This window comes from Giraffa tippelskirchi, chromosome 2, assembly GCF_054371585.1.
Source record: "Giraffa tippelskirchi isolate mGirTip1 chromosome 2, T2T-mGirTip1v1.2.pri, whole genome shotgun sequence".
NCBI lineage: Eukaryota > Metazoa > Chordata > Mammalia > Artiodactyla > Giraffidae > Giraffa > Giraffa tippelskirchi.
Genome location: NC_137276.1, coordinates 58,374,769 through 58,446,857, shown reverse-complemented (window position 1 = coordinate 58,446,857; position 72,089 = coordinate 58,374,769). Strand labels below are relative to the sequence as shown.

Sequence of the window (72,089 nt, the reverse complement as noted above, 5' to 3'; positions counted from 1 at the left end):
ATTTAAGAGGTGCCTTAAGAGTCCAAGGTCCTGGGATACAGGACAACTCTGCAGCCCAGAGTGGGGAGCAGATGTGTAGGTAGAGCCTGGGCCAATTCAGCATGGAATTTATCTTGCTGACGTCAGTGCAGCTCAGAGACAGGAATTCAACCCAGGTGTGGAATGGAAGTCAGAGTCAAAGGGCCTCCAGGAGGAAGCAGAGGGCAGAGCAGGTTGAGTAGGAGGTACCCTTGTTGCCATCAGGAGTCAGGGAACAGGAAGTCTTGCATGAGATGTCCAGCTTGCTCAGGGCAGACCCAGGCTTCCATTTGGGTGAACACTCCCTCTCTCTCCGCTGTTTCTCAAGTAGGTTGAGGGGACATCTGCACATGGGTCTCTATATCTCCCGAAACTTTAACACCTCAGGACATCTCAGGGACCTGCCCTGAGCATCCAATGGAAACAGAAACAAACACATATACCCACATAAACACATCAGATAAATGCACTCATACACACACACTTGTGCCCTAAACATGATATATCCACACACACACATACCCATCCATTCACACACACACAAACAGGTACGTAAGTCCCCTATACACACACACACACACACACATATTCATACACATAAATACACACACTCACACTTTCATACATACATACCTGCACACAGTCACATACATATGTTCCACCTACATACTCACATACATATACATTCATACACAAAGGCATACGTGTGTACACACATGTGCGCACACACACACCTTTATAGGAAATGAAGCAACACAGAACCAATGAGATGCTCCAAAAATCAGTTTTTATTATGCAGAACAGAAAGGCAGGTGATGCGCTGTCAAATGCAGTCTTGTCCCCGGTAGCCTATTGAGAACCAAGCAGACAACACTGTGGTTTCCAGGCAAATTCCAGCTGCTTCCCTGGTGCCCTGGGTACATAAACCCAAGAAGCGAAATGATGATTTTCCCCTTCAGAAGAATAACATTGCCATGCCCTCCCTCCCTGGGCTGGAAACGTTGCTGCAGCGTGCAGTCCCCGTACAGGCCAGGCAATCCCGTCAGGATGAAGTGCTGGCCAAGGAGCCGGGCAGCTCCATCAATTTCTCCTGGAAAGCCCAGAAGAAATTTGGTCGTAGAAAATCCCTTCCCTCTTTGCTAATAAAACTTATCAGTGCAGGGCAGGAGTCTGGGAGGAGAGGGACCGCAGACACTCGCCTTGCTAAATTACTTGGAGAAATGGTCCTGATCAGCCATCCAGAGGGAGAAAGGCAGGAAGTAATATAACATTTATTGAGCCCAATTTTTTTTTTTTTCACCTAGGTTCTCCCCCTCAGCTCTCTCTCCGCAGCTCTGTGATATGGCATTAGCTCCATCCCATAGATGAGAAAACTGAGACCCGGCAATGTATCAGAAAGAGCATAGGTTTTGGAGAAAATCCAGTGTGGGTCTGAGCCCCCACCCTATTCCCTAGCTTGCTCCTTGGCTCAGGCTGGTGACTTCACCTCTTGCCTTGCTGTCTGCTTCAAGATCAAATAGATAACGTGGGCAAAGCAATGACAGAGATCCTGAGTTTACAAAGCTGGTTCCAAGTCTTTCTTCTTCCCAGCTTCTCTCTCTCCCCCCAGAGCCTCCCCTCCATTCTCCCCCCAGGGTGATGAGTGAGCCCCACCATGGCCCTGGGGGCCAGTTCTCCTGTGAGCTTACCAAGCAGGCACTTGGCACCCAACACCCTGCCCTTTTTGCAAGGAAAGTGGAGCCCTGGCTTCATACCACAAATGAAGGAGCCCAGAAAAGTGAGCCATCCTTCTCCAGACTGTAACAAGGGCTCCCCCAGTTCTTGACGAGGAGGACCTTGGTTGCTTGGTGTCCTTGAATGGGCCACATTTGCTCTAGGCTTTACAAGCCAAGGGGGCCTGGTGTCAACCTTCAACTCAGGAGGGACCTCCTTCCTGAGCCCTTGTCTGTAAAAGTTCACCCATTAACAGGGAAGGAGTATGGGTTCTGAGGCTATGAAACATGGGAATCCCATGTAGGCAAATCCATCTGCAATGGCATGGTCCTGAGGAAGCAGCAGACGAAAATGAGAAAGGAAATGTGGGCTAAGTAACAGGAGAAATTCCCCGCAGGAAGATCTATTAGACTGTGAAATAGTATTCCACAGGAAATAGGGGAGGGGTGCCCGGAGGTATTTAAAGCCTTTCTGGCCTAAGTAATAGAAGCCGCATGGTGTATGGAGTGGCCGAGGACTGGCCTCCAGGGAGCAGCCGCCTTGCCCTAATAGGCAGTCTCGTGTAGATGTAATTTCCCAGCCCGCCTTCATTCCCTGGAGCTGCACCACTCTTGGTAGGGAATGATGCATTCACTCTCAGCTTGGGGGGATAAGCCACAGGATTTGAAGTGGGCACAGCCGTCATTTTGTCAATGGAGAGGCAACCCCTGTGAACAGATCTGCAGATTCAACACGATCCCTACTAAAATCCCCATTGTCTTTTCTGGGGAAATTGACAAGGCAATTCTAAAGTTCATGTGGGGTTGCCAGGGTCTCAAAATAGCCAAAAAGACCTTTCAAAAAGAGTTGGAGAACTCTTTTTCTTCTCCGCCATGAGTTGAAAGCCATCCTCTTTTAGAATTTTTTAATGTTTTTTTCATTGTAGTAAAAGTCACATAATATAAAACATGCTATGTTAACCATATTCAACTGTACAGTTCAGTGGCATTAAGTACATTCATATGGTTGTGCAACTCTCACCATCATCCATCCCATTCGGGAAATGGAGAACCCTAGCTTCCCAGTTTCAAAGCTTCAATTAGAAAGCTGTAATACTCAAAACAGCATGGTCCTGGCATAAGAATAGACACGGAGGTAAATGAGATGGAATCGAAAGTCCAGAAGTAAAATTCCTACATCTATAGGTAATTGACTTTTGTGTCAAGACAGTTCAATAGAGAACTGTTTTAAGAAAGGGTTTAGGATAACTGATGTCCACATGCAAAAGAATGATTCTTACCTCACAACATATACAAATAGACTATAACTCTAAATGCAAGATCTAAAACTGTTAAACTCTTAGAAGAAAACCTCCAAGTAAATCTTCAAGACCTTGGCTTAGGCGCAAATGACAAAAGAAAAAACAGAGAATCTGGACTTCCTTAAAATTCAAAAATTTTGTGTTGTCAACAATATCATCAAGTAAATGGGAAGACAACTTATAGAATGGGAGAAAGTATTTGCAAATCATATAGGGGACTGTGATTCAGAATATATAAAGAATGCTTACAACTCAAAAACAAAATAACAGAGAACTCAACTTAAAAATTGGCCAAGAATTTCAATAGACATTTCTTGAAAGAAGATATGAACACATTAAAAGATGACCAACATGGTTAGTCATTAGGAAATGTAAATCAAAACCATAATTATATACTTCTTTACACCCACTAGTATGGTTAAAATTAAAAAGACAGACAACAACATGCATTTGCAGTGATGCAGAAAAGTTGGAGACTTCAGTGATTGCTAGTGGGAATATACAATGGTGCAATCACGTTGAAAAACAGTTTGGCGGTTCCTCAAAATGTTAAGCATGTAGTTACCAGCGATTCTACTTCCCAGTGCAATCCCAAGAGAATTGAAAGCATGTTGTATATTGCTGTGTATATAAGCAAAAGTCATGATAGCCAAAACATGGAAATGATCCAAATATCTATCAAGTTATAATGAACAAAATGTGATATATGCATACAATGAAATATTATTCAGCCTTGAAAAGGAATTAAGTATCAGTAAAGGCTACAACATGAATGAACCTTGAAAACATTATGCCAAGAGAATTGTTAGTTACAAATGGTCACATGTGTATGATTCCATTTATAAAAAGTATCCAGAATTGGCAAATTTATAGAGACAGAAAATCTTCTCTTGTCCAGCAGGGGCTTGGGGGGGTGAGGGTAATGAAAGAGTACAGTTAATGAGTACGATAATGAAATTTTTCTAAAATTAGACAATGGTAATTGTTGTACAACTCTGAGGATAAACTAATACCCATAGTGAAAGTGAAATCGCTCAGTCGTGTAACTCTTGGCGACCCCATGGATTATATAGTCCATGGAATTCTCCAGGCCAGAATACTGGAGTGGGTAGCCATTCCCTTCCTTCTCCAGGGGATCTTCCCTACCCAGGAATCTAACCCAGGTCTTCTGCATTGCAGGCAGATTCTTTGCCAGCCGAGCGACCAGGGAAGTCCGATACCCATATATATTACACATATAAAAAGGTGGATTTTTTGATACATGAATTATATCTCAATTAAGCTATTATTTAATAAATAAAGTTGCCTCTTAAATTACCACACACAATTTTGGCTTATATTTTTCCATAAATATTATTTTGTCTAAATGAATTCTTACTCTACATATCATTTTGCCTCACTCTTCATTGGGTTTTAAGGCCTTTCCTACATTATTAAAAATTCTTCATTGAAAATTTTATTGAAAGTATTATTTTTCATGGTTGCCTAGTATACTACCATATAGCTATAACCACAACTTTCTTCTCTATTACTGTGTTTTGGGTACTTATGTTCTTTCCCCAGGTTTTGCTATCATAAAGAACATCTTTGTCATATTTGTGCATTAACTCTTATCCGCAGTTTTTGGATTATCTTTTTTTTAGGATAAATTTCTGAAATTGAGATTACTGGGTGATAGTCATCAGTTTTAAGATCCTGCATCTGTGAACTCCCCTCTTTTGCCCTAAATATTTTGAGATATTTCATGCAGATCCACTCAATTTGCTGATCTAAAGAGTCACTCCATCAGAATACTTCCTGGTGTGAGGGAGAGAGGGCTTCCAGGGTGGTAAAGAATCCACTTGCCAACGCAGGAGCCGCAGGAGACATGGGTCTGATCCCTGGGTCGGGAAAAGCCTTGTCATTGAGGTCAAACTTACCTGGAGTCACACTCCAGCTCTGCCACTCTGAGTGATCCTATCTAACCTTGACTGACCCTCTATTGAATCTCAGTTATGAAACGGGCACAATAATAAGGTAATAGACATCAAGTGTGCAGTGCCTGCCCTCCGCCACCAAAATAAGACACTTGTTTTATTTCTTTTTCTTCATTCTTCTCTTCAGAGCCCATAACTCTGCCATGAAAATATGTCTTTGGATCCTGAGTACTGTCCATGTCCGAGCCCTAGGAGATGGCATCACTCATCCAATAGTATGAATAGGAATGCCCTGGCGGGATTCACAGGGATGAGCCTGAAGCCTGAAGTTCAGGATTCGGGCCTGGGTCCACTGCTCATTAGCCTGTGATTTTAGACAGGTCCTCATCCTTGTTTGAATCTGGCTTGTCATTAAAAGAGATCAATCCTGGGTGTTCATTGGAAGGTCTGATGTTGAAGCTGAAACTCCAATACTTTGGCCACCTCATGCGAAGAGTTGACTCATTGGAAAAGACCCTAATGCTGGGTAGGATTGGGGACGGGAGGAGAAGGGGATGACAGAGGATGAGATGGTTGGATGGCATCACCGACTCGATGAACATGGGTTTGGGTAGACTCTGGGAGTTGGTGATGGACAGGGAGGACTGGCGTGCTGCAATTCATGGGGTCGCAAAGAGTCGGACACGACTGAGCGACTGAACTGAACTGAACTGTCATTAAAAGTGGAGGCAAGGAGGCAATTGCATATCAGTCTCACCACGGGGTCAGGTAAGAGGCTGGATATAACAATGCTTGCTGTGTCTCCACAGTCTCTATAAACAGCCGTTAAGTCTATCATCACAACTCTCTCTAAATACGCCGGGGCTTGCTTGGGTGAACCAAGCTCAATTCATTTTCTACCACTAGATTATAGGCCCACAGACTGACTGGGTAAGCACTGCACCGCTACATACTATAGTAATTACTAATTACATGTTTCTGCATTCTGTAGCTTATTAGTAAATTGCATGTAGAGGGATCTAAAAGTAATTGCCCTTCTGTAACTTCAGCAGCCAGCAGAAATCAGAAAGAATTACCTTATTTACTTCCTAAGTGATTCCCAGTGGCCATTTGTCAAATACAAGAAAGAAAAAAAATTGTACAGTAACCAAATATTCTTCTGCTTGCAAATGATATGTGAGGGTCGCGAGAAATCTTGAGTGGAAAAGGCTGTTAAACAGCTGCCGACTAACTGTATGTAAATATCCCCCTGTGGGTAATAGCTTAATTTTGATCATTGTTCAAAAGAGTAGGCATTTTAAATTATTAATAGGTGTCAGCTACAAAAGAATGTTTAACTGGAAACCTACAAGAAGAGAGCCTGATCTGCACAAATGACACCGTGTCTTTAACCACCCTGGTGTGTGAGAAGAAAGGAGGGAGGAAAGGAAAGAATAAAAGACACAATGGGCAAAAAGTCAGCCTCATTTTTCCCTCAGACTGGGGTTTTGTGGCTTGTGGGTAGAGTTACTTTACCACCATGGAAGCTGGCCTGGGTTTCATTCATTCCTTACTAACCTTGGTATACGTAGGTTTCTTTTGTTTTTAAAGAAAGTTGATTCCAACCAAGCTGAAAGCTCAAGGCTTCAGGAAGTGCCAGGTTGTAATGCAAGCTTTCTACCTTTGCTGTGATGAAAACTTGTCCACTTCCAAACGCAGAGCCTGGACACCTTTCATTCTGAGCAGCCCTGACATGGTTCTGCTCAAGTAAACTGAAGATCCCGTTTCAAATGATTCATTTGATAGAAACATCAGGATCGCTGATGCATGCATTGGCCTCTATGATCCCTCTTCCAAAAACACAGACAGCAGATCAGGAGATTGTTGAGTTAACAAGAAAGAAGAAATGGCCAGTTTTTCTTTTTCCTTTCCTTGGTTTTTCTGGCAGTGCTAGCTTCTGGCATTTTTGGTAACCCATGAGGTTCCCTGGTGGTTCAGATGGTAAAAGAATCTGCCTGCAATGCAGGAGACCTGGGTTCAATCCCCGGGTCAAGAAGATTCCCTGGAGAAGGAAATGGCAACCCACTCCAGTATTCTCGTCTGGGAAATCCCATGGACTGAGGAGCCTGGTGGTCTACAGTCCATAGGGTTTCAAAGAATCAGACAAAATTGAGTGGCTAACACTTTCATTTCCTTTGAGTATTAGAGATTGAAATAAGGCAAAAAGTAGGATACAGAGGATTATGGAAAAGCTCAGGTGAGTATACTGCTATGATCTGCCAGGATAAGAACCTCAGCTCTAGTATTTCTGCCTTCTATGTCCCTTCTTCCCTCTCCATATCTGTAGGATGAAGAGACAATATGCCCGATAACTAACTGCTACCAAGTGATGAAGGACAAAATCACAAGGAAACTGACAAGCAGAGATGGCAAAATCTCTGCCCTACGCTACTCACCTCGTGGACAGCAGAGCCAGGACTTGAAGCCAGTAAACAATTTCCCATGGCGATTTTAACTAGGACTTGGGCCCCATCCTCTATCAGTGGAGTCACAGGCTCAGCTGCCCTGAACACCCTGGGGCTGGGACAGAGCCTGGGGGAGCCTCACCAGATGCAGAAGGCTGAGGCCCTCAATGTCCCCTTGATCCCCTCCCTCCTACTCCAGGCCTGTCCTATCTTCCTGACTGTCCTCCCATCCCCTCCTTCTCTATAAATCCATTCATCCTGTGGCTATTTGACTCCTCCGACCACCCAGGCCTCCTCCGTCTTTCACTGAGCATGATGACAGGATTGATGGGCCCTGGGGCCCAGGCTGTCGTCAGCACCACACCACTTCAAGCTCACTGGGTCATCTTGTGGCTCAGTGGAGTCTCCCTCAAAGAGACACAGAGCTCCCCAGAGAAGGAGGGAGACCACCCGCTTTGCCCCCCACTTTGTGCCAGACCCTGGGCTAGGCTCAAGGCACTCCCACACTCCTGCTGAGGACACATACACCAACAACTAAGCGTCACACAGTGGGAACGAGGTCAGAGTAGGTGTAAGAACCAGGACAGATGTGACATCGAAGCTGGGTGACCACTCCAGGCATGAGGACAAAGAACACCTGGGTTACACTGAGGGATGGAGAACAGTTTGCTGCACAGGCGTCTAGATGGGGAGGATGTTCCTATAGAGCTGTGTCTTCATTTCTGATGAATTGTTGCCCTCTCCTCCCCGGCACATGTGGAGATTGCCCAGAACAAGCTTGAATGCACGTAACTTTTTGTTGAGTTTGGGTCCAACTGGCTGTGTCAGGCAACTTTAAAAGCCTTAGGTTAAGCTCTGTGAGTACCTTGGCATCCTATGCTGGATTTTCTCCTAGAAACAAGGTCACTGAAGCAAACATTAATCAGTCTGGTGTATCTGTTTTGGTTGTGATATTTGAATGATTGTCATAAACTAATAATGAGAGGTGGCATTTACATAGTCTTACAAAGTGCCAAGCACAATGCCTAGTGCATTATGTGCCTCAACTCACTTTACCTTAATAATAATAATTTTTACGCTGTAATAACTCCCATTTTACAGATGAGGACAATGAGGCCTAGCAAGCTTAGATAATTTGTTCAAGGTTTCAGAACCAGGAAAAAGCACTGTGTTGTCTGATGTTTGCACTGGAGCTCTTGGCTTTGTGCTTCCTGGCATGGCATTAGGTGTGCTTTTTGGATGCCTTATTATTTAGCTATTATTTACATACAGCCTTCTGTGCTCAGCAGGGTGAAGGGTACACAAATGATAGACAGTATTTTTGCTGGGGAACTTCATTGAGTCAACTAATCTTCAGAGTGGGCCAATGTGATGCTGGGCACTGGATTATCAGAAGAAGAGACAGGCATCTGCCCTCCAGAAGCTGAATAAAAGGCAATGAAACACACTGTGGCCCTGCAGTGAGTGATTTGTCCATTTAAGGGCTTCATGGGATAAGGAAGGGGGATCATAGTGGGCTTCTTGAGAGAGATTCACCTTGGAGGATGATTGGATGAACCATGTGGGCAAGAGCTCAAGGAAGAGAATCAATCCATGAAAGACCATGGTTGCATGTGGTCAAGGACAAGGCTCATGCCAGGAGTGGGGCTGGAGCTGGAAGACAAACTGTGGCCAAGAAAGTCCTGATCGGGAGGGCTAGGTTTTATTTTATAAACGTGGGAGGGCTTTGGCTGAACTTTTTCTTTAGTAAAGGCATACAAACACTATCCAATCTGGATTTTTCTGTTTGTTCTTCATTCGATTTTCTTTAACAACAAAGGTTCTCAGACTTCACTTGCATCCTATACTGGGGTGATTTTGCTAGAACATGGCTCTCAAAACATGGTCCCTGCACTGGCCAGCAACCTGTGTTTGAAGGAGCCCTTGAGGTGTTTCTGAGTAACAACCTGAAGTTTGAGACTCATTAGTCTAGATCAATCGGGATAGTCTCAAACATTATCCTCCCTGAGGTATGGATTCCTTAGCCAAATCAAGTTTTACTCACAAGGGAGAAAGGGAGAATGGTTGTTATGTAGACAACCACAAGGATCAGCTTACCACTGGTAAGGACATCAGAAAAAGATGGACATGCAAGAGTATAATGGATGCCACAGTTTTTACAGTCATTTTGAAAAAATGTACTGAGTAGGTACTCTGTGCCAAGTACCTTATAAACATGGAAGAACTCTTCTAGGCATTCTTTTAAAAAAATAATAATTCAACACTTATTCCCCTTTCTTTCAATGGCAGTACCCAAACTCTCCTCTGGGGACCTGCCTAGAACCAGTTCAAGTATCAGGTGGAACTGTCTCTAATCCCAGCTCCACAGTGGACCTGTGACCAATCAGAGCACAGCATCATCTTACCATGGTGATTGGTCAGGGTAGGCATGTGACTCAAGCACTGCTCATCCAGTGCTTTTAACTACAGTATGAGAAGTATACTTTTCTTTCTGTGCTCTGCAGCAGTGAAGATAAAACCTAGAGCTTCTGGGAGGCCAAACATGTCCTTTGAGAATGAAGCCAAGGAGAATGACAGAGAGAGTGATTGGCTGATGATGTTGTTTGCAACCCTGAACATGACCCTTCCTGAAGCATGGTTCATCCTCAGACTTTTCAATTATGTGAGTTGATGTATTACTTGTTTTGCTTTAGCTGGTTTGCATTTGGTTTGTGATCACTGCAAATAAAATAGTCCTAATACACTAGTGTCAGAAGGGCCACAGCCCAGAGGAGACTGAGATCTTGGGGAAATGAGCATTTATACTCAGAGCAAGAAGAATGAGGAAAAAATTAACCTGCTGCTCAGGCCCAATGAGATAACACAGCTGTGATGATGGAAATGGACCATGCCTTTCCAGCTCAGGAAAGATAATGTCCTTTGGACTGAAAAGGAGAGCTGAAGGTTCTGGAGAAAGAAGAAGAACCTACCTGACAGTTTTTAATTCAAGAACCCCTGGCCATTGGGCAAAAGAGAACTTGAACATGGGGTCACTCATCCTTGGCTGGAGATATGGAAGGAGTTGAGGAATAAGGGAGAAGTGAAGATGCTGACTGTCTTGATGCAGGCCCATGAATTTCCCATACTCTGACACAGCAACCTGTGCCAGATAGAGAGCAGGCCCTTGACAAAGTTCGAAAGATGAGTGAAGACGGGCAAGGCTATGTCAATTTTCAAAAATAAGATGAGGACAACATTCAAAGGCCTAGGCTGGATGTTGTTTCTGCCCAGTCATCTACCAGCAACAGGGATGGTTTTCAAGAAAAAATAGTCTGGGAACTAATGTTGATTTGATTCCTAACAGTCAGGGTAATCATTTAATAATGAATCCTTTTGAAGCACTCTGCTTTTCTTTCCTCCCTCCCTCCCTTCCTTCCTTTTTTTTTTTTCTGAAGGTGTTTGTAATTATTAGATGGTTAGATCAGGGAAACGCAATCAGGCACAGTGTATTTGAATTTCCACATGGTGTGTAATAAAGTTTTTATGATATCCTTTTAGGTAACATGAAAAACTCTAGCTAAGGTAATAACACAGTTAGGAAGGTGGACTTGTAACCACTTGAAGAACCGTGCCCGGGGCTTGCTGATTAATTCATTCCTGTTCAGCTTGTCACTTCAGGAGCTCTCCAGGGCCCCGAGATAAGGTTTTTGTCCTTGACTCTCTCCTGCTAACACAAATTTTGTGAATACTTGAATGAAGGCATAGAAAGCTCCTTATCAAATCTGTAGATGCCACTGAACCAGGAGGGGATGACAAACAAGTTAGATGGGAGAATTCCTATCCAAAAAGCTCTCAGTGGGTTGTGGTGATGCAATGCAACTTACAAGGCAAAAAAACATAATGGCGCCTAGTAAGCTTCCCCCAAGAAGCTCTACTGTGTCAGCACAGGGTGAGAGAGCTCTGTCTTGAAAGCAGCCTGAGTGGTCTTCAGCCACTCCCTAGGGATCCGTATTGTGCTCTAGCTCTCATTGGCGAGAAGCGATTTAGGGTTGCGTTAATAGGAGTAGAGTGTGTAGAACAAAGAAGGTCAAAGTCTCATATTCAAGGCTTTCCTAGTCAGGCCTCGCCTGAGTCTTATATTCAGTTCTCAATACCGAGATTGAGGATGAAAATGGATAAACTTGATCATATTCAAACCTCATCATGAGTATGCTGTGTTGTGCTTAGTCTCTCAGTCGTCTCCGACTCTTTGCGACTCCATGGACTGTAGCCCACCAGGCTCCTCTGTTCATGGAGATTCTTCAGGCAAGAATACTGGGGTGGGTTGCCATGCCCTCCTCCAGGGGATCTTCCCAACCCAGGGATCAAACCCAGGTCTCCCACATTGCAGGTGGATTCTTTACCATCTGAGCTACCAGGGAAGCATAAGAGTATAAGGGAGGATAAATATTCAGCCTGAAAAAATTTCAGAAGGTGAATATTTCCCATGTTCAACTCCTTAAGGGGCTGCCAACTGAAAGAGACTAGACACAATGTCTGCTATTTAAAGGTTGGAATTAGCAGCAATAAGCGGAGACCCTCTGTATATTGAGTCCTTCCCTACATTGAATGAGAAAAACAGCACAGCTGCCCAAAGTTGAAAATACGGTATTGTTAGGAAGAGAGTTCCCCAGCACAAGAGACACCTCAGCAGATGCTGTACGTCAGCTTAGAGGAGTTTGGGGAAGAAGGCTTTGGAATTGACTGAGCCATGGGAAATGATGACTCTACCAAGATCTCCACCTCTACACATCTGGATCTCCATGACAATAGGAGGACCCATAGTGGAAGGAGACAACCATCCTGTGGAGGAGGAAGCAAAGTGGAGAAGAAGCAGAAGAGGGCATCTTGGTGGTCACTGGTGACCTTTGAAAGAGCAGCAGGTCGCCTTTCTTTCCTGCTTCTCCGATTATCTCTCGTCTCCACAATGATATGGAAAAGCACTTCCAAAATTAAACCTGAATTGAGAGCACACATTAATAACACACCAAAGGACACATAAATTACACCTGCGAGTCATATCCCACTGCAGACGAGTACACTGATTAATGTCACATTCCAACAATATCAAGAGCACACCATAATTAAGCTACCACTGGCAGCTTGAAAAGCTGCCCTAGATCACTATGGACACACATAGCAATCTAGATGACTAAAACCTGAAAAATCTCCCAGTTTGGAGTCGTATCATTTTATTGGGGGATTAAAAGTGTGGGTTCTGGAGTCAAGCTGCTCTGGATTTTAATTCTGATCCTATCGTACACCAGCTATGAAACCTTGAACAAGTTACCTAACCACACTGAGCCTCAGTTTCCTGATCAGTAGAAGGGGAAATTTATGTGGGGGGTTCTTGGCAATGTTAATTCAAAGAATGCTTGCAAAATGCTTTGCACAGACCATGTACCCAGAAAACGGCTCTCAGGGACATGAGTTCCTGTGTCTGAACATGGGTTCATGTCAAAAATCATCCACTGGTCCCACCCGTTAGCCTCACGCTTGTCAAGTAGTTCTTAGTTCAAGTGGGCATTTCCAGTTATTTTTAAACTGCAATGTGATTGCTGTTTTGACATCATGATTACAGCACTCGTTCGTGGATGACCGGGCGAAACTCTCCCACCTAAAGTGAGAGGATTGTCATCTGTTTTGATTCACGCTCTTAGTCTGAGAGAATGACTGAGAATCAGTGTCCCACGTTCAACAAGTCAATCACCGGAATATGTCTGGTTCATGATGACTCAGTGAGGCAGTTGGGGGGTGAAGGAAAAACACTGGCCTGGGTATTGGCAGACTGTCAGAACTTGGAGCTCCTCTTGAAATGGAGCTTCGGGCAGTTCTCTCATCTTGACACGTAATGGCATTTTCTGACTCCCAGGACAGCCCTCTAGACAGCATCAGCACCCTGTTGAGGAGAGTCACATTTTATTGAAAATATTTCCATCCATTCCTCTGTGCGTATATGCAGGCAGATATCCTAGCAGACAAGCTGTGTAGTTCATGGACACCTTCATTCACTTTTCCACCTTTGACTTACCGTTTTCTTTCCCATTCCTCTCTTTTTCTCCCTCTTCCTAACTTCACCTTTCAATCCATCTCTCCAAACCTCAGGCAAGCAGTGTTAATAATCTGAAGTGTGTCCCCCACACCTTCCTCAACATTCATATGAAAGTGAAAGTGTTAGTAGCCCAGTTTTGTCCCACTCTTTGTCACTCCTTGAACTGTAGCCCACCAGGCTCCTCTGTCCATGGGATTCTCCAGGCAAGAATACTGGAGTGGGTTGCCATGCCCTTCTCCAGAGGATCTTCCCAACTCAGGGATTGAACCCAGGTCTCCTGCATTGGCAGGTGGGTCCTTTACTGTCTGAGCCACCAGGGGAATCAGCTCACATAATTATATATAAATATTCATTCTGTTACTCTTGACTTTACAACTGGGATCATATTCCACATGCTTCTCTACATTTGAAGTCCCTTCCAGTAGACTAGTATATGATTTTTTAAAAGATGTTATTTATTTTTTCATGGCTGCCCTGGGTCTTTGCTGCCGCCCAGGCTTTCCTTTTTTTCTAGTTGGGGTGCACGGGCTTCTCATTGCAGTGGCTTCTCTTGTTGTGGAGCATGGGCTCTAGGGCGCAGGCTCAGAGTTGTAGCATGCAGGCTTAGTTGCCCTGTGGCATGTGGGATCTTAATTCCCAGACCAGGGATCGAACATGTGTCCCCTGCATTGGCAAGCAGGTTCTTAACCACTCATATGTGGTTTTGTCACTGATACGTGCTTTTTTGAAAGGCTGCCTCACATTCCACCCTGGGGGGCAGAGATGCAACAGAATTTACAGCCACTCTTCTCCTGCTGGCCACTCACCTTGCCCTCTTGGGTCCAGATCCACTAGAGACCACAGTGCCATTAGCATCCCTGAAAGCACACAAACCCTTCATTTCTTGTGCTTTGATTTCAAAAAGGCTGTATTTCTACATCTCTTGATTCAGAGAATAAAACCAAGATATAGGGATGGAGGGGTTTTGTCTGGAATCACACAGCTAGTAAGTGTCTGAAACATTTCAAAGCAAGCCCACTGGACACCATGGTGCATACTCTTTATTCTATCAGACACTCTACCCTTCTTCTGACTTCTTACTGCCATAAATAAGGTTTTTGCCATCAAATGCAGTCAAGACTTGCCCTGAATCCCCACCCCTACCCCCTGAGACAGAGATGGTCAAATGCTTGGCTGTCACAGAGTATCCTGGTGACCCTGGGTGGTGGGAATTCAAGGCAGATGAGGGATGCAATGCCAACATGGAGAAAGCACTTAGGGGAGTCTTGCTAAAAATACTCCATCTGCTCAATAAACAGGTATTGAATCTCGACAGTACTTCAAACTGGCAGATGGGAGACTTTGCTCAGCCCTCTCTAAAGGTAGCATAAACAGCCTTGGGCTTCATTCACTTCTATTTTGGAGGATTTGACAGCCAGGCCCAGAGTCCCTGAGCATGTTGTCAAGGGGCTTCAAGGCCCTTGCAACTGGTTGGGCCAGATTGACCAGAAAATTCTGTGGCCCTGCTTCTTGCTTGAGTCACACTGTCCTCATCTGTGGACCTGTGAGAGGAGAAGCTTGCAGAACTGGGCCTGAGGGATCTTGGACTTCAAACCTGCCTCTCACCAGTGAGGAGAGTAAGGTGTGCTTAGTCACTCAGTCGTGTCTGACTCTTTGCGACCGCATGGACTGCAGCCCGCCAGGCTCCTCTGTCCATGGGATTCTCCAGGCAAGAATACTGGAGTGGGTTGCCATGCCCTCCTCCAGGGGATCTTCCCAATCCAGGGATCGAACCCAGGTCTCCTACATTTGCAGGAAGATTCTTTACTGTCTGAGCCACCAGGGAAGCCCAAGGAGAACAAGGTGCAGGGCATCAAAGGGATGTTTCCAAAGTGTCCCTGGGAGCTGCTGATGGCCTTAGGGTGCCAGTCCAGGGCTCCTGGCCTTATTGTTCTTTGTTCTCTGCTGCGGTCATTGGAACCCTGTGCCTGCTTTCTTTTCCCCACTGCAAACCTGGATTGGCATGCATGCACAGAGATGAAAATTGGCTATTAAGTCTCTGCAGGCTTAGCCCTCCCACCCATTCAGTGACTTTGGGAGAATTATTTAACCTCTGTGGGTTAATAGCAATAACCAGTCCACTAGTGTTCTGGGGATTCCACAAAACAATGGCTTGAGAAAGCTTGACAGGAAACTGACCACATAGTACGCACTCAGTAAATGTGGGTTGTGTCTTTGGGTTCCCACTTGCTTCTTTGAATTCTTACAAAACCTCCCTGAAATTCCCAAAGTCTCCAATACAGCTTAGTTTCCCCCAAACAATAGCTCTCTTGACGTATGTGGAGATGCGGGCCGCTCTGTGAAGCGCTTCCAAACCCTCTTTCACAGGCTTTCATCCGCTGAACCCCTGAGGGATTGCTGGCCTGCACTTAACTTCTCCAGAAGCAAGACTCTGCTGATCACTTTCTGGTGAACAGCAATGAACTTGTCAAGAAACCAGCCAGGAGGGAGGTGGTGAAGGGCCGGGAGTGAGGCCGGCAGGTGTGCAGCAGGCGAGGAGGGCTGGCGTCATCCATCTTAATTCCTTGCTCCGTGTCCAAGTGTAAAGGGATTTGTGTCTACAAGGCTGTCTTCGCCAACCTCGGGGAAGAGGAGAAGTCATTTAATTTGAAATTTTTACGTCTGCCACAGGGGAAGATTCTGGGGCAATTAGGGATATTGTAATTTCTTATTAAGGTCAAAAAGAAATTACAGGTAGAGCCCATGAGTCACCTGCCAACAGAGTAAAAAATGGAATTTCTGGGTGACCTGGTGTGGGTGAGTCTCTGTGCCCATGCCCATAATGATTTAGGAGGTGGGGGAAAGAGGTGTAGGCCACCTCCCTCCTGCCTCTGAAACACTCACCTTTTTGGAAACCCAATAAAATTAATTCCAAGCTCAGGTTATTAATTCATCCTGGTGTGTGAATAATTCATTGTGGCAGGAGCCATGTCACATTTTCAGGTTTTGGAGTGCACGCCCTCTCCTGCTCTTGCCGTGGGAGAGATGGCTTCCCCCCTTAACCTGCGCAAGTGCAGAAAGGACCGAGCTCTCAGTGGTCTACTCCCCAAGGACATCAGAGCCCTGGTTGCAGCCCCATGCCTACCACAAATCCAGTAACCAGAGTGTAGGCAGCTGCAGTGACCCAAGGCGACCTACTGAAGTCAGGATGCTTCTTAAGGACCAGGGGGACTTGCTCGTCATGTTTATGACTGCACCAGGATGTGAAAGGAGTTCCTGTCGTGACCAAGTGCCACTACCGATTACAGTTTGGTCCTCCGAGAGGTTCTCCGATGGACTGCCCATCAATTATGCATTTCCGCAACACACCTTGCAGGCTGGCTTCTCATGTTAGGGACATTTCCTGTCTGGTCTCCTCTGAGCAGGCGTCCCCCCACCGCTCCTGGGAAAGAGATAAAAGATGAAGCACTGCTGGTCTATAGTCTCTAGGGAGCCCGGTGCCAAGGCTAAGTGGGACAGGGGAGGGGTAAGTTGGTTCAGAAACTTCTCTCTAGAACATGAATGGGGGTCATGGACCATCCTCTGTTGAACCAGTGTGTCTCTGGGGCTCAACAGTGCTTTCCACGCATGTTCTCACTGAACTGTGCACTTACAAAGGACCCTGGGATGCAGACGGGAGAACGGAGCTGCTCTTGTGATAGATGAGGAATCTCGACTTGAAGAGGCTCAGGGAAAGGGTAGGTTTTTCTGGCTGGTTCTGGCTGGGCTTGAAATAGTCCCTACTCTGGTGGGCAAATAATTCCTATATCTATTATTTCATCAAGGAGGATACTCACCCCAACTCGGCTCATTTGTTTCTCGTAGTCTGATTCAGAGCCAGACCCAGTGCAGAGGATAAGGATCCTGGAGCTGACTCAGATCCAGTTCTTGTGCTAAAGGAGCTTCTGCTCTTGAGTTGGAGGAGGACACCCAATAAGGTCTCTGTGGTAATAGGATTGTGCCGAGGGATGAAGAAGACCTGTGAGGAGTGTGGTTCTCTGTTCATCTGTTCATCCCACCCTCTTTCACTGAGCTTTAACCACAATGGCAGTTGGGTGCCTGTCCCCTGGACAGTCTGCCCAGTGTGTCCACTCCCACAACTGTGCACGTGTCTGGCTCTTTTCATCCTCTGATCCTCTCATTTAAACTAGCTCCCATTTGACTTCTGTCCTCCAGAGCACCCATCGCAATTTGTAATACATTCTTACTCATGCTCTCTCTCTATCACCAGGCTGCAAGTTCCTTGAGGAACTCACAGCACATCTGATTCATGTGGCGTGGTGGCCTATCACGTCTGTTGATGAAAACAATCCATAAACAGTCCATACTAAGAATAGAAAGTAGCTTTACTTGCACAGAACTGAGAACTATAGCCTGGAAAATAATTCTGAGGAACTGCTCCAGAGAAGCAGGGTTTTCAGCAGTTTTATGTCCTGTCAGAACAAAGAGCATCAAATAAGTCAAGGATGCATTCCTTCAAGGCTTCAAGAAAAACAGATGAGCACTTCCACAGCAAGTCAGTATGGCCTGGGCACCTGGGAAGGGAGTCTTATCCTCAGAGGAGGACTAGCATTGGTGTCCCAGGAAGGGAAGCATTTAATCTTTATTTTCAACATGAACATTCTTTACTTCTGGTCACTGAACCTCTTTTTAAAACTGTTAAAGCAGATGTACAATGTATGTTTGATAGGCCACAAAGAGGCTGTTTTAGTTAGTATAAAATTCAAGTTAACTCATATATAAGCCAGAATGACGTTCTCATACCTCAATATGTGAAGATTTCTTTGATCACATGGCACAGTTGCATCTTAATAAATACCGATAGAAAGAATAACTGAACATGAGGCAGGCGCCAAGAAGAGCCAACATAAAGGTAAAATCAAGCAGCCCCAGGAGGTCTGAGGAGAGAGTACTATGTCCACCTGGGGGATTTGGGATGGCTTCATGGAGGAAGGGGCATTGGAGCTTTGGGGACTCTCAGGCTATAGCAGAGAGTTGGGTTTTTTTTCATTTGAAGGATAGGCTTTTTTAACAAGTGATATTGTATGACATCCTATATGGCATAATTGATTACAGCCAAGTTCATGAATACAAATAAATAGGATTTTCCCTCATTCTCTCTTTGATTTTCTGTTCAGAGAAATCAGGAAATGGAAGCATTATGCTCAGAAACCAAGGAACTCTTCCATAGGCTCCAGCTGAGTCCAGGCTCCTAGGGCATTCAGCCTCTTAACACGTATACGGTCTCATGTGCAAAGATCTTTATGAAAAAAATATTCAGAGCAGTATTTCTGTAGGAAATCACAGAAGCATTTCAAGGTATCCTCCTGACTCATTTAGAAGTTTGAGGACTACTTATTAATTCACAACTGGGGAAAGAGTCCTGCAACCAGGCTGTTTGTACATTAGCTGAGTGTCAAAAAACTTGGGAAACATAGTAGTAATTAGTAGATTTCTAGTTGTGCCTGGAATCTTAGTGTGAGTCTTTGGGAGAAGGCTTGGGAAAGAGGGATAGATGGCCACAGGCTATGGCAGAACTTTGTACCACACCCCTCTCTCCTGCTTTGAAAGAACATCTTTCCAAATACCGTAATACTGGATCTTGCCAAATATTTGGTCAACCTCTTTTCTCTGGGCAGTGCTGATGGGGAACAACATATGCTTGGCCTTCTGCCTTGCTCTCATATACACACCCCAACACACATCCACATCACACCCATTCATCTCTTTGACAGCAAGGGGAGAGAGGGGGCCTGATGCTTCTGGGGCTCAATATGCAAATGTGTAGCTAAGAGACTTAGCAGTTCTGGCCCTGCAGTCTCACGGAGAAGGGCTGGAATGACCACAGAGAGCATGCATGGGGAAGGGAGGGGGCATTGCCCTGTGCACCCTACTGGTGGCAGTTTCCTGATGGCATGTGTGTCTGTTGGAAGAGGTTGGTTGCTTCACCCCCCAGCACTTGTCAGAAATGAGAAGTGATCTTGGGAAGAAGGACTGGCTTTGTATCCAGTCGCAGCTCCGTCACATACCTTGTGAATTCTCTGAATCTCAGTATCTTCACCTATAGAAGGACAACTCCTTAAAACGATGGCTGTGACTTCCAGAAATTGGTGTAAAAAAATCTATCAACTGCCCCATCTCAGGAATCAAATGAGATTGGTCAAAACCAGAGGAGGGTCAAGGGGCATGGAAAACATGGAAACCAACAACATAGGGAAACAACAGTCAGTCTAGTTAAGAAAAGTAAAAGAGACAAAACAATACTCAAAATTAGGATTGGGAAAATGGATGGGACCCTTGGTATTGTATGGACAGCATTATAAAACAAATATGAGGATATATGTACCAACTGTGTGAAATATGTTGAAGTCACAATCAAATGCATGCTTTTCTGTGAAAATATAGAATCAACTTTAAAAATGAAAATTTCATCAGGGCAAAACCCTTGGAAAAAGTGAAGAGAAGTCAATGAATTATATCTCTAACCAGTTTGCAACTACATAATAAAAGTAACAAACTAAATTAGTTTCACAGGCTGTTTTTTTTTCTCAAAAATTCAAGGAATAAGTCATTACCAAGCTATGTAAAGTGTTTTAGAATGCTAAAAATAAAGATGAAGCAATACCCAGTTCATCTTACAAGCAAGAATATTCCTAATAACCTTGTTTGACAAAGATAATATACAAAAAAAATCCCAAATCTACAAAATAATATTACAAGTGAATTTACATGTAAAGCTTTTAAATAAAGTATGCATGTATATCAAATTTCAGAAATATATTAAAAGGATAATGCACCATGATTATGTAGGTATAATCTGGGTATGGTAAGTTTAAAAATCAACACAATTTATCAGGTTAAAAATGATAAAACATAATTGCACCTTTACTATCTTGTTAAAATACATTTATATAAAAATTCTGAAAATAAAAATTACTAAATTGAATTTCATCAAAACAAACCAAAAAAGAGAAATAAAAACCTATTACTGTTTAGAAAACAACATTGAGATAATGAAAAGATGAACCACAGATTAGGAGAAAATATTTGCAAGTCCTCCTGCATCTGATAAAGATGTATATACAGAAAATATATATAGTGAAAGTTGTTTAGTCATGTCCTACTCTTCACAAACCCATGGACTATGCAGTCCATGGAATTCTCCAGGCCAGAATACTGGAGTGGGTAGCCTTTCCCTTCTCCAGGATATATATATATATATATTTTTTAAACTCTTACAGCTCAATAAGAGGTAAACAACACTGTTAAAGAAAAGAAGGTAAAATATTTGAACAGATCTCTCACCAAAGAAGATACACAAATAGCCAATTTGTGGTATCTGACATCATAAATGTCATCACCATTAGTATTAAGGAAATGTAAATTAAAATCAAAGTGAGATATCATATTTTGGAGAAGGAAATGGCAACCCACTCCAGTATTCTTACCTGGAAAATCCCATGGACAGCAGAGACTGGCAGGCTACAGTCCATGGGGTCGCAAAGAGTCGGACACAACTTAGTGACTGAGCACATACACATGCGTGAGATACCACTTCACATCTACTAGAATGACTCTAATCAAAAAGACTGGCAATGCCAAATGTTGAAAAGAATATAGAGAAACTGGAAACTTCTTAGATTGTCAGAATATAAAATGGTACAGTCTGATAGTTTCCTAATCAAGTCAGACACCTACCACACAGACCAACAATCCTACTCCTGAGTATCTTCCTAAATGAAATGGAGACATATGTCCAAACAAAGACTTGTACAAGACTGTTCATAGCAATGTGACTTATAATAGCTCAAAACTGGAAATAACTTAAAAGTCCGTCAATCAGCCAAGGGACAAACACACTAACACATTCAGACAGAGAACACTCTAAACAATAAAAAAGAATGAATGCCCAACACACATGACAACACAGGGGACCTAAGAAGCGTTATGCTAAGTGAAAGACGTCAGATACCAGATACTATAGACTCTATGTCACAGGATACCATTTATATGAAATTTCTAGAAAAGAGACTGAAAGCAGATCAACATTTGCCTGGGGCTGGGGATGAGAGCAGAGGCTGACTACAAATGAACACTAGAGAGATTCTAGGGGTGATGGAAGTATTCTTGAACTTGAGTGTAGTGATACATTCCCAGTTGTAAAAAGTTCCTGAAGCTCATCAAACTATACACTTAAAATGAATGGCTTCTGTGGCATGTAAATTATATTCCAACATTTCTGTTTCTAAAAGTTTCTGAAAGGAGAGAAAGCAAACTGATGGGTTGTTATCTCTGATGACACAATCAAAGACAATGTGTTTGTTTTGTTCTTGGGTGACTTCTACTTTTTCCTCTAATTAAGCATATGTGAAAGTGAAAGTCACTCAGTGGTGTCTGACTCTCTGGGACCCCATGGACTGCCCACAAGACTCCTCTGTCCATGGAATTCTCCAGGCAATAACACTGGAGTGAGTAGCCATTCTCTTCTCTAGGAGATCATCCTGACCTAGGGATTGAACTTGGGTCTCCTGCATTGCAAGTAGATTCTTTACCATCTGAGCTACCAGGGAAGCCCAAACATATATTATATTCATAATGTCAAAAACTTCTCCACCAAGAATATTGTTCTTTGAACAGCTATGGAGTGGGTGCTTGATAAATAAAATGTTTCCTCTATGTTCAAAAGTCTCTCTTCTTAGGGCCATGCATCATCTAGCCCTCACTCTGACCCTTCCTACATATTCCAGGACAGTGTCAGAGCCTCATGTCCACCTGGTTGAGACCTGAACCAGCACCCTTCTGAGGGCAGCTCCCCCTTACCATCTAGTCTGCGGGAGGCTTTATCACTGCTCTTAACAGGCTCACCTGCCACCCGGCTTTCTTCCCTAGTGATTCCTGGGCTCCCACTGCTCCTTCCCTAGCTGGAGTCATAACAGTACTGCTGTGAGAGCAGAATTGTTTGTCCCGAAACAGCTATAATGTCACAACAAATAGAGGCTTATGGATTCAGCAGGTGGAGTGCTGTCTGTGCAGCTGCAAACCAGGAGAAGACATTGCCAGCATCTTCAGTTGGGACAGAGGACTAGAACGAGGGGCATTTAGGTGCTGCTGGCAAATCCCAAAGTGTGGGCTCTGGAGTCAGGCAGCCCTGCTGCTTGTGTGACCAGGCCCTGCACATCTCTGAGCTACTGTGTCTTAGTGGCCTTGCCAGGTTTTTGCAAAGATAATTTTAGAAGAAGGAAAGTGCTTTGTCTATTGCAACATGCCACCCCAATTGTGAGTGACTGCTGCTGTAACCATTCCTGGCACTGCAGGAAGTGCTGGGAATCAGATTCTAACTCAGGTTGGGCATAACCCACCCTAAATGGGACTTGTCCAGGAAAAGGGACCTCCTGTGATATAGCATATTTGAAGTTGCTGGGGAGCAGGATGGAAGAGTCCAATAGGAGGGTTCTCTAGCCAGAGGGAATATCATCAAAATCTTGAAATTGAGACAGGATGAAATATTATGGACCGGACATATCTTCCTGCTCTGCACAAGTAGAAAAATGGAGCATGGTAACGATAACCCTATATGCGAGACAGAATGAGAGACACAGATGCATAGAACAATTTTATGGACTCTGAGGGAGAAGGTGAGGGTGGGACGTTCTGGGAGAATAGCATTGAAACATGTATATTATCATATGTGAAACAGAACACCATTCCATGTTCGATGCATGAGACAAGGGCTCAGGGCCGGGGCAATGGGATGACCCAGAGGGATGGGATGGGGAGGGAGGTGGGTGGGGAGTCCAGGAAGGGGAACACATGTAAACCCATGGCTGATTCATGTCAATGTATGGCAAAAACTATTACAATATTGTAAAGTAATTAGCCCCCAACTAAAATAAATAAATTTATAAAAAAAAAAAAAGAAAGAAAGAAGAAAAAAAAAAAAAGAAAAATGGAGCAAATACATGTAATAGTTCTTCCCAAACATGGGGCAACAGGCAGCACAGGACTATGACCTCTGAGAGAATATATTTGGGGAGTCCTACAGTCACCTCAGCTTTCTGCCTGTGGTCACCTCAGTTTTCTGCCTAGAGGCAAGTTCTGACCACAACATAGGGAAGAGAGTTCCAACAGGACTCACAGTCTTGCTGAATTCAAGGGGTGGAGAAGGAAGATGGGAAGGTTGACATGGCTGGAAGTTGCAGGACATATTTCTGAAACAGAGTAAAAGAGCTCCAAAAATCTGAAGAGGAGTCTCCATGGGTCTTAGTAAGTATGGGGGCTTACTGCATAGCGTGAAATTCCACAAAATCATGTAAACAGTGAATAGGGGACTGGAAGCTGTATAATTCATGGTATTTACACAGGGTGGGGTGATGTTTGAACACTGACAACAAGAATGATGAGTCCTCAGCAGTCACATGGACTTTCAGTGGGATCTCAGAGGGGTCATGTCTGACTATTCAGACTGAACTATCCCTACAGTGAAGGCTACTCTAGATCTGCCCTAGCAAATCTCAGAAATAGACTGAACGTGATCAAGCAATCTGTAAGTAGCTTAGCTGCTCTCCAAGACAAAAACCAACTCCCTTTAAAGGAAGACGACAAAATCCAGACACTCAACAACATAAAATTCACCACGTGCATCATCCACTAAAACTCACCAGATGCACCAAGAAGCAGGAAGAGAAGCAGACTATGAAGAAGGAAAAGCCTGTCAATACAAAAGGGATGAGAAATAGCAGAGGTGGTGAAACTTGCAGACAAGGATGTTAAAACGATTATCATGTTCAAACACTTAAAGGAAAATAGGAACAGAATAAGGAGAGAAGTAGAAGTTATAAAGGAGCAAATGGAACTTCTAGAGATTAAAAAAAATACAGTATCTGAAATGCATATTCCACCAGATGAGATTGACAACAGATCAGATGCTGTAGGGAGAGAGATCAGTGAACTTGAAGACTTAGCAAATGAATTTATCCATGGTGAAGCACAGATATTCAAAAATAGCAGAACCTTTGTGTGCTGTGAGATAATAGCATACAGCCAGACAACCGTAAAAGGATGGGAGGCAAATATTTGACAAAAAAAAACTGGCTGAACACTTCCAAATTTGAGGAAGTTTATAAACCCACAGACCCAAAAGAGCTCAGCAAACCCTAGGTAGGAAAAATACAAAGAAAACCAAACCGTAATACATTATAATCAAATTGCTAACAAAAATAAAGGAAAAACTGCAAAGTAGCTGGGGGTGGTGGGGCGAGGGGCATGTTATACACAGAAGAACAAAAATTTGCATCATTTTGGAGGAGTAGGTAGAGAGAATCCCATAGACAGAGGAGCCTGGTGGGCTGCAGTCCATAGAGTTGCGGAGTCAGATACTACTGAACACACAGGTACACAGGAAGAGAGAGGCTGGAGAGATGTGCAAGACCAGATCATACCAGTTCAGAGAGCCTCAAACCTTGTTCAGTAGACAGTGGGAAGCTGGAGAGGGCTTACCATGGGGGATGACACCTTCAGATCTGGGCTCAGGGAAGAGCACGCTGGCTCATCGCGAGAACCGTCAGCAAGCCTAGATGAGGTGTTTGTGGAATGGGGAGTGACAATGAGGGAAGACACAGGACTCCAGCACAAGAGGTGTTTAGAGCGTGAGGTCTCCTAGGCTTGGGTATGGTCCTGGGCCATGGGAGGTAGAGCCTTGGAAGTAAGAACACAGAGGAGGAGCAGGTTTTGGGGAGGATTCGAGTTCAATGTTGGGCAGAACCTGTTGGAGGTGCCGTGATGACATCTCTGTGGGGGTGGGAAGACAAAGTCCAGATGTGGGCTTTGCTGAGATGGCAGAGATTAGGGTTTCTCCAACTGAAGTGCATTTGCCTCACTCTGTCACCTGGAGACCTTGTTAAAATACAGATTCTGACTTAGTAGGTATCTTAGTGTCTTATAGGAATTGGTGTTTCTAAAGAGTGTCCTTGATGGTGATGGTTTGGAGACTGCACTTGGTTGGAGGAGCAAGAATGTAGAACACAGCTATGTATGAGAAAATTTTTAGTTATTAATTTTTTTTCTTGTTCTCACCCAAGTCTGTATTTGCAGAAGTAGTGATGTTCCCTCTAAAGAAAGCAAATAGAAAAAAAAGAAAAACCTCCATCCTTTCTATTGGCCACCGCCATCCCCTGGAAGACACAGATCAGGGAACTGGCTGCCTTCCAAATTTCCCTGCCTGGCTCACTCGCTCTTAAAATACCCTCAGTCACAGATGCTTCTAGAATGTGAGCTGACCTGGAACACTCTTCGTCAAGGGCAGCAAAGCTTTCAAGTGGTTTCCTGGAACAAGAAAAAGAAAGTGAGAGAGAGAAAAGAAGTTTTCTGAAAATGAGACTTGGCAGCTCACACAAGTGGCACCAAACAGAGAGGCTGGATTCCTTGGAAAGAACGCTGACTACCTACCTGAGGCACCTCTCTGAACCTTAGTCTTTTCACCTATAAAGTGGGGTCTGTAGCAGCCTCCTTTCAGAGTCTTCTGAGGAGGAAGGGGTTCCACAGGTAAACTAGTGGGCTGGGGCGTGTGTACAAAAAGCACGCAGTAGATACAGCCCCATCCGTGTTCTAGAGCCTGAGCTGCTTCAGAATTGCCTGGTCCGGAGGTCAGCTGCACCCAAGCTTCACTCTGGTCCCTTCGCTTAGTACAGACTACTCCCCACAGATCACCTATTACAGATGATTCTCAAACACGTTTCTTAACCTCTCTGGACCATTTATGGAATGAAGATACTGCCAGTCACCTCACAGGCATGCAACAAGGACTAAACAAGTTTGTGTTTGCAAAGCACCTAGAACAGCCTCCACACATAACAGACATGCAATTTGCCTTGGCGGCTTTCTCCAGCTTCCTCTGCTGGAGACATTGGGTTGAGAATTCACAACGACCCCTGTATAGTTCTCCAGTTATTTTTAACATAGCGTAAGTGGTTTGCCATTCTCTCTTCTTACATCTCTCCCATTCCCCCTTTGTCAGGCCTCCCACAAGCCCACCTACACAGGGGCTGTGGAATTCAAAAGGGTAAACAGCCCTCCGTGGAGATTAGCAGATGACAACAAAAAGTGGAGACATTTTCTCACCAAGAGTCCCCCTCCGGGGCATCACTGCTCCCTTCTCTGTTTGGCTGCCGCCCGCCCATCTCCCTTCTCTGTGTCTGTGCACACCCACCCCCGCCCGGCTGCCTAATAAACTATCCAGTTTCCAGAGTCCACCTGTTGTGACCCTCCGAGCCCAAGGCAAAGGAAGTGCCCACTCTGTGAACAAGGAAATAAAGGTGTGTTTACCAGACACTGGGAGGCACCAAAGCCGACTCCCAGACTCTGGGCACACGGCCAAATGAATCCCCAGCTCTGCAGACAGGAAGGTCAAGCTCTAAAAGACATCAAGGGTGTGAGTCTCGAGCTGGGAGCTACCTGCCTCCGTGGCACCGTCACTGCCAAATAAGTTCTTGTTTCCCTACACAGGCCCCCGTCCACATAGAAGTCTTTCCTGTACACAGCTGGTCTGGTTGACTCAGATCAAGCAGGGAGGGCAGCGAGGAGAAAGCCAACCCCGGAGATACCTGGGGAGTCCATGCCAGAACCCTGACTGCCGCCCCACCCCCAGGGAGGACAAGGGGAGGGCTGATGAGCCCTGCCGTGGGCTATCCCATGCATGGCAAACGCCTGCTAACACCCTTTCCGGAATAAGTCATCTGAATTTGGATGCCCACAGGGACAGCTTTAAGAGAAGACAGTGAGTTGCTCTGGGCTTTGGGCATTTCTTTGAACAAACTGACCAACCACCATCCTTGACAGTAGTGAACTAAAATGTAAAACGACAGAGGTCTCTGGGGCGGGATGCAGTAACAAGGGAGACTTTGTGAGGCTGCTGCACTTGAAAGCCACAAAGGACTCAGACAAGCTGTCAACTCACACTCGTCATCCTTCCTGGATCTGTTGACCAAGACATCCAACTCCTCCCCATAAGCCAACATGGCACCGGTCGCCCAAAGTTGGCCCCTGCCCAGCACTGCAACCTACACATGAGGACCAGACAGGGGTTAATGACACACGATCAAGACACTCAGGCCCTTTGTCCTGGCGAGTCGTGACTTCCTCCTGGATTTTGGCACCTTGTGACCTCAACCCGTAAGGGGTGGAGGGAAGGCTTTATTGAAGAGCTGGGCCTTGGGGTCTTCTCCCATGCCTAGCACATTAAATATATTTATTTATAAATACCTAGAAATGTGTGCATCATATAAATGGCCCCAGGAAAAAAGAAATGCCATTTGTGGTCTTTTGGCATCTGGCGATCGCTCCCATCCTGATTTCCTTTTATTTCAGTATAAAAAACCATGTAGAAAAGTGAGCAGAGCTGTAAATGAGCACAAGTGTCACACTCACACAAGAGACTCGGGCTTCATTCATTTTTAAACAGCTTGACTGAGGTACAATTCACCAGCCAGATAATTTATCCACTTCAAGTGTACAACTCAATGATTTCTGGCATATTTAGAGGCCATCACTATAATCCATTTAAGAAACTTTTCATCACCCCAAAAGGAAACACTGAATCCTTTAGCTGTGACCCCTTCATTCCCACCATACCTTTTAGCCCTTGGAAACCACTAATCTATTTTCTGTCTCTATAGATTTGCCTACTCTGAACTTTCATAGGAATGGAATCATACCACATGTGGTATTTTGTGTTTGGCTTCCTCCTTTTAGCATATTCTCAAGGTTCAGCTGTATTGTAATATGTATCAGTACTTCATTCCTTTTTATGGCCAAATAATATTCCTTGGCCTGGATATATCCCATTTTATTTTTCCACTTATCAGCTTCCCATTTGGGTTGTTTTCACATTTTGGCTATTGTGAATTATGCTGCTATGGCTGTGATCAATTGTATAAGTTTTTTTGTGGGTATATACCTACATTTCTCTTGGCTGTATACCTAGGAGTGGAATTGCTGACTAATATAGTTTAGCTTTGCCAATTTCTTTTTGAGGAACTAGTTCTTTTCTACTCTCTAGAGTCTCATGGGCTAGTAACTAAGGCTCTACTGATCCATTCATTGGGCAGGTACTGACCCAAACAAAGCCCACCTTTCTTAGTTCTGACCCATTTCCAGCTTTCCTGGTGATTCCAAATTCTCAAAATCCTTCCAGCAAATGGCTGTTGGCTGGGTTATCCTGAGCTGTTTTTCACTGCTTGTATCCAAAGCTCTCAGTCTGTTGGCCCCTCTCAGACTCAGAGCATGCAGGCAGCTTTGATTAGAGAGTGGCATGACACAGCAGACAGGCCCCAAAATCATACAATGCCGAAGTGTTCATGACACCAGATGGCCAAAGTCTAGGTGAAGAACCTGGAACAATCCACCAGGTCCAACTAGAGAGATCCTAGTAAAAAGTCTTGCATGGACCGTGAAGCTCATATCTGATCCCAGGCACACAATAGACACTTCAGGGGCCTGCATCACATCCCTACCTCTGACTCATTCATTCGTTCATTCACCCAGTCACTTAGTCAACTAGTTTTTATTGAAAGACCTAGTTTCTTGTAACTACTCTCTGAGCCCTGGGTATGCAGTAAAGAAGAATAGATTCTGCTCACAGGAGTCACCATCTCCTCGGGGCTGAGGCAGACAAATGGAGTACCGTAGTACATGATGGTGAGTGGAGGGCTGAGTTAAGAGGATGGGGAGGGGTGGGGAGTGGAGGAAACAGAAGAGGCACATGTGTCATGTGTTCCCATGCCCGTCGCACACCTTGGCTCACTGACTGCTTCAGCCACTACTGCAACACTCAGCTTCTTCCCTGACAACTCCAAATCTCAGCTGCTCCACGGACTCCTGTATCCAGAGCCTGTCCCAGAGTCTTTCTGCCACTGACCTGTGAGCTGCTCAGCCTCACTGGCCCACGTACATGAGGGGTCAGCACTCTGCCTGGGGCAACCCCACCAATGGGGGACATAAGGTACCAGAGAAACACTCCTGTGTTCTCAGTTCAGTTCAGTTCAGTTGCTCAGTCGTGTCCGACTCTTTGCGACCCCATGAATCTCAGCACACCAGGCCTCCCTGTCCATCACCAACTCCTGGAGTTTACCCAAACCCATGTCCATCGAGTCAGTGATGCCATCCAACCATCTCATCCTCTGCCATCCCCTTCTCTTCCTGCCCCCAATCCTTCCCAGCATTAGGGTCTTTTCCAATGAGTCAACTCTTTGCATGAGGTGGCCAAAGTATTGGAGCTTCAGCTTCAACATCAGTCCTTCCAATGAACATCCAGGACTGATCTCCTTTAGGATGGACTTGTTGGATCTCCTTGAAGTCCAAGGGACTCTCAAGAGTCTTCTCCAACACCACAGTTCAAAACCATCAACTCTGTGGCGCTCAGCTTTCTTCACCGTCCAACTCTCACATCCATACATGACCACTGGAAAAACCATAGCCTTGACTAGACAGACTTTTGTTGATAAAGTAATGTCTCTGCTTTTTAATATGCTGTTTAGGTTGGTCATAACCTTCCTTCCAAGGAGTAAGCGTCTTTTAATTTCATGGCTGCAGTCACCATCAGCAGTGATTCTGGAGCCCAAAAAAATAAAGTCTGACACTGTTTCCACTGTTTCCCCATCTATTTCCCATGAAGTGATGGGCCTAGATGCCATGATCTTAGTTTTTTGAACGTTGAGCTTTAAGCCAACTTTTTCACTTCCTCTTTCACTTTCATCAAGAGGTTCTTTAGTTCTTCTTCACTTTCTGCCATAAGGGTGGTGTCATCTGCGTATCTGAGGTTATTGATATTTCTCCTGGCAACCTTGATTCCAGTTTGTGTTTCTTCCAGCCCAGCGTTTCTCATGATGTACTCTGCATATAAGTTAAATAAGCAGGGTGACAATATACAGCCTTGACATACTCCTTTTCCTATTTGGAGCCACTCTGTTGTTCCATGTCCAGTTCTAACTGTTGCTTCCTGACCTGCATACAAGTTTCTCAAGAGACAGGTCAGATGGTCTGGTATTCCCATCTCTTTTAGAATTTTCCACAGTTTATTGTGATCCACACAGTCAAAGGCTTTGGCATAGTCAATTAAGCAGAAATAGATGTTTTTCTGGAACTCTCTTGCTTTTTCAGTGATCCAGCAGATGTTGGCAATTTGATCTCTGGTTCCTCTGCCTTTTCTAAAACCAGCTTGAACATCTGGAAGTTCATGGTTCATGTATTGCTGAAGCCTGGCTTAGAGAATTTTGAGCATTACTTTACCAGCGTGTGAGATAAGTGCAATTGTGCAGTAGTTTGAGCATTCTTTGGCATTGCCTTTCTTTGGGATTGGGATGAAAACTGACCTTTTCCAGTCCTGTGTTCTATCAGGACACAAAATTCTTAGGCACTTTTCAGAAGCCTGCTCAGAGCTGTTATCAGCTCAGTGACACATTCATGGCTTCTCCTTTCCTGTTCCATTCTTTCCAGCACCCCACCCCACCCCACACTGTTATCATTTCCCCCAGTAAAAACCTGCCTGCAAGCCCTTGACCTAGGAGCTAGTTGAGGGAATGAGGGGGTAGGGGTACAAGCTAAGAGAGGCAATTAACCCTGTCTTGGGAGGGCAGGAGGAGGTCCTGGAGGAAGTGACTCCTGAAACCAGAGTAGGGGGAGGCTGGGTGAGGAAGGAGATGAAAGGGGCTCCACAATCCTGGCCGAAGGGGGAACCCCAAGGGCAAGGCTTCAGCTATAAGAGAGAACTTGGTGCTTGCTTCCTTGAGCTGTGAGTGGTTCACCTGAGGGATGAAGGCTGGTGAGAGGGGATGTGCTGGTGGCAGAGTGACAAGGACTAGATTGTGAAGGTGGGGACCCTGATCTTCAGGCACAGAGTATAAGAACACAAGGCACAGCCTCCCTAGGAGGAGGTACAGTGCCCACCAAGCACCACCCACTGTCACAGAGCTCGCTGGGGCTGCTACCAGGGTTTTCCCATCTCTCGATGAAGAAACTGAGGCACAGAGAAATGAAGTCATTTTATGCACGCACAGCGATGGACACGCACAGCTAATACATAGTGGAGACAGGTTGTCAATGAGGGCAAAGGGCTCCAGAGGCCATGCTCTTCGCCACCAGCGTGCACCACCTCCTTCAGCTGAACAGAAAGGATGAGGCTTGGGCTGGCCCCAGCTCCTCCTCCTCTGTTTTCTTTCCCTTGATCAGGGGTTCTCAACCTCAGGCAGCGTTGTTTCCAGGGGATGTTTGGCAAAGTCTGGAGACATTTTGATTACAACTAGGGGAGGAGGGTGCCGCAGGCTTCTGGTGGTCAGAGGTTGAGGGTGCTGCTAACCACCCCCCCCTACAACACACAGGACAGCACCCTGTGCCCAACAACCAAGAGTCATCTAGGCCGAAATATCTGTCCTATGGAGGAGGACTGTGCCTGGCTCCTCTCTCTGACTCTTCTCCTCCCAACCGGGTGACAGCTGAGTGATGGTGGGAGGTTGGGACCACAGGAAGAGGCGAGGGGGACAGGAAGGAGCCCACCATCCAGGGCACACTGTACTACTTGATGCTTTCTTGCCCCTAATGCTGGTCAGAGGGGGCGGGCTCCCTGTTAGAGTTTACCACCTCCAGTGATTCCATATGGAGAAGGAAATGGCAACCCACTCCAGTATGCTTCCCTGAAGAATCCCAGGGATGGGGGAGCCTGGTGGGCTGCTGTCTATGGGGTCGCACAGAGTCGGACGCGACTGAAGCGACTTAGCAGCAGCAGCAGCAGTGATTCCATGAGAGAGACACACTGATGGATGAAAGCGTCCTCTGTGGCTCCAGCAGGTGGGAGAGCGATTCAGGCCTCCCAGAACTGTGTGGAATGGGCTTTCTAAATTAGGGGATCAAAACTCCCCTGGAAATTTCCACTGTGGGGTCATCAGAGCAGTAAAACCCAGATCTGGAGGGTTAGATGCTGGTGCCGGCTTCCCGCTCTAGAGGTCGAAAAGACCTCCAATGGAAACCAATTGACTTTTTCATGAAACTGACATTTTTGACATTTACAGCAAAGTAAAGAAAAACAGAGCCTGGAGTGGGAGTTGCAGAGTGTTAGACCAGACAGAGCAAACAGGAGCTGGGGGATGGGGGTCAGGCCCTCTGAGAGAAGGAGCTGCAGGAACCCCACCATCTCTCCTGCAAGAAACCTTCCCTCTGGTAACAGGAGGATACCCGCCCAGCAGCTCAGCCTTTCGCTTTCATGGAGTGGCAATATCAGAGCACATGGTGTGACAAATGCAAGCGAGCCTGACCTTCCTAGAAAACCCATCCTCAGGGCCAAGTCCCTGCTCTGTGACTGCACCTACGAATGTCTGGACTCTGCAGGGAGCCTGGCCACACCCACCACACCACCTACCTGCACAGCCATAGCCCAGCAGCCACACCAACACTCCCCTGGAATACAAAGCCACAGTCCCAGAGTCCCGGGTCTAACAGACAAACCCATGATCCTCTAGTCTCTGTTTGGCACTACTAAAGATAAACAGAGCCAGATACTAGTTAATGTGATCAGGAATGTGATCAGGATAGATTTTAATCAGTAATAGCTATTGCAAGAAGGAGTAAAGTCCAGGGTGAACAAGCTCGTTTCTATACAGAGGTGGCTGGGTGTTTTAAAAGGAACCAGGGAATGAAGGGTAGGGGTGGGGGCCAGTGAGCAGGAAGCTCAGGAGAGTCAGGGAAGTGAAGCATTACAAAATACAGGAAGGAGATGTTGGTCCATGTGAAACCCCCAGGGTTGGCTAACCGGCCTTATGGAGGTTAGGCTCCTTCCTTCCCTCGGAGGCTGGGAGGTGTCCCATCTCTTCAGGTGATGGCTGGGACAGTCAGCTCTTTCAGCAGCCTTGAGTTTTCCCATGTTGGCACTTTAAGAGGGGTCTACCGTCATCCCAAGTATGTGGCCCTGAGCTGTTAGAAACTATGTTATTGTCTGTTGAGGTCTTTACAGGCCAAGGGTAAGGCCTGTTGCACAAGAGGGCTCAGAGGAGCCTGGCTGAGGTTTGGTGGAGGAAAGTATCCTTGTTGGTGCCCATAAGCTACCAAAGTAGCTGAGCATCCTACCATGGCAGCATGGCTTCTCAGACTTCCGTGGACTCCGTGTACATCCATGTGTCCACCATGATAAAGGAGCCCCATCTCCGCCTGGCCTCTCGTGCCCCTTGGGCAGGCTGCGGTCCCTCGAGACCAGCCACCCTTTCATCCCGGGCACCCCAGGCCCTGTGTCCTCAGGGCGGGCATGAATTGGCACGTCTCTCCCCCCTGGTAGCTGCATAGGTTTGCTTATTTGGCCCTCTTCATAAGATAGACGTTTATTTCTCCTCTGAGTCACGGCGGGAATGAGGGAAATCTAGAGTTTCTGCCACAAGTTTCTTTCCATCAAGGCTCCTCCTGTCCTGTTGTCCAACCGTGCATGGTCTCCACTTCTAAGTCCATGTCAAGGTCCCAGAAGGCTGGTACAGCACCAGCCGACATGCCCTGCTGCCAGCTCACGGTAAGGGAGGAGAGAAGGCCATGTCAAAGAGGAAGTGAAGGGCCTTCCAGAAGCACGCCATCTTTCCAGGAAGGTCCTGGAAGTGACAACACCACACCTCCACTTTTATCTCCTTGATGAAATCTTTGTTAAGCATCAAGGGAGGCTGGGGAATTTGGCCTTTCATTTGGTGGGGAATTTGGCCTTTCATTTGGTGGCCAAGTGCCCAGATATAAGTTGGGAGTCATATTACCAAGAAAAGGAGGAGAAAGGGTATTAAGAGATTAACTCTGGCCTTTGCCATGGTGAGTGGCTTGAGCCAGGGTCTCCCCTACCAAGCCTGCCAAATTTTTCTCTCCCTGGGCACAGTGGAGCAAATGTTGGTACCAAAATTTGGTTGCCAGGGTGACAGGAATAGGAGGACCCACTCAGACCTCCACGTCTCAGCCACATGCTCCCAGCCTCTCTGCAGAGGCCAGTGCTGGTGGCAAGTGCTTTCTTGCCAGGAGTCTCTAACGCAGCCCTCTGAGCCCGGTGTTCCTCTGGCCCTGGGCTGTGGCTCTCCTGAGCACTCTAGGAGCCCAATTCTGATACCAGTTCACCCCTCTGGGCCCTCTGCCTGGAATTCCTCCCCCAAATTTTTCCAGCTCAGCAATCTTGTCCTTTTGAGCCTTCCCTGGCCCTGTCTACATTTGTCATCCTCATCAACATTTTGTCTTCTCCCTCTCCTGGTCTCCCTCTGCTGTCATTTGGCTCATCTGATTCATTCTGTCTCCCCACTCTGTAACATAAACTCTAGCACATAGAGATTCTGGCTCATTGGTAAAGAATCCGCCTGCAAAGTAGGAAATGTGGGTTTGATCCCTGAGTAAGGAAGATCCCCTGGAGAAGGAAACTGCAACCCACTCCAGTATTCTTGCCTGGGGAAAGAATCCCATGGACAGAGAGGAGCCTGGCAGGCTATGGGCAATGGGGTCACTAAAGAGTTGGACATGACTTAGCAACTAAACAACAACAACAACATAGAGATCCTGCCTCTTTTGTTCCCTGTGGCATCTAGAACAGTACCTAATGTCTAAGAGGTGATCAATAAATGTGTTTGAATGACTGGATGGTGGGTGGGTAAGTGAATGAGTGAATGAAACTATTCAAACCCTTATCCTTATGCTCACCAGCACATGTTCTGTTTTCCTTGCTGCAGCCCTTGCCTGCTACCCCACCAGTTCTACTACCAAGACCCTCTCCTACCCAGCTGGCTCTCGAGTAAGTCTCCCTGGCTGTCTGTGTAATGCCACAAGCAGCCAAGGAACCTGAAGGAGGGGGACTCTTGGCTCCCCCAAATCGAGGTTTCAAGCTCTGGTCTACCAAACACCAGCTGGTTGGTAGGGAGGAAGTGACTTTTGACTCCTGGCCCTTATTTTCATGCCTACATCAGAGGAGTAGACTACTGTTTTCCTTTGGTCATTGGGACGGGCTCAGAGATCATGCATGTCTGACCCCAGGACACGTGGCATGTTCATGATGGTCCCCTCCTCCTCTTCAGTGGCCATGAAACCAGCCTTTAGCCTCTTGCTGATGTTTCATGATTGTTTATCCAAGAGGAAGGACCAGGGCATGTCCTAGCCCTATGCGTTAGAGCTTCAAGAAGGGACATTGGGACTTTTAGACTTGATTTCTGTGGAAAGTACCCAGCACTTGGAATCAGTGCAGCAAGACACAGATCACCCCATTCACTGTAAGACTTTGTACCGGTAAAAGTCAAAGTGAAAGTGTTAGTCACCCTTCGTGTCTGACTCTTTGTGACCTCATGGACTGTAGCCCACTAGGCTCCTCTGTCCATGGAGATTCTCCAGGCAAGCATGCTGGAGTGGGTTGCCATGACTTCCTCCAGGGGATCTTCCCTACCCATGGATTGAACCTGGGTCTCCTGCATTGCAGGCAGATTCTTTACCATCTGAGACCCCAGGGAAGCCCTTATACAGGTAAATGCCCACCTAAAGACTCCCACTCAACCTGGAGACCCCCATCTACCCATTGACATTCAACATCAATGTCCTCCCCTTTCCCTCTCTCTCACCTAGATGAGCTAGAACCTTTCTTCCTCTCATGGCACTTTGAACATTCATTTGACTGTGGATAGCTCTTTAGTGCATTTATCCACTCATCCATTTATATATCCATCCACTCATCCATCTGTCCACCCATCCATCCATCCATCCGTCCGTCCGTCCATCCATCTAGTCAGCAAGCATTTTCTAAGTACCAGTTACTACTGGAGAGAAAGAAACAAACAAGGGCATGGACTTGACTCCTGTGGACCTCAGCCCATAAAAAGCAATATCCATGAAGCGGGGCACATGGGAGTAAGAAAGAACAGGCTGGCCAAGGGAGACACTGACCTCAGCCTTCTGTGAGCCTTAAGAAGCTCCTCTGGGGCAGGTGGGCTCAGGGTTCTGAGAGCCTAGACATCAGGGAAGGAGGGGAGATGGACCTGTAGTGAAAGAGTCAGAGGAGTGGACATTGGGGAGAATATAGTAGTGACACAAAGTGGTTGCTTCAAAAACAGTCATCACAAAGTGGCAGGGTGAATTAAATGGAGAGTGATTACAACATGCATTACAGGAATCCCCCACTTTTCAAAAGTTCAGTTTATGCCACTTCACTTTGCAGAAGACTTACACTAGTACCTGTTTTCACAAAAGAAATCCAAAGAGGATTTTCACTTTTACGAGAAAAGGCAAAAAGCACAGTGTTCAGTGACTGTTTTGCAACGAGCTGAGCCATTACAGAGGCGGCAGGCATCCTGGGCAGTGAGAGGGGCACCGCCAAGCTCCTTCTCGAAAACCGCACTCAGTGTCTCAGCATCAAGCTGCCACAGCTTTGAACTGTGTCTGCGAGCATCTGTGCTTCATCTCCATCTATTTTGTGCATCCATTAGCAAGAGGTGTCCTAAAGTAACTGCTTCTTCATTTTATGCCGTTTCGACTTATGAAAGGTTTTGTAGGCTGTAGGAACACTCTACTTTTGGATAGTGGGAGTCACCTCTATAAAGAACTGTGTTACATGCCATACACATGCTATTTCACCAAATTCTCTAGTCTTGTGTGAGGGTGATGAGGAAACAGGTGAGCAGTTTCTAGGAACATATCAGGGCCATACAGCCAACGTAGGGCAGCATCTAATCTCATCCCAGGAACAGCTGTGTCCACGGTCCTTGCTCTCACTTCTAGGCTGTACCACCAGCCACCAAGTTGTCCATCATGGAGCGAGGAGGGGTGGGATAGGAGGGGCAGGGAGCTCTGCAGGGCGTGGCGACCAAGGCAAAGGGGAGAGAGCCACTGACTCTCCTCTACTGAGCAGAGGAGAGTCACTTCTGTACTGGGGTTTCTCAGAAAGCATAAGGTTGGATTTCATTCATCTCTAGGCTTTCAACACCCAGCACACTGCCTAGTACAGAGAATGTTTGCTGAGTGACTAAAAAATACCTCAGGGAATTAATGAATGAATAAAGCAAAGAGGTGTTGTTAGACTTTGAAGTCAAAGTATACTTATTAGTATTAGATTTAGCAATATGTGACAGAAAGCTCCATAGTGCTTTAAGCAAAATGGCAATTTATTAGATTTTCTATAAAGAAACCCATAGGCAGACAGTCTGGAATTAGTATAACTTCCAAAAAGTCAAGAGCTAAATCTTCAATATTGCTGACCCATGATTCCAGAATATGGTTCCTAGTGTATAGTTTACCTTGACACCCAAAAAAGGTGCTAGAGCTCCAATCTTTGCACCCCCATTCCAGGTAGCTTGAAGCAGAACAAGAAGGGGTAGAATCCACACTATCCCTTTTAAGAGACTTCCCAAACTTACCATACAACTTCTGCTTATACCTCACTGGCTAGAACCTAATTACATAGTCCACTTCAGTTCCAAGGAAAGCCAAAAATAGTCCTTTAGCTGGAGCCCTTGTTGCTTTGAGTACAAGCTGTTATCAAGGAGAACAGGGAGAACGTATGTTGTGGAAAGCAACCAGCAACCTCTGTGACTAGAAGTGAGTGGCTTTGTGCAAATCTGCATGCATATGGCATCTCTTCCTAGGGAAGGAAAGGCCCCTTCACCTCCTAGGGAAGCAGTTATCTTAGGGAACTCCAGGAAGAGCAGGACTTGGCAGGTATTTGAGGAGATTACATCTGCCTGATAAATGGAAGCCACTGAACTCCAGCAAATGCCGTGAGGACAGAAGATAGGAGTTCTTGGCTGGTTCCGGGTGCTGTCCCTGGCAGTGAGGCCTCCTTATCACCGCTGGATCAGGGCCTGCTTGACAAGGCCCATTAAAGGGACTGGACTTGGATTCCATCAGTGCCCCAGGGCCAGGTGTTTAGAACCATCTGCTTTCTGACAGAGCAGATAAAAAGGCCTGGGCCAGAGAATTCTTTCCTGGGCCCCCTGAGCTAACACGTTCGCACTGAAGGTGGGTCCCAAGACCCCCAGTCACCTGCAGAACTCCCAACTTGGCACAAGCAAACTGGTCAAGTTCAAAGGCACCTTCCTCAAGGGGATAAAGACATTAGGCAAAGGTCATCATGGGGAGGTAGAGCTTTGCCCATTCCCTGAGCCTAAAGCTGATGGGGCCCATGGAGCAGAGTCAGGAAGCCCAGGGGGACAGCGTATTGTGCCTGAAGCAGGAGCCGCACACAGGGAACACATACTATTGGCAGTGATGCTCTCAAAAGGATGGAGCAGCAAGACCAGGGTTTGTACCTGGCTCCCTGACACTGCCAATTCTGGGTCTCTCTTGGATAAAGACAAGACTGCCATCCATGGACCAGGAATAGGGGGGTGTTCACTTCTTCTTCTTCTCCCTGGGTCCTTGGGTCCCCTACTGCTTCAGCCAAAGGCCATCTCCTATCTGTTCCATGGTTAAATCTTGGTATACTTAAACAGAGTTTTGAATTGTCCTTTGTTTGTTTCCTCGGGGGAGAAAAAGTAGGCCGTATTATTGTGCCCACTTTGCAGATAAGCAAATTGGGGTACAAAGAGGGTTCGGACATCTGTCCAAGCTCTCTGTCAGAGTCTGAGGGGATAAAGCTGAAACTGGGATCTGTTTGTCTAACATCCAAGGAGGAGGCTGTCACCAAGACAAGGGAACTTTTGGGAGAAGAGTTCCTCTCCTAGCGGTCCCCACACCCATTCACCTTTGTCCCTAGAAGTCCAGATTTAGCTGAGATGGTTAATGAGATGTGGTCAGCACCTGCCAGGACTTTCCCCGGGTAGAACACAGCTTTCTGGTTCAGGCACCCATGCCAGCCTGCCAGCCAAGGGCCAGTGTGGTGACACCCAGGGATGGACTCCCATGGAATCCCAGTGCTGGACCAGCTCAGCTGGTGTGAACCAGCACCAGCCTCTGCTCCTGGTCTCTCTGCTGGTGTCCAAGGGAATGACCACACGTCATCCATCCCTGTCCTGGCCCAGCAGACATGGAGGAGAGGCAATTGGCAATAAAGGCCAGTTCTAGCCCCAGTGTGCCTGCAACAAAATTGAGGAAGACAAGACCTCCCCAGGATCTTGCAGCCCCCTAACCAGCAACGGCACAGACATAGCAGCCAAAGCTCCACCTCTGTTCCCTTGGGTTCTTCAGATCTTCCTTTTCAAAGGCAAACATTTCTGTAAAGAGTACTGAAGGCCTCCATTTCCCCAGCTATAAAACAGATATGAAAATCCTTCCCACTCAAGAAAAAGAGACTCTGGGAAGCTGTAGGAGAAATTGCTGGCATATTGGCTGGGGCAGCAGATGTTCAGGATTTGTGAAGCTGAGAGATAAACATGGTGGCCTTTGGGGTCCAGCAAGGGAAGGGCATCTGCGATGGGAGAGCTGCCTAACTCCCCTGCAGGGCCATCCTGCCCCTCTATGGCTACCTCCAGTGACCACCCAGCCTGTTCATCCATCCTTGGAGGGTTCTGGAGCAGGGGCCTCATTTAGGGAGCTGTCATCGGGATGAAGTGGAGAGGAGCTGGCCTGAGAGCTGGGAGTAGACTTGGGGAGAAAAAAGGAAGATGCCTTGCAGTGGAACCAGGAAATGATCCCCAGGTGGCCTACCCTCCCCAAGCACCAGTCTTTGCCACAATCACTGTTCATTCATTCTTTGAACAGTGTGCCTTACATTTTATAAAGCAACTGCATATTGCATATATCCTTGCTCTTATCTGATTTACTCTATGTTATAACCTATTTTACAGATGAGAAAAGTGAGGTTTGGAGGAGACTTCATAGTTTGTGAGGCAAGAACAAAATCCCCCTTTGCCTTGTGTTCTCCACATGGAAATGACAAAATCTGGTCCCAGAAAACCACAGACAAATGGTGTTTGTCCCATCTGTCAAGGAACTGTAAAGAAAAGAGAGTTTACCAAAGGAAACGAACATCATTTGTGTGTGTGTGTGTGTTATGTAGAACAAGTGATTAGATCCAGCTAGAGATTTTGTTTATTTTGTGCTTCTGAGTGTTTTTCACATTTCTTACAATGCTACTTTTGTAACTAGATATAGAAAAAAGAAACAATAAGAGCTATTAAAATCATTTTAAATAATGAGAGAGAGTTATTGGGTTATAAGGAAACAAACATGGATTTGGAGTCCAGAAGCTTGGCTCCTAGTCCTGAATCTCTCCTTTCCCTGCTGTGTGACCTTGGCCATGCAGGATCCCTCTCTGGGCTTCAGTTCCCTCATTGAGAACAAAATCACTGGTCTAGAAGCTCCTGCAGAACCTTTCCCACTGGTCTCTCTGGGTCATGAATAGTCACTTCTAAGGACAAAGCAGATCAGGAATTCCCAGGGTGAAGCCCCAAACTCCAGACTTCCAAACCCATCCCTTTGCTTTTGGGAACCTGGACTCAGGACACGGCCACGTCCACTCCCTGCCGTGGGGAAAGAATGAGAGGAGGCAATTCGCTGTGAATCTGACAAGTTGTTTCCAGCCGCTGCTAACATGTCATTAGCAGGATTTTCCTAAACCTCACATCTACTTTCCAAAGTCACACCAGGCACAGTGGCCTTCTTGTCCTCCTCAGCCCTCCAGGACTCAGAGCCTGAAGAAGAAAGAATGCACCTCCAAGTTTCTGATCGGAGCTATGCTTGCCTCGCTAGCTGGTTCCTCACAGGTTAGAGTTTAGAAGCCTCACCGAGACGTCTGGACGCCCTGATCCCTGCTTTCGCTCTGGGGCTGTGTCTCTACCACTTCCAGATGTTTACACAGCTGGCTGGATTACTTAACTGCCTTGACATCATACACCTTGATATTTCCTCTACACAAAAACAGTTCAGATGGGAAAGAAACTGGCTATTGAGAAGCTGTGCTGTGCGGAACTAACCAAAATAACATTCCAGCTCACCAAGGAGAAGCTGAATGCCTTGGCTTGCGTGCACTGGCCCCACACGAATGCACCGGCCTCGGTTCCCCATCTGCTAATCGAACGGGTGGTGGACTGCCCTCAAAGTTCCTTTGGGTGCATAGAACTGAAGTTGCCTCATTGGACGGATTTTGATCCCAAGTCCTGGGGTGGGGAATTGATTTTATTCAACTGATAACTGCTTATAGAGAACCAAGTACCAGGGTAAGACTAGACAGACACAGAAGATAGAAATCCTATCATGCTAGTGAGTGGCCCCAGTGATTCCTGTGTGTCAGGCTCTGTGCTGAGCCCTTTGTGGCTAGTGTCTCTTTCTTAACCTCATTAACAAGAGATCTATGCTTTTTGCTTGGCTTTATAGATAAAGGGACTGATGCTTAGAGATGTTAACAAATTTACTTCAGGTCACAAAATCTGGTGCATCCATACCACTAAACATCACTGCATACTGCTCCCCAAACATTTCCTACCCACTCACACACGCTCTAGTCCATAAAAGAGACACAAGGCAAGTAAAGAATAAGCATTTTCACTACCAGAAGTTGGCAAGTGCCACAATCAAGACATGTATCAAGTGCAAGGAGAGCTCTGGCTATTTGGGAAAGGTTGCCTGGAAAAAGGGCCATTTGGACTGGGCTTTGAAGGCTGACTAAGAGTCTACCTGGCAGAGGAGACTGTCACTAGCTGATGGCAATGCCAGGCCCTGACACAGTTCAGTGCTTCCAGAACACTGCTGTTTTCACAGCCTGCTCATTTTAGGAATGGCCCAGAGGGTTCTGGGTCTAGATGTCACTTTGTGACCAACAGTGGCTTCTTGGCACAGCCTGTCTCTAACTGTCAGCCCTGTAAGAACAGGGTCAGGGCCTGTCTGGGGGTGTGCCCTGGCACCTGGCACCCAGCAGAGCACAGTCTGTTTTTACTGGGCAAATAAACGTTTCACTTTGCAGGACTCATTCCCCAAGCAGCAGCAGCAGGAGCGTAAACAACTAAATTTGTTGAGGGTGGTTTGCCAGGCACCGTGCTAAGTCCTTTTCATGCATCATCTTATTTAATCCACCCAAAGCCACACTCTGAGTAAAGAACGATGATTTTCCCTACTTGACACGTGAAGTTAAATAACTCATCCAAGTTCACACAATGAGCAAGTGGTGGAGCCAGGATCGTGCCCAGCCTGTGAGGGTTCAAAACCCATGGCTTAACCCCTCTGCCTCCGGTTTCTCTTTGTCGTGGCCTCGCTGCCTTCTTAGCTCTCCAGGGAGAAGGAGCTGTTGCAGCTAGGCCTGATGTGCCACAAACCTCCCAGCACATCCTGCCCCTTTGTCCTCAGACATCTGTTTATCATTTCCCTGATCTGGAGCCGGCCGGGCCCTGCCTCCTGCCTTGCTGTGATTCAGATGTCGGGGAGGATGGAAGCCAGAGCCCAGCGTCTGAGCATCTGAACTGGCAGAGCGCAGGACAGCCTGGTGCACACTCGCATTTGTGTTGTCAGCCCCCAGCATGGCATTTGTCAGAGACAGGGACTCGTGGATGCCACCCAAGCCTCCCCAGGTTTCTTGCCGTGGCCAGCCAGCCAGCACAGCCTGCTGCCCCTAGCTCTGGGGAAGGTGATAGAGAGAGTACCCTGCTTCCTGACCCCCTGCCCACCGCCCTCTCCTCCACTCTCTGATACACTGCCTCCCCCACCCCCAATCCTGCTGCGAGCCTCCACCGGGATGGAATTCCTCTTCCCGCTTTGAGCAAGAACAGGAGCAGCCCTGGACATTTCTGAAAGCAATGTTCTTTTCAAAGCATGTTCTCTAAAATCTTAACCTTGAGAGATGTCCTGCCAAAAAAAGAAGAAATTTCAGAAGATGCTGCTGACTTTATCCTGCTTTTGCTGTTCCTAGGCACTGAGGAGGTCTTCAGAATTTCCCAAATTAGCCTTTATTCTAAGTGCGCTTGCTCTGAATGGGAGAACACCCTCCATGACTGGAAGGGAAAACAGGTTCAGGCAGGAGACGCCTCCTTCCTGCAGCTCACGTGCCCAGCCGTCAGCAGAAGACCCCTCCTCTCTGGACATGACCTGGAACCCCTCCCCCTACTTCTTGCTCTGGGCATCTCCTACCCTGCCAGGAAGTCCCCGATTCATGCAGCTCCCCAGAATGGACCTTTACTGGCAGTCCTCAGAGTGAGAACAACACCAGTGTTTGGCTATAAGGAGGCAGGGACAGACTCTTCATCAGCATACTGCAATTATGCAGAGATGCTCAGGACTGTGGAAGCTCCTGTCACTAAAGGTGCATGTGTAAGGGTGGACTGACTACCAGGGAGTCTAGTCTCAGAGGGAGGCTAGCCCTTTCCTACCTTTCGGTTCTAGGGCGGCACTGGGAATACCCTCGGAGGAACTTGAGCTGCCCTGGATAGACCCTCCAGGAGCAAACCCCTGGGACAGCACCCACCGTACTCCACACTAAGAATGTGCTTACCTGTTGGCTCCCCAAACAGGCAGGAACCCGTGCAAGATGTTCCATCCGTGGATCTGCCCCTTGGGGCCTGCATATGTCAGTCCCACAATGGGACTGGATGCAGGTTTATTGACTATGTGCTAGATTTAGGTCGGTGACTGTTACACTTCACGTTCCTTGAGAAGCCGGCTCTGAGCCGGAGGTTAGTGTGGGATGTGCTTAGGATCCCGCCTGCAAGAGTAGGGCAGAAAGCAGACATGAGCTGAGGGAGAATCAGGCTGCGAGGCAGTCACAGCGAGGCCTCAACTGGCCCCATGGGAGAACACTGGAGCTGGTGGCCTTTCACAGGGCTGGATCTCTGAACTTGATGTGGCCTGTCAGTGAATGTGGGCTGCCCTGGGGAGGAGGTGTACCCTTGACATTGCAGCTCTCTTTAGCCAGCCAGCTCCTAAAATCCTCCTAAAGAGGACTGACCATGTAACACAGTCAGCTGAGAACATTCCCAGCAGCTGGAGGAGAAACTCCCCTGGTCCTACAGGGGAGACCTGGACGCCCAGAACAGAGCAGAGCAGTCCCATACCACTGACCCCAACCCCAGCTTTGCTGCTTAGCCAATCTGAAACTTCTCTCTCCTCCTGGCCCCTCTGCCAAGACAGCTCTCCCCTTCCCTCCTTCAGTTTTCCTTTGTGCAGGACAGAGGCTCCTCCAAGAGGCAACCCTTGCATAGGGGGCTGGAGTGGGACATCGGCCAGTGAGTGTCTTACCAGGGCCAGGATTGGAGCGAGCCAACTGTAAGTGGTTAAGAATAAGGGCACAGCCCACCAGGTCCTCCATCCATCACATGCTAGCCAGGTGAATTCCACAATTTGCCACACCTTCTGATATTCATTTCCTCTTTGTGAAGCAGAGGTGATGGGGCTCAGTTCAAGGGGTGCTATGCCCCAAGGCTGGAATGAGAGCATAAAGAGCACCGTCCACACTCAGCGACATGGGTGATTTTGTTCTCACTATGGTGCTCCATCCTGCTTGACTCTATGTCCACAGAGTTCTCCATCGCCCCCACATGCCCACCTCCTTCCCTCTGGCATGAATATTCTCTGCATCATTTCATGAATAAACTGGTGACCCAGGCCGATCAGGGCAGCCCACTGCTTTCGCTTGGAGTCTGAGCTGGTCCCTCCTGCACTGAGTTCTCAGAGAAGCCGGTGTGGTTCCCAGGAGGAAGAAATGGATTGCTCGGCCAGGGGCTTTCCTCTGCTGTTCTCTGTGCTGGCTGGGGGTCCCATTAGTGAACCAGCTCAGACTTCCCCCAGCAGGAGAGAACACTGGCATTGCAGGATAGCCTGTACCTGCGGGAGTGCCCAGCTCTTAATGGAAGGGGATGGCAACCCCAAACGCTGTCCATTAGCAACATCTGCTGTGACCCCAGTCGCTCCCCACAGAGCACATCATACGGTTTCCTGGTGTTCTGTCTTTGCGGATGGAGGATGTCTTCCTGGTCCAGGCCTCCTCGTTAGCACTGATGGAGATGCTCGTGCCCCAGAAGGACTTGGCTGCAGGGTGTGAGGGGGCTTTCTCAGCAGGGTGGTGAGAAGAAAGGGACATTGAGTGGGCAGTGGCTGGTCTTCCTAATGGGTAGCTACTGATCAATACACAGTGGTCCCAGCCAAGGGTGGCCATACAGTAGCAGGAATCTTCAGTTAATGGTGATATGGGGAGTTTAGGGGGGCACAGCTCCATGATTTGGGGGTTGGCAGCAATTGGGAGGAGTCTATTCAGTTCCAATCTGGGCCTGCATCAGCAAGAGATGTGGAAAAAGACAGCTCTCAGATGGGGCATGTATGGGAACTAGGGTATGAGGAATGCTGATGGAGGGGCTGAGGGGCAGGGATATGCACACACAGTGCGGGAACAGTGTGGAAGTTGGGGAGCTCTTTCCAACCACGGTCCAGGGAAGGGCATGATATATTGCCTGGGCAGGCCCACGGGGGTGAAGGAGGGTGGAGGTCACACTCCAGCACAGGCTTAGGAAAACACCAGTGAAATCTTTTAGAATCACTCATCAAAATTCATCATTCCACTGCTTAAACCTTCCAGTGACTGCTTGTGTCATGTGCCCTGACAGGTTCTTCATACAACCTTGCATCACCTTCCTCTCCTCCCTGTGGTCTAACCCCTGTCAATTCCTCTAAATTCCTTTTCATTAGCATTAGTCCCTCAGTCATGTCTGACTCTTTGAGACCCCATGGACAGTACTCCACCAGGTGCCTCTGCCCTTGGAATTCTTTAGGCAAGAATATTGGAGTGGGTTGCCATTCCCTTCTCCAGGGGATCTTCCAGCCCAGGAATTGAACCTGGGTCTCCTGTGTTGCAGGCAGATTCTTTACCATCTGAGCCACAAGGGAAGCCCAGATTCATCTGAAACACTCGAAAAGTCTTTCCCTACCCCAGGGCCTTTACACGTGCTGCTCCATCTGCTCTATCTAACTGCCTCGGGCTTTGACACCAACCCCTACCCTGACCTTCTCAAAGCCTTCACTTCAGTATCAAGTCCAGGGAAGGACCATCTCTGCTCACCTTATCTAAAATACCCGCACCATCCCATTAACCTCTATTTTAGCATCCTGTTTTGTTTCCTTTAAGCTTCTTAGCAGGGTTTATAGTTATCTGGTTTATTTGGAAATTCACCTATTTATTATCTGTCTCTCCCTCTAGTTGAAGGACTCCAGGATGGTAGGGAACCCCCCTACCTGTCTCTCACTGGCCATTATTGCCAGCCTCAAACATTCAGGAAGCCCTCAGTAAGTGTCAGCTGTTATTTCTACTATTTTATTACTGCTGGGGTGGTTGTTACTGTAGGCCTGCAATAAATATCACTTGAACATTGAATGAATATCAAGAGTCACCCCAGGCCCCACTAGCCAGGGGAATGTGATGCCAGATGTGTGGCAGGAGAGACCTCGATGCCCACTTCTGCCCTCTGGTCCTTTCTGGGGGGTATCTTGGCCCTGAGGTGGCAGAGCATGCCAGCCCCCTGGCCCGGGATCACTCGGGCTCCATCCTACCTCTTGCAGTCCTGCCCGGCTGCTGGAGTCATCCCGGTGATTTCCCCCAGCACACGTACTGTCATCTCTTCACCGTGAACTGTATTTAAAATGTAAATAAAAAAAGGCTTTTAGGAGATTTAACTGTTTCCCTTGGTATTTAAATTATTCAATTATAACTAAAGCTATTAAAATACAGTTAATTAAAATTGTTAGATTGTTTTCCTTTGCACTGATCACAGCATTGCCCGACTTCTCCCTCTAGCTGTTTAATTCCTATTAAAAATGATAATGCCTCGCTTTATTCATAAATGCAGCAACCTTCCCGCACATTCTTCAAGTGATCTCCTCGGTACAAACCGCGCTGTTTTCTTTTCTTCCAGCAGCCAAGCGGAAATTCTGCTGTAGTCTTTAGAGGTTTAATCAGCAGTAAAAGGACTCAAAATTTAAACATTAGCATTACCAAGTCACAACAAATAATACAAACCCTGGTTAAAAAAAAAAAAAAAAAACTGTCTAATTCTGATGCAACATAGTGTCATTAGAGACCAAAGGAGAACCCTGAGGTTTAATAAAAGGTGGGACCTAAATAAAGGTTTCATAACTCACAACACAAAATTACCGGATCCACACGTTAAATATTTTATTTGAAAGGTTTCACGGCGTTTCTAGAGGGAATAGCTCTGTAGTGGAAGTACAGATGGGTAAGTGCTGCCCGTAACCAGAAAACGAGAAAATGAAGGAAGGAGGACAGAGGCTTCTAGGATCTGCTTGTATCTCGTTGACTTTGGCGTGTTTAAGATGATGCACCCCGAGAAACTAATTGGTTTTAGTGTTTAAACTCCTGAGCCATGTGTTCACACAAGGGTAATGGCTGTTCCAGGTAATGGTGGGCAAGGTGGCAGAGGCGCTTAACTTTTCAGGACGTGGCAGGTGTCACTTCTAGCATTTGTAGTGATTTGTGAACCACGTGTAGTGATGGCAGAGAAGGGTCCTAATCCCCACTCTCAGGAGGGGAAGGCATGGTACGAAGAAGCACTGGGTTCCTCAAGGGACTAGCTGACTAGGAGCCTTCTGTGTGCTAAGATGGTGTGTAACAGCCTCCCGCCCTTCAGAAGCTCACAGCCCTCCACAGCCCCTGTAAACTGCATATGGATCCAAGTTCAGAATGCACTGGCCCCAATAAATCCTTCCCATGGGGATGAGGAGGGCTACGAAAGAGGCTTGGGGGATGTGACTGAGAAGGTCTCCATTGGCCAAGTGAGGGAGAAACATAAAGGAAGATTAAGGCAGGGAGATAGGAAGGAGCTGGTAAGTCTGGGACACGGGGGCTTTTGTTAGATCTGGAGCATGGGCTGGGTGGATGTAGAAGGATGCTGTGGGAGAAATTAAATTTAGGAACTTGATCAAGAATGGCTTGGAAGATCATCCTTAAGAGTTTTGACTTTACTCTGAAAGTTGCCAACAAACAATTCCCGTTGAAGACTTAATACTGGTCACAGAACTGAACTCTGGGGAGGTACTTAGGTTGTTGAGCAAACAAATCAAGTCTGAGAGTTAGGAGCTGATGCATCCTGCACACTGATTACCTGTGGAAAAGCTCTAGGACTGGCTCCTGAGCATGTGACTACCCCATCCGAGGGGTGGTCTCTGCCAGTCAGAACCACAGGGCCAATACTTCGGTCTGCAAGTGACCTGGGCTCTCACATGGCCTTCCAGTCTTCATCATGGGTCCATCCACTTGCCTGCTGTGTGTTGGGAACTTGAGCATTCACCTCTGGGCTGCAGGGGGTGTTCCCTGAGCCTCTTAGGCTCATTGCATATACTTCTTCACCCAGAAGGGCACAGTGCCCCCAGAGAATTAGGAAAGGGAACAGCAGGCCAATAATATCAACACCACTGATCATTAGGACAATGCATGTGAAAACCACAATAAGACATCACTACAAGTCCACTGGAAGGGTTCTAATCAAATAGACTGGCAGCACCATGCCAGTCCATACTGAGGCGAGAACATGGAGAAGCTGGAAGACTTACACTCCACCGGGGGTAGAGCTGCTTTGGAAAACAGTTGGGCAGTTTCTTAAACAGTTCACATACTCCCACTTTATGAGATAGGCCTCCTGTTAAAATGAAAACAATGTCCACACAAAGACCTGTACACAAATCATAGCAGCTTGATTCATGATTGCTCAAAACTGGTAACAACCCAAGTGTCCATCAGCAAGAGAACCGATAAACTAGTATGTTCATCAGATGAAATACTACTCAGCCATCAAAAGGAATGAACCTTTGATGCATGATTATAACATGGATGAATTGCAAAGCAATTATGAGTGAAGGAAGTCAGGCAAAAAAGGAGTACATTCTATATAATAACATTTATGTAAAATTTAGGAAATGGAAACCAACCTATAGTAAACAAGTGCCTGGGGTTGGGGTGGGGATGAGAAGGGCTGGTAGGGAATACAAAGGAACAGGAGGGGACTTTTTGGGTGATGGGTATATTCACTTTCATGGTAGTGGTGATGGCTTCATGGATGCATACATATGTACAATTTATCATAGCAGTTCATCATATGGAAATTATAGCTCAATAAAGCAGCTTCTTTGGTGGCTCAGACAGTAAAGAATCTACCTACAATACAGGATACCCAGATTCAATCCCTAAGTCAGGAAGATCCCCTGGAGAAGGAACTGATAACCCACTCAGATACATGGAGAATCCCTTGGACATAGGAGACTGACGGGCTACAGTTCATGGGGTCACAAAGAGTTGGACACAACTGTATGACTAAAGCAGCTTTAGCCAAGACTTTGGAGTGTTCCTTTTTACAATTTTAATCTTGATCTAGTTTTAAATGCACAGAGTGGTGGTAAGAATACTCAAGGATCCCCTGCACATCGTTCACCAGTCTCTAATTGCCACATTTTGTCTCATTCACCTTATCATTTCCTCCCCCTTCTCTCCCTCCACACCCACCTCATCTATTTAAGAGTACATTGGGGACATGTTTCCTTATTATTCTTAAATACTCCCATGTGTTTTTCTTCAGAATAAGAACTTATCCTACATTTGCATAGTATAGTTATCAAAATCAGGAAATTTAACGTTCACACAAAACTATTATCTGGATTCTCTATTCAAATGTCACCAGTTGCCTCCGTAACATCATTTAGAGCTGTCTTTCCCATTCCCCAGGTTCCACCTCAGAATCACACATTCTGTGTAGCCCCCTCTGACCTGAGCTGGAATCCTGACTCCATCACTTACTCGTCCTGTGATCTTGGGCATTCACACCTGCATCCTGAGCTGAACAAGCTCAGCCCTGACACCCACCCCAGGGCCCGGGGGAGAGAGGAGGTCTGGACTGTGTCTTCAGCACAGAACTACACACAGGGAGCATTCAGGGAGTAGAATTATAGTAAAAGCAGCCCAACGTACCTGGACCCTCGCTGCAGACCCTCTGCAAACACCCGGAGTGCACAGGCGTACCCCCAGCTGGGCCAGGGCCCTGGCAGCCCCTTCCTCCTGTCCAGCCTCTCCCTGACCTCTGCTTCCATCACCAATGCCTCTCACACTGACCCAGAGCACTGAGCTCTTCTGAGCAATGTGTCCTCCAACAAGGAAGGCAAGCAGATTGCAGTTGATATTTCAAAAGCGTCTGTGGTTACATTTTCTTTCTTGCATTTGGAAAAAGTGCTTCTTCCTTGTCCTCTTCCTATTCATATTATTCTGTAGGAAGTTTGGGCTTCCCTCATGGCTCCAATGGTAAAGAATCCACCTACAATGCAGGAGACCCAGGTTTGATCCCTGGGGCAAAAAGAGCCCCTGGAAAAAGGAATGGCTACCCTCTCGGGTATTCTTACCTGGAGAATCCCATGGACAGAGAAGCCTGGTGGGTTACAGTCCTTGGCATTGCAAAGAGTTGGACACAACTGAGTGACCTGAATACACACAAATAGGAAGTTTAGTCTCAGCAGTGAAGATGCGTCCCTCCCAGAGTCTCCCTATACTGATGGGAACACATGGCCAGCCTCCCTGGCCACAGTTGGAGGAGCAGGCCCGAGGGCTACTGCCTGTGAGTTGGCCTGGGGTGAAAGCTTTGCCCTTTGAGGATGATGCTGGTGAGCTAAATCATCAGCTCACCTCTCATGGACAGTTTGAATGTACTGAGAGAGTTGGCTGGTCAGCACGTGTAACAGACACGGAAAGACCACCAAGCAGATGGACACTGGGCAGCTCAGGCTGCAGAGCCTCTAGCAAAGGGAAACCGCATGAGGGGGTCTGAAGTGGAGGCACACAGAGGAGAAGGAATGGGTTGGCTGGTGGCAGCTGAAGTCAGAGCATAGCGTTGCCAGGGTGAGAAGCAGAGTGGGGACTCCACATGTGATGGTGAGGGCTAAGGAGCCCCCTGACCTTCTAGACTTTATGGCCTGGCTGGGCTTCCCTTGTATCCTAACACTGCCCAGTTATATCCATTTTTTTAGGGCTGCCTAAGTGACAAATGACCACAGTTGGGTGGCTTGAAGTAATGGAAATTTATTCTCTGACAGTTCCAGTGGCCAGAAGTCTGAGATCAGGGTGCAACACGATTGTTTCCTTTTGAAAGCTCTGAGAGAAAAAACTGTCCTAGGCCCCTCTTCTAGCTTCCACAATTGTCAATAATCCCTGCATTCCTTGGCTTGGGGACTCATCACTCCAACCTCTGCCTTCAACTTCACTGGAGTCTTCAAGTGGCAGGGACATGTGCCATAGCACTGAGGGGCCCCTCATCCAGGCTGAGCTCATCTCAAGATTCTTATAACCAGTTACATCTGCCGAGATTCTTATTCCAAGTAACGTCCCGGGTGGTGGGAACAAAGATTCTGGTCTTCACTGTGGCTCCTCAGATCCTTACTATAAAACTTGAAACCTCGAGAACTTTGTTTTTTAGGAGAATAATGAGTCTCCCGGGAAGGAAGAGTCATGCTTTTTTCCATGAGTCGAAGTGTCCCTGGTGGTCTCTGAGCCTTGCTCTTCCAGACCTTGGCTTTCCAATGGCCCTGCTGGTCCAAGGCTGTTGGGCAGCTGGTGGAGAAAACATGAGGAAGGAAAATAGGGTTTGGCAGCGGAAAGACATGCATAACTCTAGCAACAGAGAGGTGGTTTCTGGGTTGTGGATGATGCTGAGACCCCAGAGCATGCAGAGGCAGGGAGGCGTACAGGAGAGGGCCACCAACTGGGCTTCTTTCCAGACAAGCGGCATTCAACCCATCTGTCTACTCTGAGCCTCAGTGTTCTCACCCATAAACTCAGTTTCATCAATGCCAGTTGAACACCTATGAAGCGCCGGAACCATGCTGGGATGGAGGGGACATGGCAGTGAGGAAGCATGACCTTAGGTTTGACAAGTTCCCAGCGTTGTGAACGAGTCAGGTGCAGGAAGGGCCAAGGGAAGCATCAGGTGGTAAGGAATGTAATAGCCTTCAGTATAAGCTCCATGGGAACTGGCAGGTGGGCCAGGGAGCCCTAAAGTAGGTGATGCCAAACTGGTCTTAAAGAAGCATGAGAACTGAAAGATGGGAGAACCCAGAGGTCCAGCCTGAGCTTTTGGCACAAGCAGAGGCACCATCCCTAGAAGAGCATGGGGTATTCAGAAAGCACAGCATTACCTCCAAGGGACTGGACAGTGGAAGATATGGTGGAAACTACAAGAAAAGGGCCTTGTGGAGAGAGGAAGTGGAGGGAAGCAGCAGTTCTTGAATGCATGGGTCCTTAGTCTATAGCTGTTGGGGCTGTTGGAGGCTGTGACACCAACTGCAGGATGAACAAACTTGTGGTGCAGAAAGATCACTCAGACAGGAGGAGGGGACGAGAGGGCACAGGCTGAGAGCAGGAGACCGTGAAATGCTATTGCAACATCCCCAAGAAAGATAAAAATGGCAGTGGCAGTGTGACAGAGAAGAAGGAATGGACACAAGAGGCATTTCAGGGGCACAGGCGCAGGGCTTGGTGACCTCACATCAGCCTGCTGCTCAAGCCTGTCTGTGGGTTGTAGAAGATAATGGATGCGAGGCACTCAGAAGACTGCAGAGCCCCTCTTCGTTAGGGTGTAGCGGCTGGTTTCGGTAGGATGCTGTTCAGGTTTTCATGAAGTGAAGCCTCTCTCCCCCTCCCTGGCTCATCTTCAATGATGCTTTCTTTTGCCCGTAAGCAAGGGAGAGAGGGGAGGTGAAAAACAGAGACATTAAGTGCCAAAGCTTATGTTAATACAGCATTAAGGTTGAAAATGTAATCTCCTAGGAGTCAGGAAATTCCGAACCCCGGGTTTCCATGGCAACCCAGCCACACTGCTCCTCTGTCCATTCGGGCCCTGTTTTCCTTGTTAAATACGATCCCATCGTATATTATATTTTATCGAGCTAAATGTGTTACCCACAGCATGCAGAACCCCAGTCAGCAGCAGTGCAGAGCTGCAGGAAATGTGGTGTGTGTGTGTGTATGTGTGTGTGTGTGTGTGTGTGTGTGTGATGTGTGTGTGTTTATGTGTGTGGTATGTATGGTGTGTGGCAGGGATGGACCTTCCAAATTTTCCTGATATAACACAGCCACATCTTAGGTCTTTGTATCTAATAAGTGGAATCTAACTCCATTAAGAGCAGCTCGCATGGAAATAATTGAGCAACAGTGCTGCAGCCTTGGGCTCTGAGGGAGTCTTTCAGGGTGCCCACTCCTCCTGGAGGGACATAGCCAGGTCCCTCACAGCCTTCTCTCTGCAGCTCCTGGGCCCCAGGGGCAGGGCCATCATTGCCACCCCTGGCTCCCTCCTGGATGGAGTTCTGAGGAAGTGGATCGGAATTACCTGGTCCAGTGATTCTCCACGCACACTGGCCAACTGAAGCTCATCTGTCACTGTTCATTAGCATCCCAGGGTGCATTGGGCACTGGCAAACAGATGCAAAAAGGAAATTCGATTCTCCTCCAAACCCTCTCTCCCACTAAGGCAGCACAATGGACAACAGGCTTCCTTGGTGGCAGCAGAGATGTTAGCGAGGAGGAGGGAGATGGCTTGTCGGGGAGGGCAGCTCAGTGGTGGAGTGTGTGACAGAGAAACATCTGTAGGTTAATGTGGTGGAAAGATCGTGGAATGTTAGAATCAGGCTGCCCGGGACTCGGCTATCTCCCAGCCATGTGGTCTTCAGCAAGTCTCTTTATTTCCTTTTGTCTTAGTTTTTTCATCTGCAAAATTGGGATAAAATTACCATTAACCTCACACAGGCTTGTTGAGGGATTAAAAGGGATAATTGATGCAAAAGCTCACTGTAAACGTCTAAATCCCTACACAAATGTTACTCGTACAGGGAGTTCTGGAAAACCATGCTGTATTCTAGACTTATGTAGTGGGTTCTAGAACCGCATTCTAAGGTTGGTCTGAGGATTCTACAGTAGGTTCCAGAAACAACTGATAGATCTAGAACAAGGGTTGACAAATTTTTTTCTATAAAGGGTCAGATGGTAAATATTTGGGGCTTTGAGAGCCATGCTGTGACTAGTCGACTCTGTCACTGTTGCTCAAAAGCAGCCAACGTACGGCTGTGGCTGTGTGCCAATAAAACTTTACTAACAAAAACAGGAAGTGAGCTGGAATTGGCCCATGAGCTGTAGTTTGCCAGCCCCTGTCCTACAATTGCCTTTGTAGAAAGCTGTGCTCTTTTTGTGAATGCTGCTTTTCTGCTCAGAATTTACATCTCCTTCCTCTCCATCCTCCATCCCCTGCCCTGCCCACCGCTCACCCACTCAAACACATACCTACTTCTTTATCTGGCCAACTTGATAAACTTCTAGAATCAGAGTCCCCTCCTCCAAAAGCAAATAGTAATAATCCCTTGGCCTTTATCTACTTCCCTTATAGCCTGAGACCCTTAGGGCAGTCAGCTCTGTCACCCTAAGCCCTAGGTCCTGGTAGAAGTTCAGTGGATGTTTGCAGAAAGAGTAGGGGAGAACACAGCATCGTGGAGAACTGAGACATGGCCACTCTCTCAGGAGGTCTGTGAACTGGGGTGTTTTTCAAAACTCTGAGGCCTGACATCAATCTTTCATTGTGACCTGCTCCATCAGAGCTTCTAGAACAATCAGAAGGCAGAATCACCTTTGCAGACCCAGGCCAACACACATAACTGGAGAGCTCAGGGGCTAACATATTCTCTTTGCAGGTGTGCTGGAGCCCTGGGTGGCAGGTCAGATAGGCAAGAGTGGGTCGGTGGGCTCATTTACTTTCAGGCCCTGCTGCTGCTGCTGCTAAATCTCTTCAGTCGTGTCCAACTCTGTGCAACCCCATAGATGGCAGCCCACCAGGCTGCCCCATCACTGGGATTCTCCAGGCAAGAACACCGAAGTGGGTTGCCATTTCCTTCTTCAGTGCATGAAAGTGAAAAGTGAAAGTGAAGTCGCTCAGTTGTCTCCAACTCCTAGCGACCCCATGGACTGCAGCCTACCAGGCTCCTCCATCCATGGGATTTTCCAGGCAAGAGTACTGGAGTGGGGTGCCATTGCCTTCTCTGACTTTCAGGCCCAAGTGACCTGAAAAGCTGCCTGTTTTGAGTGGGGCTCAGAGCAAGAGAAAGATTGGCACCTGCCATTCTCTGCAGATAAATCCCTTCCCTTCTGAGTAACTGCTGAGCCACTGGATTTACACCTGCAATGACTCTATTTCCAAAGAAGTTCACATTCCAAGGTTCTGGTCTGGCTCTAGTGGGAAGGTGACGCTGCCCAGCCATCCCTCAGAGGTCATGACAGTGCAGCAGCTCCTCACCCAGTCTTCAGGGGGCCTCTGCCTCCACTAGCCTAGACAAGAGATGCGATATGTGAAAACTTCCATAAATGTAGCAGCCCTTTCTGCTTCCACATTTCTAAGCCTTCCTCCTCCTCCCCCTCCTGGGCAGAGCACTCAGGCAGAATGGAGTTGTGTAACTCACCTCTGAGTCACACTTCCCCCAGTGCAGCTCTTGTTTTCTGCCTGACAGAGCCCAGCTTCCCCAGGACAGTCAGACAGGCAACTATTGTTCCAAAGCCAGGCCCAGAGATGGGCTCTTTTGCCCCCAGTACACCAACTAAGATGTCACGTTTCACTGGAGGAGCAGACTTGCGGATGGGTGTGCATATGAGGTGGGGATTCTCCAGTACATGCAACGTGCATGCATGTGTGCATACATTCACACATGGCATCCACGTGTCCTCGGTGAAGGTCTGTAGGCTGCATAGGTGTGTGGCCACGGCCCGTGTGTGTGTGTTTAGCCATATGCTTCCATGTGTGTGTGAGGTTGTGTTGTTCCGACACATGCCTGGGAATGTCTGCTGGTTGGGCACGTGCTTCTGTCTGGGTCTGTATGTGTCTTTAATTTAGAACTCTGCTTCTCCTGGAGAACGTGATGGCTTCCATCATCCAGCCTCAGCAGATGAATATTTTATTACCTTGCTTTTGCCATGACATTAGGCAGTGTTCCTGTGAAAAGCCAGAGCATGACACACTTCAGGGAGGTGGAGATGGAGGCGCTGATATTGGAGCCTGAGCAAGCCAATCACCCCTTCCTCTGGAGACAAATCCCTAGGAGGGCTCACAGATGCTGCCTGTTAGTGTCATTAGGACCTGATGAGTCAGCCCCCTTTCCCCTGTCCCCTGACGGTGCTCTCTCTAAACACAAAGCCGTCACACCCATTTCACCGGAGGCGTGAGGGAGCTCCCTCCTACAGCCAACCCAAAGCAGTTGCTTTTTCCCAGCTGCCTGGTCCTCCCATGGAGGAAGATGCTATGTCCTGGGAGCAGAAGGTCACTGTATGACCCAGATGATCAGCAGAAGGTCCTGACTTCTCTCACACCCTGGCATGTGAGTGAGGCAGCCACGTTGAGGAAGAGCCAGGCAACACTGTAGCCAGGAGGCCATGGAGACAGCATCTCCCAGCCACAGGGCCCTCCAGCCCTCAGCCATGGTAGCCCTGCCAAGCACTGCTCTGTGGCCAGACTCCCAGTTCAGTTCAGTCGCTCAGTCGTGTCCGACTCTTTGCGACCCCCTGGACTGGAGGACACCAGGCTTCCCTGTCCATCACCAACTCCCAGAGCTTACTCAAACTCAGGTCCATCAAGTTGGTGATGCTCCCAGAAGCAGGCCCTAAGACTAGGATTTGGGTGCCAGTAGTGTATCTGGGAGGTGACCCCAGCCCAGGAGCATGGTGTGGACACGGGGACAAGATTGTGAATACAGACAAGCAAATTAAGCAGGTGTTAATGAATGAGTATGTCTCTGGCCCATTCCCCAGGGGCTGTGAGGCTGAGGGATTCAGGTGTATACCCACCAACTCTTACCTCTTCAGTGCAGGGTTGGCTGCACCACGGGCAAAACTAGCACCCTTTGCTGTAGAGCCAAGAAGGGCAGGGCATAGGGCTGTGCCGTTCCCCAGAGGGGCAGGTAGCCTGGGCCACATCTCTAGTTGGTAGGTGCCCCAGGCCCCTCTCAGTTGCCCCCAGCATCCTCCCTGGTCCCCGGACGGTGGTGGAAACTCTTCAGGCTGTCCTCTCCGAGGGGAGCAGGGATTCCCCACTGGCCTTGTGTGGGGCAGGGAATGCTCAGCTCCCTTAGACTGTGAGTCCCCCATGGAAGCTCTCAGAGTCAGAGCTGCTGGGATGGGAGTGAGGGAAGATGGCCATACCTGAGGCTCCTGACGCTCTGGAGCCAGCTGCCCTGTGCATAGATCCACTCTTGCTGCTGGAGTCTGGAAGTTGAACGTGAATAAGATGGAAAGGGTTTCAAACAAGAGGATCGTAAACATAATAACGAAAGCAAACAGGTAGCCTTCTTGAGTCTTCCCCACCCCAACTTTGCTCTTCCTGCCCATGCATCCTGATAGCCCTTTATTTGTGCCTTTCTGATAGTTTTTAAATGCAGCTACTCTTAACTGTTAAACTCTATCTGGAATGGGAATAAAAGCATCATTGTCATTATTTTGGAGCTTCTACTTTGTGTTAGGCCTTGTGCTTAGCACACATTATTTTATGTAATCTCCACAACAACATCACAAGTTAGGCACAACTTCCTGCATTTAACAGAGAAACTGAGGATCTGAGATGTACTGCTTCTCACCTCAGCTCACTCTGTCCAGAAGGGACAGAGATTTGTCTCAGCCAGTGTCAGTGGAGAGGGTCTTAACACACTTGCCATCTACTTCCTACTGGACTATGAGCTCTGGTGGGGTAGGGCTGACCCATCCCTCCTCCAAACTCCCCACAGAGCCTGGAGCCTTGTCCACCGTGAGTGGCTATCAAGTGGAGGTCTTTTCATCTCTTTGATTATCTATCCAACCAGGAATTACTGTGCCTTGGCCAGCATCTATTGAAAGGGCCTGTGAATAGCTCCACTCTTGGGCTTCAAGCTCACTACAATAGCCTTTCACACCACCTGTCTTGAAGAGGAGAGTGCAAGTCTGACCCGATGGAAACAGGCACTCGAGTCCGATGGACCTGGGTTTAAACTTCACTCCCACATCATCCAGCTGTGTGGTCCTGAGCAGTTTACCTAGCGTCTCTGAACCTTTGTGTCCTCCAGTGGGGATTCTGCCTCCCTCCCAGGGATGCTAGGAGCCTGGGATTCGAGAAATGCAGGTTGGATCTCTAGCCTGACTGTCAGAAAGCCCTAGTAGATATGGGTTCCACCCTGATCAGACTATGAGATTTCTCAGGGCAGGGAAGGGGATTTATTTGTCTCTGTCTTGGCCATACCCGTCCCAGGACCTAGCCCTGCATGGACACATGGTAAGTGGCAGTGCTGTTGAACTGTCCTCAGTTCAGTGGTGTTTATAAGGACTTGCCCTAACACACAGGCCTCACCAGAGAACGAACAAGTGAGTGCTTTGCAGCCAGGACTCTGGCCTGTGTGTGCAGCTCTTTGAAAGCACGGCTGTTCACTTCTTCCCCTTTGTTTTTTTTTGGCCACCCTCCTCAGTCCCACACCTGCAGTCAAAGGCTGCCAGAACAAAGTCCCCAGCCTTTGCTGAGTGAGAGCTCAGGGCAGGGGGAAGAGGCTGCGGCAGGCCAGCTGTCAGGATGTTAGGCCTGCCTCCAGCTCCCTGACTGCCATGGGACCACACCCTGACACCCAGCCCTAACCTCTCTTGCTAGCCTAGCTCTTCTGGGGTGACTGTGCCATTTTCCAGCATCCAGAGCCCTGAGCTGGGGCTTCCCTGGCAGCCCATGCCCGCTCCCCACTCCTCATGGCTTTCTTCCTGACCCAGCTCCCAGGCCTGCATGGGGGTGGTCCCTCAGCCTTCCACTTCTCTCCCTCTGCATCCTCTGTGTTTGGATATGCTCATCACTACTCTAAGTTTTTGTGGTGCCATAATGCTTTGCCCATTCCCCTTTGACAAACTCCTTGTTTCTAGCTTTATTCTGTCATCCCGACTGTGGATAGTGATTCTGCTCTGATGAGCCTGGCTTCTCAGGGGCCCTGGAGAAATCACCACGTGGTTCACACCGACCTTACAGTAGGACTCTTTCTGCCTCGTGATTGCTCCACGTGCAGCCAGAATTCCGTTGCTCCTTCTCCCAAGGCATGATGCCTCTTCTTTCTCCACCATGTCTGGGTGGAGTGCGGAGCTGCCCCTTCCACCCACTCCTCCTACAGCTGGGGGCTCACGTGCCAAGCCTGGCATCGGTGGCAGGCGCCATGGAGGGCAGACGACTAGCTGAGAGATGAAAACCTCCATTCAGGACAATATCAAATCCCTGGCTCCGGACAGAGAGACAGGTTTGCTCCCGGTCCGAGACATTGCCTGCAAAGCGAAAGCCGATACCGAGAGAGGAGCGTCTTATTAATACGGGCTCTGTTCTTTTCACCTGGCAGGCCAAGCACAGCGGCTCACTTGTGCCTCTGAAATCCTAGCTGGCTCCTGGCTGGGAGCTCTGGGAACTGCTTGGGAGACTTCAGGCAGAGTGTGCCAGGTGTGCACCCAGCCAAGTCTCAACTCAACCAGGCAGAGACTAAAGAGGAAGGCCCCTGGATGGCGGACCACACCCGCACCGTGTGGTCACTGTCAGGATGAGGCTGGAGCCGTGTGCTCCAACCACCCCAGTGTCCTTCAGTTGCCTTTTTCTTTTCTCTGGCCTCCTTTCCAAGTGTATGCTACAAGATGGGCACCAGGAAAGCATACAATATGTGTATGGAGGGCCCTGAGTAATTCTTTCATTCTGTTTCTCAACTTTTTAGGGTCACAAAACCCCTCCTAAACCTTGAAAGCCATAGGCTCTCTCCCTAGAAAAATGTATACTCCCCAAATTGAGCATATAAGTGTATGGTATTCACAGATCCCGAAAGCCCCCCTCAGCTAGCCCCCTGGAGTTCATGTTAAGAATATTTTTCAATGCCTCCTTCAATGGCTGGGAAAACAAAGGCTAAATAGGGCAATCCAGGGAAACAGCATGTTGCTGGCAGAGATTTGATGATATTTAATATTTATTTGGTTAAAAATAAGTATGTCAATTCACAGAATGTGTTTTGCAAATAAGAAATATCAAATTCAGAGAAGCCTGTGGGCTTGCACAGCATCAGTAGTTTTTCCTCCATAGATTCCTTCTCTCTTTCCTCCATAGTGGAAGAAGTTTTAGATGGGTACATGGACACCTACAATTCCCAGCATACCTTTCAACTGTATGGTTTTTCCTCTAAGTTTGCCAATGGCATTTTAGCAAATTTCTAAATCATATATATGAAAAAGGTGGGTGCACCCTATTCCTCTTTTTCCCTGTCCCACCAAGTGGAATGAAGATGTGACAGAGGGAGTTGGAGCAGCCATTCTGGGCCACATGATAAAGGCTGGGTATTGAAGATGGCAGAGCAATAAGACGGAAGGAGTCTGGGTCTCTGAGGATCATGGAACCACCATACCAGCCTGGGACTGCCTGTTGTTTTGAGTTTCTCTGCCATAGCATTAGAATCCAAAGTTTAACTTAAAATCTAAGACACCAGAACATCCATAGATCCTACATCCCTCCTCATCCCAGTGGTTCCCAAGTCCCATCACATTACCATCTCTCCTTCCTTTTCTTCTCTACCCATTGCCACTGCGCTAATGCAGGCCATCTCCATCTCACCCCTATACCACTCCAGGTACTTCCTGGTCAGTCTCTGTGTTATAGCCATTCTGCCATCCAGTCCAAAGCACTTTTCCTGAAATGCACACCCAAACTGGATCGGTGTCCAGTTTCTTCAGCCGTTTCTTTCTTTTCTTTCTCTTCAGCCCTTCAATGGCTCCTTGTTCCCAGCAGAATGAACTTCACTCCTCAATAGTCTGACCCTCAACCTGCCTCACCAACCCCATCTATTGCCGCTTATTTTACGTACCCTATGCTCCCAAAACAGGGAATCGCCTGTCCTTTCCCAAATACCTTGCAGCCTCAAAGACCTTTCCACTGTCTCCTGGACAGCCTGCTGTGTTCATCCTTCAAGGCTCACCTCCTTGGCCAGCCCACCCAGCACTACCTCTTGTGTGCCCCACATCACCCTGTCCACACCTCCATCACAGGCCGTCACTGGTGTCACTGACCTTGCTCATCCCCGTGCATGATTGTCAATGCCATAGCACTCGAATGGCTTCCTAGATCCATAGGTGCCCACCATGCAGCTGGGAATAGAGGCTCTGCTCAAGAAAGCTGTTGAATAGCAATGTATTGCTGGAATAAGTAGAACTCGGCTTTCTTTACATACCTCTCAGGGCCCGTCCTGCTTTGTGGGCTCTATCACCCTAGCAAGGAATTTACTCCTGCCTGCCTGTCCTCTTTCCCTCCTTTTCTTTCTTTCTGCAAGTATAACCCCAGTGCCCCCACGATGCCTGACAGGAAGAAGAGAACTGCTGAGTATTTGTAGAATTCATGAACATATGCATTTAGTGAGTGGGGTTTATTATTATTATTCTATTTTATATTTTTGCAGGCCTCCAAGCTGGGTACTGAGAACACAGAAGTAGAGAAAGCCGCGACCTGCCTTCCAGGCCTTCCCAGCCTGAGGGGTCAGGATAAGCCCTGGCTGTGGAAGGAGGTGGAGGTGTCAGGGAGGCTCCTCGGTACCCTCGTGGGTGGGTCTCTGTAACATTTACTTGTGCCTGAGTGATGTAACAGGACCCGAGGAACTGGTCTTCCCCGCTCCCATGGGCGGGCTGGAGGAGGTGAGGGGCGGAGTGATCCCAGCCTTCAGGCAACGTGATGAAGTCATTTGCAGAAAGACAGTTTTGTTCTGACTTGAGTGTTTTTCCACATGACTTCATCCCCCGGCAGGTCGTGCTTGGGGCTTAGTTTGCGACGGGCCCCAGCCCCAGCTGCTTAGGGAGAATGGTCCTGATCCCTTCCGCGGGCAGCTGTGCCAGGACAAGCAGGGCCTTGTGTCACCCACCGCCCTGTGAACGGCCCAATCACAGGCAGCACCCACCACAGCCGGAAGAGGCTACAGAGAGGCTGAACTAAGTATTGTGGGGGCTCTGATAAGTGGGTGCTCAACCATGCAGTCAGGATGGAGTGAAAATTTCTCAGAAAGGAACTCTTAAACTGGGTCTTAAGAGATGAGAAACAGTTTTCAAAACAAAAGTAGAGAAAAGGACTTTCCACAGTGGGCCCTGTGTACTTGGCACAAACTAGGGAGACCTCAAGAGCAGTGATACCAGTCCTCACTACCTAAGAGCAGCCTGGTCCCTGGGTTATATGGAGGCCTAACAATGCCCACAAAAACCGAGACTCACATTTAGGCTCAGCCCTCTTTGATGTACTGGCTTTTTGCTCTTTATATGTTATCTCATGATCACAAGATGGCTGCTAAGGCTCCATACATCATATCCACTCACCACTGGATGGAAAGACTCAAGGGAATGCTTCCACCTTCTCTCCTAAAGCTCTCTTACATATATGCCTGTCTAAGCCTGTTCAGGCTGCTGTAACAAAGTATCATAGACTGGGTGGCTTATAACTACAGAAATTAATTTCTCACACTTCTGGAGATGGTGAAAGTCCAAGATCTGGATGCCAGCACTGTCAGGCTCTGGTGAGAGGCCTCTTCCAGTTACAGATGGCCAACTTCTCATTATATCCTCACAACCCCCAGAGAGTTCTCTGGGGTCCCTTTTATAAGGACCACTAAGGAGGCTCTACTCTCATGACCTAATCACCTCCCAAAGCAAAGACCCTCATTTCCAAATACCAACAGGGGTGTTAAGTTAGGGTTTCAACATACGAAACTGAGGTGGACAAAACATTTGCTCCATAACAGTCCCCTGTTCTCATTGACATTGTCACTTGGCTAGTCACCACCCTCTGTGAGGAAGACTGAGGAAATGCTTGGTAAAAGAGATTTGGATAACCATGCTCCGTTTACACTGGGGTTGCTGAGGAGCTGGGTACTAGAATCACTGCGCACCACTCCCACAGCATCAGAGCTCTGCTAACAGGGACCACAGGTGGCTGGAAGGGAGGAGGGGCTGTTTGGTGGGCAGCAAGCAGGGCTGTCACATGTGTCATATGTTGGTAAGTGTGAAGTTCCACGGTGAAGATGGTGAGAGAGGAGGTTGGTTGTACGAGAATATGAACAGAAAGTTTATAGAGTCTGGGGCTTTACACTAAGATCAGTCCATCCGAGAGGTCTGAACCTGAGTTTGGTTCATGTTTTAGAACTAGCACTCTGTCAGTAGCCAGCACTACCTGGGGGGACAGAGACACCCCGAGGATGGTCGTGTCATTGTCACTTTCCATCTGCACAAGCCCCTGAAGGAAGGCTGCTACTGCTGCTGCTAAGTCGCTTCAGTCGTGTCCGACTCTGTGCGACCCCATAGACGGCAGCCCACCAGGCTCCGCCATCCCTGGGGTTCTCCAGGCAAGAACACTGGAGTGGGTTGCCATTTCCTTCTCCAGTGCATGAATGGGAAAAGTGAAAGTAAAGTCGCTCAGTCGTGTCTGACTCTTAGCGACCCCATGGATTATAGCCTACCAGGCTCCTCCGTCCATGGGATTTTCCAGGCAAGAGTACTGGAGTGGGGTGCCATTGCCGTCTCCGCTGAAGGTAGGAACTGCATCTTATTTATGTCACTGTCCTTACTGCCTAACACGATGCTCCTCCGACAAAAAGGAAGGACGGCTGAATGAGTCAATGAATGAATGAGTGAGTGAGTGAAATTCACAACCTCTCCTTGCATCTTTTGCCTCCTCTGTATCATGGGATTAGTAACGTGGTTCTTGTCTTACTGGGCTGTGAGAATCAGATGAACAGATGGCAGCCATGGTGCTTAATACATGGGAAGGCTGTGGGCAGATAGGAGGAGGCAGGCAGGGTATATGAGTTGCCTTGAAACCCCATGATGCCAAGCACAGGCACCCTCCTGCTGGCACCACTCACTGCCTGACCACATGGAACTGCCTGGAGGAGGAGCCTGTTTGGCCATCCAGGACTTTCAGAAAACGAGGCAAGGAAACACCTGGAGCGGCCCAGTGGGTCCTGCCAAAGACAGCAATGGGAGAGTGATGAGGATAAACAGCTGTCTGTCTCTGGTAACGCAATTAGGAGATAAAATATTAAATGCTTTACGACAGGACATATATCTCCCACGTAACGAGCTGCCTCTTGCAAAAGCAAGCGTTGTCCAGGCGGGAGGGAGGCAGGCCCGTGTCTCAGAGCCAGCAGCCTCTGAGAAGGGCAACAAATTCACATTCCATCACCATTTGGGGAGCCCCTCTTCTTTCATCATCATGATCATTGCAGTCTCCATTTACTGAGTTACTACTATGTGCCCAGAGGACTCTCAGAGACTAGCTCATAGGCTGGACCACTTTTTTTTTTCCCAAGAGAAAAATGTGGGGTAAGGGAGCTATGCAGAAACCAAGACTCAAAGATGTTAAGTAACTTACCCAGAGTCAACCACCTTGAGTCAAAGCTCCTGGGGGCAGCTGGTGTCCAGTGCAGGAAGCCAGCACAAAAGATGGAGGTGGAGTGACCCAGTAGGTGGGGAGGGGGAGATTCGGCTTGTCCTGTGATGTCCCGCAGAATGATGCCCTGCTGTGGCCCTAGTTTCCCAGGTGATGGGGTAGCTGGACATGAAGTTGATCTGGTTGTGAAACACCCAGACTTTCAGGCTGACTGTGTCTCAGGGAGAGGTCTGTCTCACCACCTCTTGACTTTGATGGTGAATGACTGATTACTCTAATGGGTTTTTTGAGTTGACACAGATTTGTGATAAGAACAATGGAATTTCAGGCATCAGCAGAGTTAGGGCACCTCATAGCACTTCTGAAAGCACACTTAGGCATCCAAAGACTGCTGGGCATGTGTTTCCAGAGCCCTGCCTGTGTCAAAATCAGAATCACTGCCAATTCTCGCTGGAGGGTTAAGGAGGAAGATCATGCAGCCCTCACACGAGATGAGAGGTTGTTTGCCAAAGCCCATTTGCATTCATCATCTCATTTTCTTCTCACAAGAACATTGTGAGAGAAATGCAATTTCAGCCCATTTTACAGATGTGGAAAGTGAGGCTGAAGGCTTTTAAATAACATGTATGGTCCAAGAGACAGGACCCATATTTGTGGAGCACTTGCTATGCACTAAGCATTGGCTATAACAGACAGGGATGGGCATGTGCAAAAGGCCTGAGACTCGAAGGACCTGCCATGTTCCTGGAGCTGAGAGGTGGCCAGTGTGTCCATGGGAAGGTGAGTAAGGGACTTGCAAGAGTCCCAGTGATAAGCCAAGCCTTCTGATGGGTCTCTGATTTCAGTCTAGAGCTCTTGAGTGGTGCCCCCTGCTGCAAGGAAGCCCCCCCACCCCACCTGCCCCCCCTTATCAGTCAGGACTCCCCCAGGGTGCTGAGAGCCCCACCACTGTGGCTGGCCCCCTACTCCCTGCCCAGTGTTGTCCCTTCACCTCTCTAGGACCACCCTCTTCCTTGGGTCTGCCTCCATCTCTCCATGGCTGCATTCCTAGAAGCCAGGGAGTCAGGGCCTGGGGGCCAGCAGAGGGAGGGCTGTACAGGTTTCCACGAGTGCTACATCTGGAGAAAGAGACCGGAATGTTTGTGTCTGAAATTTAGCTAATATCCCAGGAATTTCTCCTGGCGTTTCGGAGGGTTCCTAGGGGGACTGCAAAGCTGGGATGTCTGGGTTCTGGGGGCGGGCTGGCCTCGCTGAAAGCCTCTTTGTCTGCATGGCTCTGCCTGTGTCGATCTGGCTCTGCATCTGTGTGTCTTTGTGTGTGTGTCTGAGTATCTCCTTGTGTGTGTATCTTTCTGCTGAGAGTGGAAATGAGCATCTGTGAACATGCCAGTGTGTGTCTGGGGGTGGATGTGTGTCCGTGAGTGTGCGCCTGTGTATGTGTGTGTATGTGTATCTGAGCATCTTTCTTTGTCTGCGTCACGCTGTGACTGGAGTCTGTGTCTCTCCATTTCTTGGTGTGTCGGTGGGTCACCGAGTGCCTGCCTATGTTCCTGCCCCTCTCTGGCTTTGCCTTTGCAAAAAGATGACTCTCTCTGGGACTCTGGACTTCTGCTCTTGTCTCTTCCTTACCATCCTCAGGCTGGGGCTGGCCCTCACCCTCCTTGTGAGTAGGTAGTCTACAGTACAGAGAAAGGAGAAAGAATAAGTAAGAGGCAGGGGTGGGTGGGAAGGAGACAGGGGAACAGGCTCCTCTGTGCGTCCGTGCGGGTCTGAATGAGTCTGTGTGTGTGTGCATGCATGTGTGTGTGTGCGTGAGTGTGTGTAGCTGTCTGGCAAGGAAAGAGTCCTCGCTGGCCAAGCCTTGCCTTCAGCCCTACCACAAAGAGGCAGTGCCCTGAAGCTATACTTGGGTTCTCTGGGCTCTGCAACCTGAGTCGTGGCCCTCCCTCCTGTCCTGGCCTCTACCCCCATTTAGCCACAAGGCATTTTGGAATACATCCTCCAGCCGAATCGGCCTCTCCCCTCTGCCCCTCGCTGGACCTCTGCTCTCCTCCATACCCCACTGCTCTGCCTGGCCCTTACCTTCCAGTCCTCTACACCCACATTTCACTCCCTGGAGGATCTCATGTCTCCCTGCTCAATGACAATCCAGGCAACTCCCTGAAGGCCAACATTCAAGGACATAAACTTGCCACTTCTGCCAGGAAGTCTCCCTGGACTCCCCAGGCCAGGGAGAAGCCTCCTTGCCCTGACCCCCTTGCATTTTGCCTACAAGCCTCTGTCACTGTCATCCCTTGGGCTGGAGTTGTCCACTTACTGACTCCTCTCTCCCTGTAGACAGGAAGTGACAGGGCATTATTCAACTCTGGTTTCCTACCACTGGGTCCACTGCTTGGAACTCAGTAATCTTCACCATACCTGCCCCGAGACAAAAAGAAGCTGGGGGACTTGATTTCCCATGATTCTCTGATAGCCACTATATTTGCTGTCTCCTTTAATGTATCATAGCCTACCCTCCCCAAAACACAGCACTCCACTGCTCACCTCCAAATTCCCACAGGACTCTGCACCGATGTTCAGCATCCTTAAAACCCACATGCGGGCCACCTCCCTACACCACTGCTGACCACCTGGGCTGCTGGCCTCACCACCTCCAGGACCTCCATTGAACAGTGAGGTAAACCTCAGGGCCCTCAGACTCCATCAGGGGTCCCACACCATCTCAAACACATGGGGAGTCTCTTTATCTTACATTTTAAAATTTTTTATGGGGTGCAATTAGTCTTCTAGGCCTGGACTAACAAACTACCACAAATTGGGTGGTTTGGGCAGGAATGTATCCTCACATATTTCTGAAAGCAAAGTCTAAAACCAAGTTATCGGCAGGGCCTCAATCCTTCCAGAAGCTCCACGGAGAACCCTTTCTTGCCTCCTCCAGCTTCTGGAGGTCGCTAGCGATCCTTGACGTTCCTTGGCTTGTAGATACATAACTCCAATCTCCGCATCCACCTTCACGGGGCTTTCTCCCTGTGTCTCTCTGTGTCTCAAATCTCCAGCTCCTTATAAGGACACCAGTCAGTGGATTTAGGGCCCACCCTAAGATGATCTCATCTCAAGATTCTTAACTTAATTACCTCTGCAAAGGCCCCAGCTCCAAATAAGGGAATCCTCCACATTCACAGGTACTGGGGATTAGGACTTGGGCATATCTTTTGGGGGTGACACAATACAACTCACTTCATTAGGACTTATCAGGCTAGAAACTCAAAAATAGCTGTTTGGCCTAAATAGTTGTTGATAACAAGTAACAGAGACCTCAAGATTGTCTGGGCTAGGGGTCACCTAACACACCTGGCCAGGAGTGCCCCACAGGGTCTCCCCATTGCCTGAAACACCCACAGGGACCAGAAGAACATCACCTATGGGGTCTGACAGCTGGGCAGGGAACCTGAGTGAGTGGCACAGTTCTCAGGCATCATGGGTAGGAAGGATGATCTTGCAGTCAAGACTCCTCCCACTTTCCTAATTACACAAGGCTCTTGTGCCTTTGGACAGCAAAGAGTGGATCCTGGCAAGCTGAAGAAGAATAGCTCTGGAAGTAAAAGGGAACAAGCCCTTCCAGGTCTTCTGAAGCAGGGCCCTCCCCAGGACGTGAGCAGGAATGGCATGATGGCAGAGCCTTGCTTACAGGTCTCTGTGCTAGTCCACACTTACAGAACAGCCCTGATGGAGGCTCCCTGGACATCACCTGTGTGGTGGAATCACCAGTGCTGGCCCTACTTGTCTCAAGGTCACTTCGAGGCCCACATAACCTGTGGATCTCAGCCACCGTGTGCCTGTGAAGGCCAGGGCTGTGTTCATGGTAAAGGAAATTACAACATCTGGGGCCCAGCAGGAACACTAGCAGGCTGCCTGCTTCATATGAGTTCCTTAACCCTGAGAGAGCTGAAAGGCAAGAAAACAGGCAGGTTCATGGCATTACTGTGCACCTACTATGTACCAGGCATTCTGTGAGGCCATGGCTTGCAGGATCTTATTTAACTGTGCCAAGTGTTGTGCTTGGCACAGGGCTTAGAAAGCCCATGTTTTTTGTTCTGTTTTTGGTTTTCTTCTCTTCTGGCCATGAGGCATACGGGATCTTAGCTCCCCAACCAGGGACTGAACCCACACCCACTGCATTGGAAGGTGAAGTCTTAACCACTGGACAGCCGGGGAGTCCCAGGAAACCTATCTCATGTTTTTTCACAAGAGGAAAGTGGAGCATAAAAACTGACCAAGGTCACATTGCCAGAAGGCTGTTGAGTGTCTACAAAGAAGTCACCAAAAAGTGGTTTGAGGTGAGAGCCAGGGGGATGAAAGGGCAGGTTTAGAAGCTCAAGTTCATTATGAGACCTGGATAGAAGTCCTGGAGTCAAAATAAATAAATAAGCCACTGATTTCCCTGGAGGGGACTCAAGCCACCTTACATTATTTCCTTGGCTCAGGAGCCAAAACAGCTGCATTTTATCATTCCTCAGAAATCCATAAAAGGGTTGGAAAATGCTGGTGCTTGTGGGGAAAATGGATGAGCATTTAAATTTAATTGTGGGCCCCCGCTGCTCTGTGATGGGGCCTTGAGATATCACCTATGGGGCCTTGGGGTTACCAGCAGAGCAGTGGAGAGAAAAGTTTTGCCTCCAGGGCTCCAGTGCACAGGAGTGATTCCTTCCCAGCCTCTGGCTCCAGGCCCACCCTGACCACACCCTCTTCTGGTCTCCTGCAGCTTCTTTCCCTGCCCTCCCCAACACCCAACTTGATATGCTGAGTCTGTGTGCCTGGCCTTCTGCCCCTGCCAGGAAGCTCCCAGCAGCTTGCGGGGTTCTCCCAGCCATCCTGGCCTGCCCACGGCTGCTCCTGTAGGAGCTGTCCCTTCTCTCCCAGCAGGGTCCTTGCTGGCTATTCCCAGCTCATCCTTCTTGGCTGGAACAACCAGGCTGAGCTTCAAGCTTCAAGGCTGGGCTTTGGACAGTGAATCGCAGAATGCCCGAGATGTTGTGTATGCAAGAGACTCAGGAGCTCACGAGAGCTCCATTGTTCTACAATCTCTGTGAACGTGTGAATCACCTGGTGCCCTAGAAAAGCACAGATCCTGATCCAGTGGCCTGAGAGCCAGCCCTTCCAGCAAGACCCCCATGCTGACACCTGGCGGACTCCACCTTGAGTCACAAGGCTCTTGGTCATAGATTAGTTTAACTGAGGCCCAGAAAGGAGAAAAGAGTTGCCTGAGGTCGCACCATGAAAGAGAGGGGGCTGAGATGGATTCCCACTGTTCTGCCTCCAGTTGCAGGGTTCACACACTCCAGTGCCTCAGGGATTGGAAAAGCAGATCCCTGGGTCTGCCTGCCTTGTATGCTGTGTGTGGCAGGGAGCAGGGACCCAGCCTTCATGCTCCCGAATGCTGGGGCCAGAACGGGTCACTTCCAGTCCCAGCCCCAGCCCCAGCCCCAGCCAGGAGAGGGGCCCGAAGGACAAAAAGTGCTCTCTGAAATGCAGTGTGGAGAATGTGAGCTTTTTGATCTGGCAAACTTGGATACTAAGGCCAATTTCAGGCACTCTTGGCTGTAACCTTGCCCAGCCTCAGTTTCCTTTTGTGTAAAGTGGAAATATTAATGGCATGGACCCCACAGATATGTTGTGCTCATGGAATGAGAAGCAGGGGGCATTCCTTCATCCAGGGCAGTGGCTCAGCCTCTCCTGCCTGCTCCTCCTGATTGCTGCTTTACATACCTTGCCCACTGCCATGGGCTCTTAAGTCCTGCCAACACTGCCTATGGTCCATTTGATGCTAAGAGCCCTTTACCTGGGCTGAATCTCCTCTCCTCCCTTCTCCTGATTTCCTGCTTTGTGTTTTACTCAAGCTCTGACTTTTCCTGGAGATGCTTGGCTCCAGCTTCTCAGCAGACCATGTAAGGATGGAAGCTCAAAGCCAAGCTTCACCAGACTGGAAGTGACTGCCTGGGGCACTGTGGCCTGAGAGGAGTGCTGAGACTGGGCCACATGCTAGGGTATCCGGGGGTGGGGCTGGGGAGGGGGGAGTGCTGTGATCAATTAGTGATGTCTGCTGTGGGCTCAGAAGTGGAGAGTGATGGCATGTGCCATTTACCATCTTTTGTAGAGTGAACATGTCTACCAGGCAGGTCTTCTGATAGCTCATCACAAGCCATGGTCTTACTCCATGAGTCCTCAAAGCCACTCTGTGAGGTCAGTAGTAGTACCATAATGTGATAGATGAGAGAACCAGAGACAGAAGGAGGTGACGTGCTTTGCCCCAAGTCCCCAGCAAGCCCCAAAGCCAGAACTAGGGCCTAGTTTTCCCTGAGCCCCTTTCCCATACTTTGCCTTCTGACCTCATTTCTTCCCATTCTAGATTAGTCAAAATATGGGGTCAGGGGGATATCCCTCATCAGCCCCAGACTTGGGTTCTGACTCTCTAAGCCTGTCTACACATATCTCAGAGTGAAAACAGGCTTGGAAATCTCCAGACCAGCCTATGTCTCCCTGGGAAGGGCCTCCCCATTTCCAGGCCTCAGGCCTCAGTCTCCCCATTTATATAGTGTGGGGAACAGTGACTCTTCCAGAATGCATGGCCACAGAGAATGAGCATGAAGTGCTGGCTTCCCAGGAAAGAGCTCACAGCTCTCCCCTCTCTGCTTGTCTTCCCTTCCTGTCTCCAGCAGACCTGACCCCTGCCAGCTCTCACAGAAGGGCCTCTGACCCCTCTCCAGCCTTCCCCATAGCTGTGGCTCATTTACAGGCCTGTAAACAGCCCCAGGAGCAGTGTCCCGGTGGCCTGCAGAAGGGGAGGCGAGCAGGAACCTCCCACAGGCCCACCCCCACCACCTTGGGATGCTGCCAAGGCCGCCACCAGCAGGAAAACATTTCTGCCCCTCAGGCCACCCAGCGAGGCCAGGCTGGGCCCCGGCTGCTGTTGTGGCCCAGGATCTGGGGTCAGCGCCCTCTCCTGCATGCCCAATGACTCAAACCGCAGCTCCTGCCCAGTAAGCCACAGCGGCTGGTGGCACCTGCCCCGCTCCCCATCACCTGGCGGGAGAGAGCGGGATGAGATAACGTCTGGACTGGGATCCGGCTGTGGTGAAAGAAAAGCTCTTTGCACATGTGGCTGAGCCTGCACTTATTTATTTATTTTTGTTTGCGGCTCTCGGCCCAGCTCGGCAAACCGGGTCATGGCAGGGAGTAGCTCAAGTGTCTCCTGGAGCCTGACTTCCCAGGAAAAGCCTCCCC

General features: G+C 48.0%; 1 long non-coding RNA gene across 1 annotated transcript; it reads right to left on the bottom strand.

Annotated features, from left to right (window-relative positions):
* Nucleotides 1-41,908: 41,908 nt before the first annotated feature.
* LOC145538555 (uncharacterized) lies at nucleotides 41,909-54,921 on the bottom strand. The gene is made up of 9 exons (XR_014077010.1): nucleotides 54,674-54,921; nucleotides 53,727-54,103; nucleotides 52,882-53,064; nucleotides 50,752-50,829; nucleotides 50,327-50,666; nucleotides 46,903-46,981; nucleotides 44,602-45,629; nucleotides 43,859-44,068; nucleotides 41,909-43,215 (listed from the first exon to the last, which is right to left on the bottom strand). It is a non-coding gene; the product is annotated as an uncharacterized LOC145538555 (long non-coding RNA).
* Between the last annotated feature and the right edge of the window lie 17,168 nt (nucleotides 54,922-72,089).